Source organism: Papaver somniferum, chromosome 6 (assembly GCF_003573695.1).
Source record: "Papaver somniferum cultivar HN1 chromosome 6, ASM357369v1, whole genome shotgun sequence".
Classification (NCBI taxonomy): domain Eukaryota; kingdom Viridiplantae; phylum Streptophyta; class Magnoliopsida; order Ranunculales; family Papaveraceae; genus Papaver; species Papaver somniferum.
In genome coordinates, this window is record NC_039363.1 from 142017984 (window position 1) to 142090072 (window position 72089).

General features: G+C 38.7%; 3 protein-coding genes across 4 annotated transcripts; 2 read left to right on the top strand and 1 right to left on the bottom strand.

The window, feature by feature from the left end:
- Positions 1-13326: 13326 nt before the first annotated feature.
- LOC113289593 (catalase-2-like) lies at positions 13327-16573 on the top strand. The gene is made up of 8 exons (XM_026538896.1): positions 13327-13485; positions 13681-13777; positions 14271-14548; positions 14667-15443; positions 15608-15697; positions 15802-15869; positions 15969-16062; positions 16243-16573. Exons 1-8 carry the CDS (start codon positions 13471-13473, stop codon positions 16300-16302), a joined length of 1479 nt encoding a protein of 492 aa, XP_026394681.1. The 5' UTR covers positions 13327-13470; the 3' UTR covers positions 16303-16573.
- A 506-nt stretch (positions 16574-17079) lies between these two features.
- Positions 17080-23596, top strand: LOC113289594 (phosphoinositide phosphatase SAC7-like). The gene is made up of 21 exons (XM_026538897.1): positions 17080-17439; positions 17585-17749; positions 17841-17924; positions 18098-18225; positions 18324-18415; positions 18550-18607; positions 18784-18840; positions 18944-18977; positions 19156-19236; positions 19336-19442; positions 19724-19810; positions 19918-19995; positions 20545-20615; positions 20696-20794; positions 21354-21453; positions 21850-21958; positions 22149-22221; positions 22402-22495; positions 22589-22681; positions 22784-22850; positions 23141-23596. The coding sequence occupies exons 1-21, from the start codon at positions 17220-17222 to the stop codon at positions 23269-23271; spliced, it is 2028 nt and encodes a 675-aa protein (XP_026394682.1). The 5' UTR covers positions 17080-17219; the 3' UTR covers positions 23272-23596.
- Positions 23597-48902: 25306 nt separating this feature from the next.
- LOC113289595 (7-deoxyloganetin glucosyltransferase-like) lies at positions 48903-56248 on the bottom strand. Of its 2 annotated transcripts, XM_026538899.1 has the most exons (5): positions 53081-53371; positions 52869-52951; positions 52689-52790; positions 50394-51141; positions 48903-50186 (listed from the first exon to the last, which is right to left on the bottom strand). In XM_026538899.1, the coding sequence occupies exons 4-5, from the start codon at positions 50935-50937 to the stop codon at positions 49174-49176; spliced, it is 1557 nt and encodes a 518-aa protein (XP_026394684.1). In that variant the 5' UTR covers positions 50938-51141; positions 52689-52790; positions 52869-52951; positions 53081-53371; the 3' UTR covers positions 48903-49173. The 2 variants fall into 2 exon arrangements, with proteins under 2 accessions (XP_026394684.1, XP_026394683.1); XM_026538898.1 differs by lacking the exons at positions 48903-50186; positions 50394-51141; positions 52689-52790 and adding an exon at positions 53774-56248 and having other exon boundaries at positions 52845-52951; positions 53081-53514.
- Positions 56249-72089: the final 15841 nt, after the last annotated feature.

A 72089-nucleotide genomic window follows, 5' to 3' on the forward strand; every position in this document is an offset into this window, starting at 1 on the left:
TTGATGGGAAAAAGAAAATTTTGGTTTTTAGGGAAAGATTTGGAAAACTTTTTGGTTATTTAGGGAAAGAGTGGACCAGTTTAGTCCACATAGACTGGGTCCTCCAGGTTGGTTGTTTCAATGTCGGGTGGAAATGGCTCAAGGAATGGCTTTAATCTCTGCCCGTTGACTTTGAAAACGTTCTTGTTGGAGACATCCTCCAGCTCTACAGCTCCATGAGGAAAAACTGTGCGTACTAGGTACGGACCCTTCCATCTGGAACGCAGTTTTCCTGGAAAAAGATGTAATCGGGAGTCATACAGCAAGACTTTCTGACCAGGAGTGAAGGATTTGCGTAGAATACGCTTGTCATGAAACATCTTCATCTTCTGCTTATACTTGGCACTGTCATAAGCCTCATTTCTCAATTCTTCCAACTCGTTGAGTTGAAGTTTCCTTTGACCAGCTTCGTCCAGAGAAGTTCAGCTCTTTGATTGCCCAGTAGGCACGATGTTCTAATTCCACAGGTAGATGGCACGGCTTTCCATACACTAGACGATAGGGGGACATGCCAATTGGTGTCTTATAAGCTGTTCTATAGGCCCACAAAGCATCATTCATCTCAATGACCAATCTTTCCTACGGGTTACCGTCTTCTCCAGAATGTGCTTAATTTCCCTATTAGAAACTTCCACTTGTCCACTCTGAGGGTGGTACGGAGTAGCAACCTTGTGAGTTATGCCATACTTGCGTACTAAAGACTCAAAGTACTTGTTACGAAAATGTGAACCGCCGTCACTGATGATAGCTCTAGGGGTACCAAAACGTGCAAAATGTTTCCTTTAGAAATGAAAGTACCACCTTGTGGTCATTTGTTCTGGTTGCTATGGCTTCTACCCACTTAGAAACGTAATCAACTGCGACTAGGATGTACAACTCCGTCAGAATGGGAATGGACCCATGAAGTATCCCCCAAACATCAAAAATCTCCACAATCAAAATGGGGTTCAATGGCATCATGTTTCTCCTCGAAATGCTTCCTAGCTTTTGACAGCGTTCACAAGCAACACAATAATCATGGCAATCCTTGAACAATGATGGCCAATAGAATCCACACTGCAAGATCTTTGCAGCGGTTTTCTTGGCACTGAAATGGCCTCCACATGCTTGGTCATGACAGAAAGATATCACATCTTTCTGTTCAGTGTTGGGGACACATCTCCTAATGATTTGGTCTGGGCAGTACTTAAACAAATATGGGTCATCCCAAAGGAAATGTTTACTTCAGCCAGAATTAGCGGTCTTGTCTCGACCAACGTGAGGGCATCCTACCTGTAGCGAGGTAGTTAACAATATCAGCAAACCAAGGAAGGTCTGAGATAGACATCAGCTGTTCATCTGGGAATGATTCTCTAATCAGCTCAATTCATCAATAGACTCTAAAGTTAATCTAGACAAATGATCAGCAACCACATTCTCACAACCTTTCTTATCACGGATTTCGAGATCGAATTCCTGTAATAAGAGTATCCATCGAATAAGGCGAGCTTTAGCATCCTTCTTGGAAAGAAGATACTTCAAAGCCGCATGGTCTGTGTATATGATGATCTTAGACCCTATCAGATAAGATCTAAACTTGTCTAATGCGAAAACGACGGCAAGCAATTCCTTCTCGGTAGTTGTAATTGAGTTGAGTGCATCATTAAGGGTTTTGCTAGCATAGTATATCACATATGGTAGTCTATCAACTCGCTGTCCTAAAACAGCACCAACAGCATAATCAGAGGCATCACACATGTTCGAACGGAGTTCCCAATCGGGTGGTCGGACTATAGGAGCGGTGGTGAGAAGGGTTTTTAATTCCTCCCATGCCTTCACACAAGCATCATCGAAATTGAAGGCAACATCTTTGGAGAGAAGACTGCACAGAGGTCTGGAGATTTTGCTGAAATCTTTGATGAATCGCCGGTAAAAACCAGCATGACCTAGAAATGATCGATCTCCTTCACAGAGCGGTTTGGTAGATGTTGAATGAGGTCAACTTTAGCTTTATCCACTTCAATTCCTTTTTCTGAGATGATGTGTCCTAGAACTATTCCTGAATTCACCATAAAATGGCATTTTTCCCAATTTAGAACAAGGTTCTTTTCTTACATCTGGATATCACAGGGAAGATGCTTCAAACATTCGTCAAACGAGGAACCAACAGAGAAATCATCCATAAAGATCTCGAGAAAACTATCATGTCAGAAAAAATGCTCATCATGCAACGCTGAAAAGTAGCAGGTGCATTACACAACCCGAAGGGCATACGTCTATAAGCAAACGTCCCAAATGGACACGTGAATGTAGTTTTTTCCTGATCTTCCGGAGCAATGTGAATTTGGTTATAACCGGAAAAGCCATCTAGAAAACAGTAGTGACTGTGTCCAGACACACGTTCTAGCATTTGGTCAATGAAAGGGAGCGGGAAGTGATCCTTCCTTGTTACTGTGTTCAACTTCCTGTAGTCGATGCATACTCGCCATCCTGTGGTTGTACGAGTAGGGACTAATTCATTCTTGTCGTTCTGAACTACAGTAATGCCTGACTTCTTAGGCACAACTTGAATGGGACTAACCCATTTGCTATCGGTAATTGGGTATATGATACCCGCATCAAGTAGTTTCAGGATCTCTCCTTTGACTACATCTCTCATGTTAGGATTAAGTCTCCTTTGCATTTCCCTAGATGGTTTGGCATTCTCTTCAAGGTTAATGTGGTGCATGCAAATGGTGGGACTAATTCCTTTGAGATCTGAGATGGTCCATCCTAAGGCCTCTTTGTGTTCCTTAAGTACTTCTAAAGCTTACTTTCCTGTTCCGTGTCTAAACATGATGAAATAATGACAGGTAAAGTATCAGAAGAACCTAGGAATGCGTACTTCAACGTACTAGGCAATGTTTTCAATTCAAGCTTGGGTGGCTCAACAATGGATGGAATAAGCTTGGAATCAGAGAGTAAGGGTGGTTCCACTTCATATTTCCTTTCAGTGACGTCCATTTGAGGTACAGATTCGAGCAGAGATAGGACGTCACTACAGTATGCATCATCATAGGAATCTGAGTTAAAGTTCTCCATACATGCTTGAAAGGGGTCGACGGATAGAATGTTAGTCAACGAATCTTGCATTAATCCTTCAATCATATTAACTTCATGCACATCATCATCATCAAGATTCACAGGTTGTTGACTAATATCGAACACATTCAATTCTACCGTCATGTTGCCAAAAGACAGTTTCAACACTCCATTACGACAATTAATGATCGCGTTGGACGTAGCCAAGAAAGGACGTCCTAAGATGACAGGAATGTGACAGTCTGGGTTTTGTACAGGTTGAGTGTCTAAGACAATGAAGTCTACGGGAAAATAGAATTTGTCAACCTTGATCAAAACGTCTTCGACCACTCCACGAGGAATCTTGACAGATCGGTCTGCCAGTTGTAGAGTGATAGATGTTGGTTTCAACTCCCCAAGACCTAACTGCTCATAAACAGAATATGGCAGTAGGTTAACACTTGCACCTAGGTCTAATAACGCTTTATTGACCGTGTGTTCTCCTATAGTGCAAGAAATTGTTGGACATCCTGGATCCCTAAACTTGGGTGGAGTTTTGTTCAGAATGATGGAACTCACCTGTCAGCTAAGAAAGCACGTTTTGCACATTGAGCTTGCGCTTTTGAGTACACAAGTCTTTGAGGAATTTGGCATAAGCAGGGATTTGCTATTGCTTCAAGAAAAGGAATGTTGATGTTGACTCTTTGAACAGATCTAACATCTCATTGTATGGGTACTTTTCTGTTGATAGATCAATCTTTGAGGAAATGGGGCAACAGGAGATGAGTTGGCAAAGGGACATTCACAGCAGTAGAATTGTCAGATTTTCCAACTTGCTCAGGTTCTTGGTTTTCTGGGTGGAGGCAATGAATTTGTCAGATTCATTATTGGTTCGCTACGTTGTTCTCGAACTTTACCACTTCGGAGGGTGATGGCATGGATTTGATCGGGTGAGGTTTCAGTGCAGGATGTGCCTGTTGAAATATCCTCTTTGGATTTTGTTGGGGTTGGCTAGGAAGTTTACCCTTTTCTCTCTCACACATTTGATCCATCTTTTGATCAGATTTTTCTGACTTTGCATCAACTCTGGAACATCCTCTAGGGTGGATAATCTCTTGTCGGTATTGTGTTGAGGATATGATTGTTGTTGAGAGTTTGATTGTTGTTGAGGGTTTCTCGGGTATATTGATATCCCTGATTGTTTTGATAGCTCTGATTGGGTTGAGATGGTCCTCCTGAGTGGGTCCTTTGACCATGAAAAGTTAGGGTGGTTTCTCCATCCTGGATTGTAGGTCTGTGAATAAGGGTTATGCTCTGGTTTTTGAAACATGGCATGTGCCTGTTCAAGCCTAGATTCCTGGACTGCAAGCAAATCGGGACAATTTTGGAATTGATGGTTGGGATCGTTACAAGCGGCACAAACAGACGAAGCGACATGTTCTCGGAGAGTAGTGGTGGAAGGTTTTGAATTTTTATGTAGTTCTAACTCTTCTAATCTCCTAACTATTGATGCCATGTTTGCTCTTCCCTCGAAATCTGCTTCAATCCTAAAAGCCTTTGCTTCGGATGTAGTCTTTCTGGTTCACGGATGGATTCCCACTGTTGCGTCTTTTCAGCTACTTCAATCAAGAAGTCCCAAGACGCATCAGCAGTTTTGTCTACGAATAGACCATTACACATCGACTCAACCGTTGTTCGGGTGGACACATCTAGACCTTCATACAAAATTTGCACAAGTCTCCATTTTTCAAAACCATGATGGGGACATTGGAGCAATAATTCATTGAATCTCTCCAGGTATCTAGCTAAGGTCTCACCCTAATTGCACAAAGCTATTCAGACTTTGACGAATTGTCGCAGTCTTGTGATTCGGGAAAAACTTTTTGAAAAACTCCTTTATGAGGTCATCCCATGTCATGATGGATTGAGGCTGTAAAGCATAAGCCAGGCCTTTGCCTTATCTTTCAGGGAGAAAGGAAAGCCTTAACTTTAGGGTTTCGTCGGACATTTGAGTGAAACGCAGAGTTCCACAAATTTCCTCGAATTCTCTCACGTGGTGGTACGGGTTTTCATTCTCAACACCTCTAAAAATAGGAAGCATCTGTATTGTGCTTGATTTCAGCTCATAATGGCCATTAGCCTCGGGTAGCACAATACAAGAAGGTTGACTGGCTCTAGTTGGGTACATATAATCCTTGAGGGTACGGGGTTCTCCCATTGTTTCTGGTTGATCTGGACTGTCTCCCTCAGAACTTAGAATTTCGATAGGTTCGTCTGGGTTAATTCTAACAAGTCTGTTTGTTTGGTCTCTGTAGGTCACAATCATGTCCTAGTAGGTACCTTAACTAACATGTTGGTCAGACAGAGCAATCGGAAACAATTTGGCCCACAAGGGTTACGAAGATTGGTTTTGAATGGGTTTTGGTTTTAATAAGGGATTTTGTTTTTGGTTTAAAATTGGGCTTTGGAAAAAAAAAAAAAATTTGAACTTAACCTAGCATAAATTAGCACAACCCATAAAAGAAATAAAAACAATAATATAATTAAGACAAGCCCATAAAAGAAAAAAAAAAGAAAAAAAAAAAAAAAAAAGAAAATAAAGACAAAAATAATTACAGTCCCAAAGAAAAGAAAAAGAAAAGAAAATAAAGGAAAAATAAAAATTATTACAATCCCAACTAAATAATTAAATTAATTATTACAAGCCCGAATTTGAATTTAAATGAGGCCCAAGTGGGTTAACTCATGGGTTAGGCTTACTTGATTTTTGGAGGGAAGCCCAAAAATAGGCTTTTGGTCCCCTTTTAGTTGCACAGCCCAGTTGGGCTTTAGGATCGTCCTAAGTAGCTCACGCAGCAAGCCCAGCAACAGCAGTTGGGTTTAGCAGCCCAGCAGAAGCAACAGCAACGAAGCCCACCTCAGTTGGACGAGCCCAGCAACTTGTTGAGATGCAGCAGCCCAGCAGCACTTGGCAAGCCCAGTTCAGTTGAAGTTGGTGAAGCCCAATTCAGAGAAGTACAAGCCCACCAGGAGAAGGCAGAGCCCCAGCAGCAGCAGGTGGCTAAACTCAGTTGCTTTGGCTTGGCAGCAGCAGGCTTGGTTCACCAGCTCCAGCAACAGCAGCAGCAGCAGCAACTCAGTGGCACCTGCAAGTGAACAAGAGTGCAATGATCTCAGGAGACAGCTTCAAGCACAGCAAGGCCACAGAACAACAATGAAAACTTCAAAAATATGGCAGCCAGCTCCCCGGCATCGGCGCCAAAAACTTGGTGTGGAAATGGGGTTGCACACAAAACTTGCAAGTATACAAGGCCAAGTTTTAGTATAAAAGGTAAGCAAGGGGTTAGTCCACAGGGAGTGGGAGCATAAAGAAGTTAAACTATGCTGGCAGATGATGTAAAACAAGATGCAAGATCACAATGTTATAGTGGCAGTGAAACAAAGAGGGCAAATGGCATGAACCAAGGCTGTAAGCCAAGGGCAGGGGGAGTTTGTGCACTGATTTCAGTGCACAACAGCTACAAATTACAAGGAATTAAACAAGCAAAACAGGTAAGGAGATAAACTGAATAGGAAGCAAAACAGAACTGAATTTAAGTGACTGTAAAAAGGGATTGTGGCTAAGCTAAGGCTTAGTATCCACCTTGTGTCCTAATCAAACAACATATTTCTAGGTTGAGTTGAAAATCCTATGCATACATCTAGAATGGGAGGAAAACTAATTTGCTCCCTAATTTGCCCCTAGCATTGACTGTCTTTTGACAGAACAATCAATCAGAGGCACTATAAGCATTAATCTCTTCCCATTGCTCAATCAAAACATACATCAGGATAACTATCCTAGCAATTCACCATTTGACAGTGCATAAGGCTTCAACTGAGCCTTAACTTAATGCTACTTAGCTCATGCTCAACATATTACAAACACAAGCATTCATCATACAAAATAATTCAAACACAACATACACATAACATTCAACTGTTAACTGCATAAGAAGAACAGAAATTGGAATTGCATAAAATTCCTTGTAGGTACCTCAACTAACATGTTGGTCAGACAGAGCAATCGGAAACAATTTGGCCCACAAGGGTTACGAAGATTTGGTTTTGAATGGGTTTTGGTTTTAATAAGGGATTTTGTTTTTGGTTTAAAATTGGGCTTTGGAAAAAAAAAAAAAAATTTGAACTTAACCTAGCATAAATTAGCACAACCCATAAAAGAAAATAAAAACAATAATAATAATTAAGACAAGCCCATAAAAGAAAAAGAAAAAGAAAAAGAAAAAGAAAAATAAAAGAAAAATAAAGACAAAAAATAATTACAGTCCCAAAGAAAAAGAAAAAGAAAAAGAAAATAAAGGAAAAATAAAAATTATTACAATCCCAACTAAATAATTAAATTAATTATTACAAGCCCGAATTTGAATTTAAATGAGGCCCAAGTGGGTTAACTCATGGGTTAGGCTTACTTGATTTTTGGAGGGAAGCCCAAAAATAGGCTTTTGGTCCCCTTTTAGTTGCACAGCCCAGTTGGGCTTTAGGATCGTCCTAAGTAGCTCACGCAGCAAGCCCAGCAACAGCAGTTGGGTTTAGCAGCCCAGCAGAAGCAACAGCAACGAAGCCCACCTCAGTTGGACGAGCCCAGCAACTTGTTGAGATGCAGCAGCCCAGCAGCACTTGGCAAGCCCAGTTCAGTTGAAGTTGGTGAAGCCCAATTCAGAGAAGTACAAGCCCACCAGGAGAAGGCAGAGCCCCAGCAGCAGCAGGTGGCTAAACTCAGTTGCTTTGGCTTGGCAGCAGCAGGCTTGGTTCACCAGCTCCAACAACAGCAGCAGCAGCAGCAACTCAGTGGCACCTGCAAGTGAACAAGAGTGCAATGATCTCAGGAGACAGCTTCAAGCACAGCAAGGCCACAGAACAACAATGAAAACTTCAAAAATATGGCAGCCAGCTCCCCGGCATCGGCGCCAAAAACTTGGTGTGGAAATGGGGTTGCACACAAAACTTGCAAGTATACAAGGCCAAGTTTTAGTATAAAAGGTAAGCAAGGGGTTAGTCCACAGGGAGTGGGAGCATAAAGAAGTTAAACTATGCTGGCAGATGATGTAAAACAAGATGCAAGATCACAATGTTATAGTGGCAGTGAAACAAAGAGGGCAAATGGCATGAACCAAGGCTGTAAGCCAAGGGCAGGGGGAGTTTGTGCACTGATTTCAGTGCACAACAGCTACAAATTACAAGGAATTAAACAAGCAAAACAGGTAAGGAGATAAACTGAATAGGAAGCAAAACAGAACTGAATTTAAGTGACTGTAAAAAGGGATTGTGGCTAAGCTAAGGCTTAGTATCCACCTTGTGTCCTAATCAAACAACATATTTCTAGGTTGAGTTGAAAATCCTATGCATACATCTAGAATGGGAGGAAAACTAATTTGCTCCCTAATTTGCCCCTAGCATTGACTGTCTTTTGACAGAACAATCAATCAGAGGCACTATAAGCATTAATCTCTTCCCATTGCTCAATCAAAACATACATCAGGATAACTATCCTAGCAATTCACCATTTGACAGTGCATAAGGCTTCAACTGAGCCTTAACTTAATGCTACTTAGCTCATGCTCAACATATTACAAACACAAGCATTCATCATACAAAATAATTCAAACACAACATACACATAACATTCAACTGTTAACTGCATAAGAAGAACAGAAATTGGAATTGCATAAAATTCCTTGTAGGTACCTCAACTAACATGTTGGTCAGACAGAGCAATCGGAAACAATTTGGCCCACAAGGGTTACGAAGATTTGGTTTTGAATGGGTTTTGGTTTTAATAAGGGATTTTGTTTTTGGTTTAAAATTGGGCTTTGGAAAAAAAAAAAAAAATTTGAACTTAACCTAGCATAAATTAGCACAACCCATAAAAGAAAATAAAAACAATAATAATAATTAAGACAAGCCCATAAAAGAAAAAGAAAAAGAAAAAGAAAAATAAAAGAAAAATAAAGACAAAAAATAATTACAGTCCCAAAGAAAAAGAAAAAGAAAAAGAAAATAAAGGAAAAATAAAAATTATTACAATCCCAACTAAATAATTAAATTAATTATTACAAGCCCGAATTTGAATTTAAATGAGGCCCAAGTGGGTTAACTCATGGGTTAGGCTTACTTGATTTTTGGAGGGAAGCCCAAAAATAGGCTTTTGGTCCCCTTTTAGTTGCACAGCCCAGTTGGGCTTTAGGATCGTCCTAAGTAGCTCACGCAGCAAGCCCAGCAACAGCAGTTGGGTTTAGCAGCCCAGCAGAAGCAACAGCAACGAAGCCCACCTCAGTTGGACGAGCCCAGCAACTTGTTGAGATGCAGCAGCCCAGCAGCACTTGGCAAGCCCAGTTCAGTTGAAGTTGGTGAAGCCCAATTCAGAGAAGTACAAGCCCACCAGGAGAAGGCAGAGCCCCAGCAGCAGCAGGTGGCTAAACTCAGTTGCTTTGGCTTGGCAGCAGCAGGCTTGGTTCACCAGCTCCAGCAACAGCAGCAGCAGCAGCAACTCAGTGGCACCTGCAAGTGAACAAGAGTGCAATGATCTCAGGAGACAGCTTCAAGCACAGCAAGGCCACAGAACAACAATGAAAACTTCAAAAATATGGCAGCCAGCTCCCCGGCATCGGCGCCAAAAACTTGGTGTGGAAATGGGGTTGCACACAAAACTTGCAAGTATACAAGGCCAAGTTTTAGTATAAAAGGTAAGCAAGGGGTTAGTCCACAGGGAGTGGGAGCATAAAGAAGTTAAACTATGCTGGCAGATGATGTAAAACAAGATGCAAGATCACAATGTTATAGTGGCAGTGAAACAAAGAGGGCAAATGGCATGAACCAAGGCTGTAAGCCAAGGGCAGGGGAGTTTGTGCACTGATTTCAGTGCACAACAGCTACAAATTACAAGGAATTAAACAAGCAAAACAGGTAAGGAGATAAACTGAATAGGAAGCAAAACAGAACTGAATTTAAGTGACTGTAAAAAGGGATTGTGGCTAAGCTAAGGCTTAGTATCCACCTTGTGTCCTAATCAAACAACATATTTCTAGGTTGAGTTGAAAATCCTATGCATACATCTAGAATGGGAGGAAAACTAATTTGCTCCCTAATTTGCCCCTAGCATTGACTGTCTTTTGACAGAACAATCAATCAGAGGCACTATAAGCATTAATCTCTTCCCATTGCTCAATCAAAACATACATCAGGATAACTATCCTAGCAATTCACCATTTGACAGTGCATAAGGCTTCAACTGAGCCTTAACTTAATGCTACTTAGCTCATGCTCAACATATTACAAACACAAGCATTCATCATACAAAATAATTCAAACACAACATACACATAACATTCAACTGTTAACTGCATAAGAAGAACAGAAATTGGAATTGCATAAAATTTGTTTCAATTCTCTACTGGCTAGTCCAGAGATCATCCCCTGACCCCCCCCCCCCCCCCCCCCCCCCCCCCACATCCCCTATTTATACATATAAGAAAAATCCCCAAAAATCAGTGAAGTTAGGGTGTACCCAAAAATCCAAAATTCACTCACCTAACACACTGATAACAACCCAATCAACCAACCCATGCTTCAATTAGACGTACAATTGATTTCCCCCCAAAAGTTCCCAAATCAGAAAAATTAGGGTTTTAGAAATTAAAATTAGAAATTTACCTAATCTCTGACTCCAATCAAACTTCGATCAATGCTTAGAATTAGTCTTCTCTTGCTTCCCATACCGTTAATTTGCCTCTAGATCGACCTAATTTACCTATTTCACACTTTAGGGTTTCGGTTGAAAATGTGTGAAATAAGTAAAGTAGAGGGACTAGGGAGAGGGGAACAATGATGGGTTATCATTGTTTGACGCTGTGGTGATTATGGTGGTGATGGCGGAGCAGTTGGGAGAGCAGGTGGAGGAGCAGGTGGTGGTATGGCGTCTGTAGAGGAATGGAGAAGATGGAGTCGATGGTTTTGGGAAGAAAGGTGCGTTTGGTTGGGTATAGGGTGTTCGATACTTGGGTGTTAGGCGGGTTCAGCGAGGTTTGATGATCTGCGACATGGAGCGATGGATGGGAAGATGGTAGGTGGATCCAACGGCGATACGGAGGTAAGCGTGGAGCGACCGTCGGATGAAGGGATGTAGCAAAACGGACGACCCAAGATGGAGATGGGCGTTGCGATGTAAAGCGGGGGCTTCGGAGTTTGATGTGCGATGATGGAGCGACCGTAGGATGCTGAAATGCTTCGATCTGGCTGAAATCCGAGACGGGCTTGGATATAGAAAATGGGTTTGGGTAAGGGTTTTGGGCCTTGGGTATGTCAAGCCCATATCTTCTTTAAGAACAATTCTTCCTCTTCAAGCCCACTTCTAGCCTTTTGGTCTTGTGCACGACATTCTTCGCGGCTTCCTTGTGTAACTCCTCCCGACTTTTCATTACTTTTCTTCTCTTTTCGCTCCGCAATTCATCCAAACTTTATTTACAACCTAAAAATGCAAAATTAATTAATAAAAATATTTATTCTTGAAAACAAAGAAAATACAGAATATGGGATAAAATGTAAAATTAATGCATAAAAGATGAGTTAAATGCCAAGAAAAATATATATAAATATGCACTTTTTAGCACTCATCAGCAGGCCCGAACCATTAATCTACAGTGACCTTTCACAGTGCTTCTTGGTCATATGCTATCATGTATGTATGGATGGACATGATACTCATTGCTCTTATTCTGTGTACCTTATTTAGTTCGTTTCACACATTTCTAGGAGATCTCTGAAAGGTCCAGTTTCTAGTCCGAGCACACGTCTCAAGGATCTGACTTCAAGTGGCAGAACATTAATGGACCACGTCATTGTCTGTCAGAAGAGTGGTGGTAAACGAAGGTTTTGAAAAACACAAAGAAGATAAGGAGCCTCTCAATTGAATGACGTTCTCAAAAATTCATCCTCTCTTATTTGCATCTTCGGGAAGCCATATAAATTTGTCAGCGTGGGACCCCGTGCTTTCAACCATTCACTAATCCTTACCAGGTCCCTCCTTACTAGTGGATTTGGTTTTAGCCGCGAGAAATTGAAATTCCAGATATTTGAGTAGGTCCTTTCTCGTAGTGTTATCTGTGATCAATTGGCTGCAGATTATGTATTGTGCCTAGGTGCTTATTCTTCCACGTTTATTGCATAAAGTTGATCTATTTAATTTTGTTACTCAGGTAATACTCCTAGCATTTTAAGAAAAAAAGAACTTCTTCGCTAATTAAACTCACACGTCTCTGGTAATATGGTTAAGTAAATATCATAGCCGTGCAAGAGCTAGCCGTGACCAGTTTACGTTTCACTCATGCATGGCGATAGTATATTTTTCCTAAGCATATTTCCTACAGTATATGCTAGTACTTTTGTTCGATTATAACGTGGTTACATATGCAACAAGGATATTCAGAAATTTTCTACGTATTTGAATGGCTATAAAGTTAACACACCGAGTACTATCACATCCTAAATTTCCAGAAGTAGACTAATCTCATTTGCTACTTTTGTCTTCATCCTGAACCAACGACCAACTAAATCGAAGGGTATGGGTAAAAGTTTTCCGGTACAAATGGAGAGTTTGAGTACCGGTGATTGGGTTGAGGAGTTGGAAGGACTGCAGTTCTATACCTCCACACGACCCCCAATCTCATGTGTCAAATGTTGTGTAATTCCCGAATCATTTTAACACCCAACAATAACCACGGTAAGAGGGAATAAAAAAGAGAGATATCTGCAAAGATCCTTATAGGAATCATTTTGTTTTGCCGTGGGCGTTTGGCTTTTTGCCTTTAATAGAAGTCTAATTTTAGAAAAAAGAAAAGAAAATTGGATATGCATTACTACTGGGGATTACCTAACCGGCCAAACACACTGTCATTTATACTAGGGCGATGAAAAACAATGACGGCAATTAAATTTATACTAGGGCGATGAAAAACAATGACGGCAATTAAATTTAAAGACGCTGGACAACCAGTATAGTTCCACTACTACTTGTATCGTGTGACCAAGATTGGCGAGCGGCCAAGCAGTCAACGTAAATGTGTACCGACTGTATGGAATGTGTCATATTTTAGTCCGTAAAAACACGAGAAATTGATAATGGCGATAATTTAATGAGAAATTGGCAAAGCCAGTCCGATTGTAATTATCTTTTTGGATAAATAATGTAGAGAAGAGTTAAATAAGAGTGAAAACAGTTGAGGCGTGTGTCTTATAAATAAACGATAATCATCTGAAAAAAAAGAGGTGGCATAGATTTCAACAACTCTCCTCTTCTTATCTCTCTCTCTCATTAACGAAACAACTCAAAGATCTCCAATGGATCCTTACAAGGTAAAACCCTAAATTTGCAATTCTATTCTTTAAATTTAAATTTCCATTCTTGAGTTTCTTTTTTTTTTTCGATTGAGTTTGGTTTATGGGTTTAATCTATTTTCCTTGGGTTTATTTTGACAGAACCATCAATTTTTTTTTAAAGCTTTTCAATCTTGGTTATGTGATTTTTGTTGTTGTTGAATTCTGATGCAGTTTCGTCCATCAAGTGCTCATAATTCTCCATTTTTCACAACAAATTCTGGTGCTCCTGTTTATAACAACAATTCATCACTCACTGTTGGAACTAGAGGTATTAATCTTGTATTTCAATTTTACTATTCCATCTCATATGGCTATATTTTTTTTGTTAGTTTATTTCGTGCCATCATAATAAAACAGTAGTTTCCCATGTTTTTGGGTTTCCTTTAGGTTGTTTGTATATTGTTTGTTTAAGGTATCTATATTTTCTTTTAATTTTTTGATTTTGTTTGTTAATTAATTTTAGGAACTTTTTGACTTTGTCTAATCTATATCTATGCTACTGTTACTGTTTAACATACTAATGGATGTAATGATGTGATGCCTTTTAAGTGATTTGGTTTTCCATGAGAAAGAACTACAATTTTTTTCCCAGGGTCAATGCTACTCTTTCTTTTTTTTATTAGTTGTTCTAAAACTATGCCTTTACTGATTGTTTAATGTTTTTGCGACGAGAAAGGAAACTTACATATGTAGTAGTTAAATCATTGGCTCGAATTAGTTAGTATTTCATCATATATATATTGATTCTATTTTTTTTACAGGTCCAATTCTCCTTGAAGATTATCATTTGGTTGAAAAGCTTGCTAATTTTGACCGTGAGCGCATTCCTGAGCGTGTTGTACATGCTAGAGGAGCTAGTGCCAAGGGTTTCTTTGAGGTTACCCATGATATTTCTAACCTCACCTGTGCTGACTTCCTTCGAGCTCCAGGAGTTCAGACCCCTGTCATCGTTCGTTTCTCCACTGTTATCCATGAGCGTGGAAGCCCTGAAACCCTGAGAGACCCTCGAGGATTTGCAGTGAAATTTTACACCAGAGAGGTAATCCGACTGGTCATCCTACTTCATACCCCTGGGTGAATGTACATCATGTTGGTTGTTCTGTCAGATATTCATTATTGTGATTTTCTCTCTGATTACCTTCTCTTATTCATTTCAGGGTAACTGGGATCTAGTGGGTAACAATTTCCCTGTATTCTTCATTCGAGATGGAATGAAATTTCCTGACATGGTCCATGCTCTCAAACCCAACCCGAAGTCCCACATTCAGGAGAACTGGAGGATCATGGACTTTTTCTCTCACCACCCAGAGAGCTTGAATATGTTTGCCTTCCTCTTTGACGACATCGGTGTTCCACAGGATTACAGGCACATGGATGGGTCTGGTGTCAACACCTATATGCTCGTCAACAAGACTGGCAAAGCACACTACGTGAAGTTCCACTGGAAACCAACCTGTGGTGTCAAGAGTTTGCTTGAGGATGAAGCCATCAAGGTTGGTGGGGCTAACCACAGCCATGCTACCCAGGATCTCTATGACTCTATCAAGGCTGGAAACTATCCCGAATGGAAGCTTTTCATCCAGACAATTGACCCTGATCACGAGGACAGGTTTGATTTTGATCCACTTGATGTGACAAAGATCTGGCCAGAGGACATCCTACCCCTTCAGCCAGTGGGTCGGATGGTCCTCAACAAGAATCCTGACAACTTCTTTGCAGAGAATGAACAGCTTGCCTTTTGCCCTTCCATTATAGTCCCTGGTATCTACTACTCGGATGATAAGCTGCTTCAGACCAGGATTTTCTCATACTCAGATACTCAGAGACACCGTCTCGGGCCAAATTATCTCCAGCTTCCAGTCAATGCTCCAAAGAATGCTCACCACAACAATCACCATGAAGGTTTAATGAATTTCATGCACAGGGATGAAGAGGTATTGTGTTTTTTTCCTCTATGATGCAATTTTAGATGTTTAGTTCATATCAACGGTATAAGATATCAAAATACATTCTGTCCTGCTTTGCGCTATTGGGTTACTCGATTGTTATTTCTCTTTGTGCTTCTCTGTTATCTCTCTAATCTTATTGTTGTTTCTAGGTCAATTACTTCCCCTCGAGATTTGACCCTGTTCGCCATGCCGAAACGTACCCCATCCCACCAGCTGTCTGCAACGGGAAACGTGATAGGGTATGGTTTTACCACTAACCATATTTTTGTAGCTATTGATTTTCTAATGTCTCAAAATATTACTTGAGGTTAAGCTGTTTTTTTTTTCTTTCGCTGGGACACAGTGTATTATCGGAAAGGAGAACAACTTCAAACAGCCTGGTGAGAGATACCGTTCCATGACACCAGACAGGTATGTGTTCTCATTGTCATTCCTTCCACATAATAAGTGTGTATTGTTGTGTTCTATTTAGAATTCTGATTCCTATGTTGTTAATTTGTTATGTTTCAGGCAAGAGAGATTTCTCTGCCGATTTGTTGATGCCTTGTCAGATCCAAGGGTCACCCACGAAATCCGCAGCATCTGGATCTCATACTGGACTCAGGTAACATTTAAACATCTGGTATTTTTATTTTATTAATAATGTCATGAAACAAACATAACAAATTACATACAAACTCAAAATTAGGGTATCTTTCAATGCATAATATTACAGAGGATTATCTGTAGCAATGTACTGATGCATAGTACTATGTTCTGCTGTTTGTGATGTGTCACTTAACAGGCTGACAGATCTTTCGGTCAGAAGCTCGCATCTCGTCTCAACGTGAGACCAAGCTTTTGAGGCTGATGATAGGACAGACAGACGTCTGAGAGAGAGGGAGCGAATTGTAGAAAATGGAGCCTGGTGTCAAGTCGCTGAAACCCAAAAATGATGAAAATCCAAATTCATATATATGTTATGTGTACTTTTTCTGTAAAACAAAGAACATCTCAAGTCCTCTACTCTGCTAATGATGATGAGATTACTATGGAACAAGTCATGTAATAATAATAGTACCAATAAATTGCAGTTTGATGCTTGCAAATTAAAATAGATTTAGTTTATTCTGAAACCTCATCTCTTACTGTTTGTGCTAATCTGCTTGTTTTCTTATTTCCGATAGAATAACAAGTTCAAATTTCCCCAAAAGCTGCTACCAAAGGTTAAAAGTGCACAACTCTTCTTTCATAAACTTGTGCGCATAACCCTGAATGTATTCCTTGTGTTTAAGATTGTAGCGTTAGATGAGGATGGATAGATTTCCTCCTCGATAGAAAGAAAAAAAGCACATGAAATGAGAACGGATCTGTGAGCATAACTCCTCTCCTTCAAAGAGAACTGATTCCCATTTAAATCGAATAGTGAAGAACTGAGATCTTCACAGGTCGGGAAAGTGAGCAAAAATAAAAATTAAAAAAACGCCGCTGCAGGGGATCGAACCGGGCCACCTGCGTGACAGGTGGGAATCCTTACCACTATACTACAGCGACACAGTTGTGAAGCAAGATTGTACTCTATTTTGAAGTACAAAAATTGTTTTGGTAAATTTGAAAAAAACGACAAAACTGAATCAGGTATCGTAGCATAATTTACTTTCTTCCTGGAGCAGAAGCAAAGCCATTTTTTCCATTACGCGCCAGCCAGTGTTATTTTGACTTTAAAAGGGGGGTTAAGAATCAGAAGAATATTATTACTACGACTCCATGATGATATGATGCATGCTGTCGACTAAGTTATCATGCGCTGTAAGACCACATTACCACCACCACCACTACTCCAACAATTACAATTCCAACTGGAATAATAATTTGAGATCCAACATTCTCGTGTTTCTAAATCCTTCTTCAACGGATTATTCCCAACGACTCTCTCTTTCCTCTCCTCCTTCTTCATCCTTGTTCCACAACAACTCTAATAATATCAAAGTCAGATCCAAAGGTATTTCACTCATTCTCTTTTTAGGGTTTGCTTCATTCACAGAATTTTTAACTTAAGGATCATCGATCAAGTGGTAATTTTATATTGTTGATTTTACTTGGATTAATTGTTGGTTGGTTATTTAATTTTGAAATTCGTTTCTCAGCGAATTGTATACCGGGTATGATGGAAAAGGTTGATTCTGAGACAAAGCTATTCACGCGAATGCGATTATGGGAATTCCCAGATCAGTATGTTATTGAGCCAACTGATGGCTCTACTGGTTCTTGTTTAACAATTAGTCGTGTTGATGGAGCAATGAGCATAATTGGTTAGTTTGTTACTCATTTATTTATTCATTTCTATTTGCTTGTTTTATCATAATGTTGATACAAAGTTGATTTATAATTTGCTTTCTATAGATGAGGTTCCACATGTGCAAACTGTTCGAGCTCCGAGAATTCAGACTATTTATGGAGTAATGGGATTGCTAAAGCTCGTGGCAGGCAAGCTATTCTTTTCATGAATCCTTAAAATCTTTTCTATAGTGTTTGTTATGTAGCTCAAGGTTCGTTGATGTGAAAATTAGTATCTGAATGTTTGGGTACTTACATTAATCTCAAGGGTTGCAGTTTGTCAATGTAAAATTGATCTAGATTTTTCATGTGTTTCTTATCAGGGGTATATGTAACTGTGATAACTGAGCGAGAATGTGTTGGATCCTATTTGGGACATCCTATCTTCAAGGTTTCGTCCTTGAAGATTTTGCCTTGTGATCATTCTTTGAATGCTTCCTCCGCGGAACAGGTAAATAAGATACAGTCCCCTTTTTGGTTTGTAGACTTGGTTGTTTTCATACAAGGTTGATTGTTTTAAATGCTTGTTGTTCAAATCATTACTAACAGAAAAAGATGGAATCCGAGTTCTCAGTGCTCCTAAGTGCCGCAGAGAGGACTACTGGTTTGTACTTTTCGTATGATGTTAATTTGACACTCAGGTAAATCTTGTTAGACATTGTGCTTGTAGTATGTCTGCAACAGTTGTAGTTGAAACAAATTGTCCCTTCCCATAATCTTCACTATACAATATAAATTTTCTAGTTTAGTAATATCTTGTGATGTTGTACTGCAGTGCACAACGGTTGCATGATTTGGGAGAGGAGTCAAAGCGACTTCCTCTTTGGAGACAGGTAACTTCTATTTATTTATTGATTTACTCATATGTGCCGCGAGATGAGAAACATTTAACTTCTGAAGACTACTTCTGTTAGTTCTAGTGTCATTTATTGCCTTCTATTTAATTTTTATATGAGGCTACTCTTCCAGCATTTATCTTACTTACTTTTGCAATGTTTATCTTTGGCAGGCAGATCCTAGGTACCTATGGAATAACTACATGTTGGAAGTTCTCATAGATAATAAGGTTAGATATGTTCCAAAAAGTTAGCTACTTTCTGTACATCTTGGATAAATACCATATAGCCAATGCTGGCTGCTGACACCTTCTCGTTGTGATTATACTGCAGCTCGACCCGTACTTGCTTCCTATTGTCCAAGGGAATATCCTTATCATTTTTATTTATATATTTTGCTTCCATCGGATGTTATGCAAATAAAGTCGCTCTAAACTTGCCTAACTTAGTCCAGCTCCCATTTGGCTTATTTTGATTTTATCTATTTATTTTTCAGTTTCTCTTTTTTTTTTACCATTTCCAGTTACACCTTAACTGCTTAGCACGTTTTAATAACTTTCAAGCAGCAGTTGCGAAGGATATTGTTGATGTTACTCTGATTGCAAGGAGATGCACTAGGAGAAATGGTAATATTGAGTGCTTGGTACAATTTTGAAACATCTTGGTTTCTTAACTCAACAGTACATTTTGCGTGATTTTGTCAATAATATTTCTAATTTTCGAAGGTACTCGAATGTGGAGAAGAGGTGCTGACGCGGATGGCTATGTTGCAAATTTTGTGGAGTCTGAGCAAATTTTACAATCAAATGGACATACAGCATCATTTGTCCAGGTGATTTTTCAGTTGTCTGTTTATTTCCATTACTCTGCGGGTCTGGGTTTTTGGATAAATGGAACGCTATGATCACGAAAGGCTTACGAATTTCAAGTTTGTTATTGAAAACTCGTGAAGGCTTGATGGTTATAACTGCTATTTCTCGTACGAACTATGAGAGTTCTTTTGTGAAATATATGATCTCAAACTTATATCTGTACATATTTTAAACTTATGCATTACACGCTAGTGAGGATGTTGTGCAGATTTCAATAGGTACTCACTGGTTCTTCTTGCAGATTCGAGGTTCTATTCCATTATTGTGGGAGCAAGTTGTTGATTTGACCTATAAACCTAAGTTTGAGCTTGTGAGACTTGAGGAGGCCGTGAGTATTTGTTGGTCTATATGCTACATTTTTTCCCAAATTCTTTTTGCGGATGTCAACTGTCTACCAAACTATTGTATATTGACTACTTTCACACTGTGTTTCAGCCTCGAGTTGTGGAACGACATTTCTTGGATCTGAGAAAAAGATATGGATCTGTCTTGGCTGTAGATCTTGTCAATAAGGTATTATTTATGGAAACAAGATTTCCTTCACCGTTGATTAATTTGGTGTTATTATCTATTCAATTGTTTATCTACACACACATAACCTTCTTCATGCACACACTTTGGGCTGGTCATATATGTCGAATGTTGATTACTGAGAACATGTCTCAACATCTTCATGTGCAATCCACGTGTAGTTATAGACATATCAGTTACGGTATCATCTTATGGTTCTCCATTATCTTTGAAAACATCTAGTCGGGGGTTCGTGCGTATTAGTCGCATAACGGATTTTAGGGATTCATGTTCTAGCTGGCTAGGTAGTGTTGCTTTAGGATACCAATTAATCTTCTGTGTGTGTATATGTGCAAATGCTCATCTGACTTGCATGCCCAAAGCTCTGTTACATAGTGCATATTTTTTTGTGATCTCTTCATTTGAAGGAATTTTTTGCATTTGATGTTATATTACAAAAGTAGTATATTTATTGTTCGTGTCGTTGTTCAGTGTTTGCATCAATGAGATGCTTTAATTCTATTTATCTTTTGCTGCCGTTTCTCCTATCAGCATGGAGGTGAGGGACGTCTCTGTGAAAAATATGGCGATGCAATGCAGCATGTTGTTGGTGATGATACTAGGTATAAAAAAAATAGAAGAAAAAATGCCCTCTTTTAGTTTATTTTAGTTTTATCCTCTGCTTACTTACTGGTTACTGTAGGTATTTGCACTTCGATTTTCATCAGATTTGCGGCCACGTCCATTTTGAGCGTCTCTCAATGCTTTATGACCAAATAGAGGATTTCATCAAAAAGAATGGGTAAGACATGGCAGAGAGTAATGAATCTGCTCTTTATGTTGGAATCTTATGATGCAACCTTGTTCTTTCTTGGATAAATTTAGGAACAGAAAACTTCATGTAGTCTCACTGATCAACTAAATCCAGAAATTGCTGAAAGATTTGATAAACCAAAAGAACAAGAAAAACGAAACATCCATGGATGATATAGGCAGGGTTTAATATATGCATCAGACATCATTCTGGTCTAAGCTATTATCTTGAGTACATGGAACTTAAATTTAGTTGCACTCTCAGCCCAAGGAGAGTCTAGAAACACCAATTTCCCCTTGATAAAACATTGAATATGTATGTCAAAAAAAAAAAAAAAAGATAGTTAACAAACTGAACTACATGTTTGTTTAAATGCAGCGTGTTTCCATTTTTGTCTTCTGTGTTGAAGTATAATCCGAGGATATACTAGTTATGTTTATGCATATGTGACTAGTCAAAGACGCACACTCTAGAGTTCCAATTTTTTGATTAACATGTAGCGTGATGTTCACTATGTTTCATGTTTATTTTCTCTGGAATCTGCTAGGTATTTTTTTCTCAATGGAAAGGGTGAAAAAGTTGATGAGCAGCTTGGAGTTGTGAGGACCAATTGTATTGATTGTTTAGACCGTACAAATGTTACCCAGGTAAGTTTGAATTCACACTTGCTTAGTTAATTTCCCATCTGTACTGGAGTAGTAACTAATACTGTTGCTTAGTTAAGTTGTATTAGCCTTTCGTACTGCAATCCAGTTGAACCATGGAGAAATCACTAGTTGACTTCCTGAGGGTCCATGGAGTGTTCGAGGATCTACTTTCACAAATTTCAAAGTTCATATACGGAGTATGATATAATGTAGTCTTGCTTTCACAGTTTATCCTCTTAATTACTTGTCCCTCCTTCAGCCATTTTTTACTTTGAAAATTAAGAAAGGATATGTAATTTTCAATGTCAATCACCAAAAAGAATTTGTATCATTTCTCTTGGCGGAGATTCACTATACACACCTAACGTCTATTGGATACTGTATAAATATGTGCAGAGCATGATTGCAAGAAGATTGTTGGAAAACCAACTTCGTCGAGTAGGGATCTTCCGTGATGAGGAAACCATTAGCACACACCAGCATTTTGATGAGTGCTTCAAAATAAGTGAGTTGCTTTTACCATTACTCCTGGTTCATCTCCTTGAATTCCTTCTCTTCAATTACGGTTGTCCAGCTTCCTAGCTGTAGTCTGGTTAAATTTTACGTTTATTCCTGGTATTTATGTTCATCTAGATGATTCTGTTTTATGTTTCCATAGTTCCACCTCATTATTTTATTTTATTTTTCGATTTTAGTGTGGGCAAATCATGGGGATGACGTTAGCATTCAGTATTCTGGTACCCCAGCACTGAAAGGAGACTATGTCAGGTAGCTTCTTCTTTGACTCTATATGTTTTGAGCTTTTACTAGCTACTGTTGAAATACACACCCAAATCTCGGTAAGCAGGAAGCTGAAGTGCTGAACCCAGTAACTAAACTTCCTTGGTGGGTGTGCATTTGAAGACCTAACTTGGGAAGTGACTAACTCCAATCTGTTTGACTTTCTAGATGTGGGCAGCGGACAATCCACGGAATTGTTAAAGATGGATGGAATGCACTTGCTCGCTATTATCTTAACAATTTCTGTGATGGGACAAAGCAGGTTCTCATTGCTCTCTTTTAGTTCACTCTAAAATGTTTCAATTGCATCAAATGATTGAAACAGATCCTGATAAATTATTTTATCAATGTCAAGGACGCGATTGATCTCTTGCAAGGACACTACATTGTTTCTTCTGTCAGCCGAGATATGGCTCCACCCCAAGTGGGGGGCCTAGAGGCTTACGCTGTGAGTAGATATCCCAACATGTTGTTTCCATTAACCTCCGCCTCGTCAGGGGAGAGCACTTTTAATTTAGTGATTTATGACACACGCTCATGCTTTTTGCAGTCTTTTCCATTGGCTCTGGCTTTGGGTTTGTCTGGCCTGTTGTTCGCGAGCATATCTCTGCGACAAGGTGAGTTGACTGTATATATTAGTGGATAGCTCAACCAAATTTCCTATTCATCATTTCTTAACCCATTACCAGACTCAGTGCTAAAATGGATTTCAAGATAACCTTGCTGGTCTTCCAAGACTACTTGCAAGAGTTCTTTGTAGATTCTTTTCATTGTTCCAAATTCCAATATAGAACACCTTCCTAAGTAGAATATTTCAATCTCAAAAATGAGTGAAACTTCAAACACGCGGTACGTTTTATTTAATCGAATCCGGACTTACAACTCTATTTCGCTTAATGTTTGGCAGCTCGATATGATCTCCGTCATCTATTCTTATCGCTTGTGTGGGCAAGCATGAGCATAGGTATAGCAGCAGTTGTGAGAGCCAATGGACGTATCTTCTGCAACCGACCTCGTCTTCACAAACCCCAACGTTGATAACACGGATATACAAGATATAACTAACCATTTCAATGTATCATGCTGTATTTGCAGCTTATCCTATTTTTATTCATCGTGTCCATGTATAATGCTGTATTTTCAGAATTTGCAGCTTTCATATTTTTTTCTTCTTCTTTATACTCTGTAGCCTGGTTAGTTTGCTGTGTCAGTGCCCAGCTGTTTACGAGAATTCTTTCAGGCTTTAATATTCAAATTTCCATCTCAAGTTTGCCTTCCCCAATGTACTTATTAAAGAAGCTACTCTTCTTTTTGGTTGTATCCTTTTCAACATTATGAAGTCAGAATTTCTGAATTTTCTTATATCAATCCTCTTGTTTAAAGTTTTTGGAGCAAGGAAGAGTCGTGGATAACTACGACCGGTTGGTCAAGTGGCCTAGAAATAATGCGCAACAGTTGTGCATTATTGGCAACATGGCATATGCCAGAAATGCGGTGGCGCATTTAGAGTTGCTGCTAGGCCAAGGCAAGTGCCAAACAGGGTTTGGACATGACCAATAATGCGAGATTAGCATCAAGAGATGCCAAATGAGTTTGGCATGTAAACTGTATGCATGAGGCGTGCAGGCAAGACTTGCATTAACACACTTGCATCATTGGGAGAATGAGCCTCTGCAATGATTGCGGGACTTTGGCTGGTGAATGCAATCATTGTACAACAAGGCTGGATGACATGTGTCGGGCATATGGCCTAGACGGTTTCGAGTTGGTTACACAGAAGTTATTTTAGTTTATGCTTTCTTAAAGGATAGGAAGGGCCTGTTTGGCTTTAGGGGAGCAGTTAGCCAAGTTGGCACAGTTGGCCAACGACCTTGTAAAGTAAATCTGTAACTGCCTGATAATTACTTGTATATAGCTTTTATAAGGCTATAAAAGCCTGATCTTGTGAAGGGATTGGGTAATCTGGAACAAGAAGAGTTGTGTAACCCTAAGTGTGCAGTAATAATAAGGCTTCGACCAAAGATTAAAACTAGTTCTGTCGGTGCATTTAACCGTTTGTTTGGATTACTGTTTATGCTTCAAGTGGAGTGTGTGTATTTGGTTGAAGGCTTGAAAGATTTTTGAATAAAACCTCTCTTTAGTATGGGCTGAAAAGAGTTTTGACCAAGAAGTGAAGAAATTGGCTAAGTGCGAGTTGGCTGATCTGTGCTGTGGAGCATATTGTCATTGTCAAGGTTGGTTGGTGCATTTGGGTTGTGCGAACCTGTGACAATTAGGGTATCAGATCCCTGGTTAGGGGTCTCTCTGTTCATGTTGGATTATGGAAGGCTGAGTGAATTTGTTGTTGTTCTTGAGTTTGGCCTTGAATTGTATTTGAATTGAAGGATCCACAAAGAGAATACAAGGCATAGAAAGGATGGGGCGAAGATCAAGCCAAAGGTCAGCATTAAAGGTATGTAAACCCTATATACAAGAATCTACAAGCAATAATCAGACACGAAGGATGTCCACGGAACAACTTGATGAGGGTGAAACGAGTTGTTCTACATATCAGAACTACACTAAGGGTACCCAAGACGCTGTAAGTGCTGATGAGAAACAACACGATGCTGGGAAGGCTCAGCATGATGTTGGCATGGGCCAACATCGCAACATCAGTCGTTTGCTAGGGAGCAAAGCACACACCAAGAAGGAATAGTCTTCTGGACTGATGTACATTGATGTGAAGACCAATGAAGTGGGTATAGACGATCGTTGATATCGGTGCTACCAAGTCCTTTATTCATCCAGACGTTGGCTTGGCATTGAACTTAACAGTTACTAGAGAGGCTAACACCATCAAAGCTGTTAACGCAGAACCACAAACCAGTCGAGGGAAAGTTCGCCAATGCAGATGCTCAAGTTGGAGAATGGAAAGGAAAACTATATTTTCCAGTGATGGTCGTGGATGATTATGACCTGATATTGGGCATGTATTTATTTTGCGTGGCGCAGGCATCTCCATTACCTTATAGAAATGGGATATTGATGTGGCACCCTCAATACCCATGTTTTGTCTCTATGGTGAGGCAAAGTGTACCAGATAAGACACTTAAGCCATGTTTATCTGCGATTCAGGTGAAAGAAGGTACGCGTCAAGGCTTGGCTACTTTCCTAGGCGTGTTGGTTGAGATCAAACCAGGAAATGTAGTAGAAGTTCAGGATGGAATAACTGAGGTCTTAGAAGAGTTTGCAGACACGATTCCTGCAGAACTGCATAAGACGCTACCACAGCGGCATAGGATCGACCATATGATTGAGTTGGTGCCAGGAGCGAGGCCTCCTGGGCAAGCACCATATTGTATCTCACCGCTAGAACTTGAGGAAATGCGTAAGCAGATTTATGAACTGCTGGAGGCAGGCTATATACAACCGTCTAAAGCTCCATTTGGTGCTCTAGTTCTGTTCCAAAAGAAGCAAGATGGCTCGCTTCGTATGTGTGAAGACTACACGGGTTTGAACAAGCTAACTGTGAAGAACAAGTACCTAATTCCTAGTGGAAAACTTGTTTGATTGATTAGCTAAGGCCAAGTTCTTCACCAAGTTGGATTTGCGCTCAGGTTATTACCAAGTGCGCATAGCAGAAGGAGATGAACCAAAGAGTACAATGGTAACCAGGTATGGCTTGTATGAGTACTGTGTAATGCCATTCTGCTTGACGAATGCTCCTGTAATATTTTGCAACTGATGAATGATGTTTTTGCTGAGTATATCGACCGCTTTGTAGTAGTATATTTGGACGACATAGTTATTTACAACGAGACTTTGGAAGAGCATGCAATGCATATTCACAAAGTGTTTGCAGAACTTAAGGAGGCAAGTTTGTGTGTGGAGAAGGAAAAGTGTGAGTTTTCCCAGACCACAATTACTTTCCTTGAATATGTGATATCGCAAGGGTGCATGCATATGGACCAGAAAAAGGTAGAGGCCATTATGGACTGGCCTGAACCAAAGAAGCTTGGAGAGCTTCGTTCTTTCTTGGGTTTGACTAACTATTACCGGGGCTTTATAGTTGGATATTCAAAGAAAGTAGCCCCATTGACAGATTTTTTGAGGAGGTCATTCGATGCATTAAAAAAAGCCGTCTTGATAGAACCAATTCTTCGCTTGCTTAGCTTCGATATACCATTTGAAGTGCACACTGATGCTTCGAACATGGTTCTAGGGGGAGTCTTGGTCCAAGATGGACATCTGTGCATGAGAAAGAGATGTTGGCAGTGATACATTGCCTAAGAACATGGCGCCATTATCTGTTGGGAACTTATTTCATCTTAAGGACAAATAATGTGGCCATTACGCTCTTTTCCATCCAGAAGAAACTTTCGCCAAAACAAGCAAGGTGGCTTGACTTTTTGAGCGAGTTCGAGCATAAGACAGGAAGGCTTAATTCTATGCCAGATACGTTGAGAACAAAGTTGGTGCAGAATATGTTGCGACACTGACCACGATTGAGGCAGAGTTGTTGCCTCGAACCAAAGAAGAGACGAAGAATGATCAGGAATGTGTACGCCTGACTAAACAGATCTGTGATGGGATCATTCGTCGATATTGTCTAGATGATGGAGACACTTGTGCCAAAGGAGGAAAAATTTATGTAGCCAATTCAGGTGGATTGAGAAGGGAACTCTAGCGAGAGGCGCATGATTCCATTTGGGCTGGTCATCCAGGCATGGAACGAACACATGCTTTGATAGCTGGTTTCTATTACTGTCCTAAGATGGAAGAAGATGTTGAGTTGTATATAAAGACATTCTTAGTGTGTCAACTGGACAAGACGGAAAGGAGGAACGTAGCATGATTTCTACAGCTTTTGTCGATTCCAGACAGGCCATGATAGTGCTTGTCGATGGACTTTATTAATGGGCTGCCGAAGGTGCAAGGCTTTAGCTCGATAATGGTCGTCAATGATCGATTTTCAAAGTATGCTACATTTATTCCTTGTTCCCATTCTTGTAATTCAAATGTTGCAGTGGATCTGTTCTTCAAGAATGTAGTGAATTATTGGGAACTTCCTCAAGATATTGTGAGTGATAGAGACTCACAGTTTACAGGCAGATTTTGGACTGCCTTGTTCGGATTGTTTGGATCTGAACTAAAGTTTTCTACTAGCAATCATCCCAAAACCGATGGTCAGACGGAGAGGATAAACGCATTGCTAGAAAAGTACTTGCGTCATTATGTGATGGAAAACCAAGGAATTGGGTTTCGTTGATGGATACGGCTCAATTTTGTTACAATTTGCACAAGAGTTCATCAACGGATTTGAGTCCTTTTGAGTTAGCAACAGGCCAGCAACCATTAACCGGTCATGAGGTGCCAAAGGCTAAGAAACAAGGTTCCTGTCCAGCAGCATATCATTATGCAAGGTCAAAAACGGAGATGACCGAGAAAGCGCGTGATAGTTTATCCAAGGTGCAGAGCAGGATGAAGAAATATGTTGATTTACGTCAGAAAGATGTGGAATTTGAGGTGGGAGATATGGTGTTGTTGAAGTTAACTCCTCAAATTTGGAAGAAGATTTCTAGTAAGACAGTGCATAGAGGCCTAATTCCAAGGTACGATGGTCATTTTGAAGTGATGAAAAGATTTGGTAAGGTAGCTTACAGATTCGTTTTGCCAGAACAATTGAAAGTCCACCCCACTTTTCATGTCAGCTTCTTGAAAAAGTATCATCCTGATTTGCTGGACACTTCGAGACAACAAGCGAAGCGTGCACCACCAGTAATCAAATCACAATTCGACAAGCAAGTTGAGGCAATACTTGATGATCGAGTTGAGGAGCAAAGAAAAAAGAATAGGATAAAGTGGCAAGGTTTGCCATACCCAAGGTAGTTAATATCGCGTATCGGTATCGTATCGGTCGGGTCCTATACACCTATACAAGTGATAATATCTGTTTTTACAGGCGATGCATCATTTAATACAAAATTTCAAATAATTATAAAACCATAGTAAAAAATAATAAGAATCATACACATATCTCAAATTTCCAAAATACAAGTTGGTTTATTAGCCAACGTTGTGATTGTTGTCCAATTATGCCCGTAAATCTTTTTTATTATCCTTCATATTTATGTTTTGTATTTTTCTGCCTTGCAATCGAAATATGGTTTCCATCTTATATCTTACCATATATTCGTTGACTTTATATTATAAATATATTAGTGCTTTTAACCTTATCCAATTGACATTGTACTTGTTTGTAAAGACTAGATGCATGTTGATGAAAAATTTATTCACGAAACCGATATTATCGGTGTACAAATAAAACCGATATATCGGTTTGTACCGGCCTGTACAACCAATAATATCATTTCGTCTTTGTATCGCCGATATTTTTGATATCGTATAGGTATTTTCCGATATCCGATAAAAACCTGTAATATCGGCCTGTACAACCGATATTGACTACCTTGGCCATACCCCGAAGCTTCTTGGTAGAAGGATAATACATTGTGGCAATTTCAAGAACAAATTCAGGCTTACCTACATCAAAAAGAATCGACGAGGGCATCAAGTTCAGATAGTGGGGGAGGTCTATGACCGGTTGGTCAAGTGTCCTAGAAATAATGCGCAACAGTTGTGCATTATTGGCAACATGACATATGCCAGAAATGCGGTGGCGCATTCAGAGTTGCAACTAAGCCAAGGCATGTGCCAAACAGGGTTTGAACATGGCCAACGATGCGAGAATGCCAAATGAGTTTGGCATGTAAAATGTATGCATGAGGCATGCAAGAAAGACTTGCATTAGCACACTTGCATCATTGGGAGAATGATGCTCAACAATGATTGTGGGACTTTGGTGAATGCAATCATTGTGCAACAAGGCTGGATGACATGTTCCTGGCACATGGCCTTCACGGTTTCGAGTTGGTTACACGGAAGTTGTTTTGCTTTATGCTTTCTTAAAGGATAGGAAGGTCATGTTTTTCTTCAGGGGAGCAGTTAAGCAAGTTGGCATAGTTGGCCAACTGCCTTGTAAAGTAAATCTGTAACTGCCTGACAGTTACTTGTATATAACTTTTTTAAGGGTATAAAAGCCTGATCTTGTGAAGGGATGGGTAATTCGGAACAAGAAGAGTTGTGTAACCCTAAATGTGCAGTAATAATAAGGCTTTGGCCAAAGATTAAAACTAGTTCTTTTGGTGCATTTGTCCAATTGTTTGGCTTACTGTTTATGCATCAAGCGGAGTGTGTGTATTTGGTTGAAGGATTGAAAGATTTGTGAATAGAACCTCTATTTAGTATGGGCTGAATAGAGTTTTGTCCAAGAATTGAAGAAATTGGCTAAGTGTGAGTTGGCTGATCTGTGCTGTGGAGCATAGTGCCATTGTCAAGGTTGGTTGTTGTATTTGGGTTGTGCGAACCTGTGATAATAACCATAGTTAAGGAGTCTACCCCAAAACAAGCTTTTGGTCATTTGTGTTGCGCTGCCGTTTTGGTTTCCCAAAGTAACCCCATGCTTCTGCGACCGCTGAAGCTGCGATGCCAAGTGGTATGCCAATGCCCGAATGATCATTCCGTGTTGATTTCTGCTGATGATATCATCTCCTGCTGGTTTCGGTGTTCCTTTTGCTGCACCATCTGAATTTATTTTTTATTCAACGTGGCTTTGGAGATGCTCAGGGCCCCACCGTATTTACCCTACGCGGCCTTGGAGCTTCCCAGTACCCCACCCTACCGATACGATTCGGGTCAACCTTACCTGTGTTGCGACTGTCTGTTCTACCTCTGTTGTCAGTGGTGTGAGTTCTCTTGCATTGGTTTACTAATCTGAAATATTTGATTAGGATTATGTTGACTGTTTTTGTAAACTTTGGACTTTAGTGCTGGCCAAATATGCCATAAGGTGAAGCACACATCCGACATTCTCTTCAGGTAATTGTACTTGCTTAAAAGTTAACCACTACACCTAGGTAGGGAAAGTTTTTTTTCTTTCTTGTGTGAATGAGATTTCATTTAACGGAATTAAGACTCATAGAGAGTCTGGGATACAAAATTAATAGAGCCAACCGGTTCCTCCTCATATTAGATTTATCTAGTAGGAGAGGCAACCTAAGACAATTGCCTGCCCTTAGCTCTCTAATTTCTACATTAGTAATATACATTTTAAGCCAAAATAGAAATATATGATCTTTTTGCCTACCATCAAAAAAAGTGTAAATCCATTACAATCTACACAAAGTTAAAGGCATAAAAAGTAAAATAAAATAAAAACGTATTCTTCTACCTTGTGCTCTCCATTCCCTCTTTTCTTCCGCCATGAACTGAATCGAACTAAATTGTTGAATCTTCCAAGAACAATACACAATCAAAGAATTAACTAGCTAACATTGGGTGTCGCAATACAATTGTTTATGTGCAATGAAAATTTTGTTTTGTTAACTCTGTTTTTTTGTTTGCTTACCCTCTCTTAATATCCTTGCTCTGTCACTGGATCTATCTACTATCTTTTCTTTGATTAATACAAGCCGGAGGACTGTATGTCCAATCCAATTCAGAATTTAACGTTTTTGCAATTTTTTTTAAGGAATCCGCGATTGCATTTTATGTCCTAAAAACAAAAGAAAAACCCAAAAAAATTGAGCAAGATTATCTTACCACTTTATCCGCTTCCTCCAAAATATTTTTGCTGCACTAAGAGACTTCGGAGGGATCTCCACTGAGATACTTGAAAAAAACTTTCACAGTCACCCTCAACACTGAAATGGTTGATGTTCTTTTCCTTTTCCTGGTAGGTTGCTTGTAGGATACCTACATCTTCCGCTTCTTGTGGGTTTGTGTTTAATGATGGTCCTGCTCTTCCTCATTCAACTTCACCTGCATCATTCCTTGGAATCGAAACAAAGCTAGATTAAGAAAATTCAGAAATACATGTTGCATCCACAGGATTCTAGATTTCTTAATAGAGCTATTGTTGTCTTTCTTGTGTGAGTCTTTTCTAGACCAATATAGAATGTGTCTCTGAATTTATATAGACAACCGAGAAGCTATTTCTGACTTTTCTTCAAATACTCTGTTACACCTCTCTTTCCAAATGAACTACATTTTAGTAAGAAGTAACAATATTTTTTATCACCTGGTTTAAATTATGAAACCAAATTTTACATAAGTCAAGGATACTAATAGATGAGTCGAATTGAATTCTTATCGGGTTTGATTCTTGTTCCTAAAAAGTTTTAGCAAACCTGCAATAAAATAACAAAATTTAGATTGTTTCCATTTCTTCACCGTATATTGGACAAGAAGGATCAACGTCTTTAACTTTTCCGAAAAATTTAGCATTAGTCGCAAGGGCATTCTTAATGCATTTCCAAATTTTTTTTTTATTTTTTTTTTTATTCTATGTGATATGTTCAATTTCCACAGAGCTTTCCAAAAGGTTTCAGGAAGTGACAATCTTACAATATATGTTCCTACCTCATTAAGTTTATCATACATTAATTTAACAGTATATACTCATGTTCAAGGTCCATCTAAGATTATCTTGCTTTTGAGTGTTTGATTTGTCTAGGAACAAATAGGTTCTATAGATTTTTAAAGCTATATCCGCTGGAAAGGAAGCATGAATAAGGGAGAAATTCCACTTTTTATTGATAGAATCAATAAGATTCTCCATAATTTTTATAGAATTGTTACAAGGGTTGCAATAAGAACCCAGATTTCCGTTTATGCCTGGGACCCAGTTGTCTTCCCAAATATTAATGTTAAATCCATCCCCTACTTCCCAGATACTGTATTGGTTAATGAGTTCTAGACTTTTGCACAAACATATCCAAATCTAGGAACCTTTATCCAGTAGTTTTAGTCTTACAAAGCTTTTTCTTTTAAAATATTTTGGTTTCAAAGTTTTTCCCCATAGAGAGTTTGGTTACTGAATTAGTCTCCAAGCTAATTTTGCGATCATTGCTAAATTGAATTTGCGAGTATCTCTAAATCATAATCCCCCTAATTGCATTCGCTTACAAAAATTGGTCTAAACTTTGGGATAAAAACCTCTTGTGCCAGTATTTTTACCCCACCAGAAATATCTATGAACGACATCTATCTTATTTGTAATTTATTGGGTAGTATGCAATATCCCATCTGATAAGTAGGGATACTGGCTAGAACTGCTTTGTTTAGTACCATTATACTAGATTGGGGAAGTATTTTACCCTTCCATCCTTGAGATTTGGTTTCCATTATATCTAGAATCGTCTCAAAAGTTTTTATTTTTGATTTATCCATAAAGAAAGGAGCACCAATATAAGGGTCTTTCACATTCATGTGCTTTATCTTGAGAAGCTTAGACACCATTCTTTGGTGTTTTGGCCAAACCTTTTTACTAAAGAAGACTCCAGATTTCTCAAAGTTTATTAGTTGATCTGAGGCCTCGCTAAACAAATCTATTGTTGCAAAGAGATTCTTAAATTCTACTAGATCAACTTTGACAAACAATAAACAATCATCTGCAAAGAAAAGATGAGACATGGAATCGCTTTTTGGTGTAATCTTAACACCATGAAGAAGTTTATTATGTTTTTGAAATAAAAGGAGACTAGAAAAAAATTTCGTGCAGATTATAAACATATAAGGAGAGAGGGGGTCTCCCTGCCTTAATCTCTAGTAGGACAAAAAAAATACCCGGGATTCCGTTTAACAAGACAATTACAGAAGTTGTGGAAATGCATCGTTCTATAAGGACACAGACTTCTTGTGAGTAACCAAAAGAATTTAAAGATTTTAACAAAAATTTCCAACTAACCCTGTCAAAGGTTTTGGACATATCTATTTTGATTCCTAATCCTCCTCTTAGCTGTCTTTTTCTTAAAAAAGTAGATTATTTCATGAGCTACAATGGTATTGTCTGAGATTTTTCTAGAAGATAGGAAAGCTGATTGAAAGGGGGAAATAGTTTTATCTAGAAGAGGTTTTATTCAGTTAGCTATGATTTTTGCAACTATTTTATAAATGGTATTGCAAAGACCGATAAGTATGAATTGACTAGGGTCCTTCGTTTGTTTAACTTTTGGAACAGGAAAAGATGAGTTTCATTGATGTCTTGATTCATTAGTTTTGTTTCAAAGAAATTCTGAATTTTAAGTACCACTTCAGATCCTACAGTGTTCCAATTATTTTTGAAGAAACTGACTGAAAAACCATTGGGTCCTGGTGATCTATTTGGTTTAATTTTATTTATCACGGAGAAAATTTCATCTTTTGTAGGAATGACCATAATATTTAGGTTATATAAATTAGAAATAGAAGGAGAGACATTTTGAAAAATATGATCATAGAGTGATGAGTTTATAGATTCTTAAGTGAAAAGACTTTTGAGAAAGTCTGTAAGAGTAAAAATGATGTCAACTCTATTCATAGTAACTATGTTTTTGTTGTTCAAAAGACAATCCATATTATTCCATTTACGTCTTCTTGGAGTCACAGTATGAAAATATTTAGTGTTTCTTTCCCCAAATTTGATGATGTTGTCTCTATATTGTTGTTTCACTATAGCTTCCTGGGTATCATAAAGAGTCTATAATCCCATTAGTTTATCTTGAAGTTTGTTAATATTCAGTCATTCTGTTAGTTTTAGTTCTCTCTATTTCATTGGTTAGTTTTGCGATTTTCCTAGCAGGGAGACCAAAGATGTTCATTTTCCAACCTAACATGCTAACTCCTAATACTTTTTAGGTTTGTTGCTAAAGCTAGTGCCCGGTATGTAGAACTATTAGATTTCTAGGAACTCTTAAATAACTTGAACGCAGAACAATCCCTTCTGCCAAGTACCATAGAATTTGAAAAAAAAAATAAATCATACTTTGGGAGTTTATTTATCTAAAGAAAGAAAATTAGGACTATGGTCAGAGCCAATAGCCACTAAGTGAGACAAAGATGCATTAGGGAATTGGAGATTCCATTCAACATTAGTAACAACTCTATCCAATCTTTTCTGAGTACTTCTTTGGCCTTGTATATGGGTATTCCAGGTGAACTCATATCCTTTGAGACCTATATCATAATGGCCGGCTCTCTCAAGGATTCTGTAATAATATCCATTATCAGTTTTGTTGAATGGATACCTCCTTATTTTTTTTCGACTTGTCCAAAATCATATTAAAATCTTCAACTATTATCCATAGCATGTTTCTAGAATTAACCTAAATTCTTATTTCATCTAACAAATCCCAGACAATTTTCCTATTGCTAGGGTAAGGGCTACCATAGAAAAAACTCAGAACCCATTTACTGGAATCAAAGTTTGTTTTGACTATAACATTTATCATATTTATGTTCCATTATACTATGTCAATATAGAATCCGTATACCCATTCTACCACTAGAACCCATGTTCTACCTATTGGGTCAACAATGTGATAATTAAGGTAATACGATACCATATTTTTGACCAGAAGTCGTTGATATTTTGTTTTAGATAAAAACAAGTCTCTGATTTTTATTTTTGAAGTAATGTTTTTAATTGATTTTATCTGAATAATTGCCACAACCATGGAAATTTCAAGCTAAAATCTTCATTTTAGAGTAATAGTTGAGGTATGTTGAATTCTTGATCTATAGGCAAACAAAGGTTAGCTACTAAAAAGAAGGCTAAGAATCTTGGGTTTATAAGATATTTTGGAAATAACTCGTTCTAAGTGCTTCTCCAATGGAAAATGTGTGGAGAAAAAAGTCTTAATCCACATAGAATACACAACAAAATTTATAAAAGATCATCTCCAACCCATTGATTTAAGAATGATATGGCTAAAAAAAGTTAGACATACTCTTAGTAAACCTTTAGTTTTAGACATTTACTTAGAGGATGTATTCACACTTTTATTACTAAAAATCAATGAAAAATAAAAATGAAAATATTTTTAACCAATTATATACTTACAAATAAGTAAAATAAAGATACTAAACTTTATGGGTCGGAGACAAAATTTATTTTTTCCTAATATTTAAGATTTTATACCTAGAAGATGTCATAAAAATGATTCCACATATGAAACACATACATTTATCATTGGAGAATCTCTAAAAATTGGATATATAATAAAATTACTTCAAAAAGAAAGAGTTATTAGTTCTAATTCTTAGTAAAGCATGGTTATAATTAGATGTTTATCTGTTAACTTATGATTTAGGTAATAATCTAAAAAGCAAGGAGAAAGTTCAGCTAATCTAAAATGAAAAAATAACCTAGGTGATCAAGAAATTCTACTTTAAACAGAAGTGTGAGCATATAACGGACTTGAATAAATCCACAAGCTCAAGATTGAGAATAATAACCTACCTTGTTCTTGTACTGATATGGAGGATTAAGTTGCTCATGGAAGAAAAATAAGATTAGATTCTTATTTAGAAAAATAAACATCAATTTGTTGATTTGTTTCGATATTTTGTATAAGGTCTATTTGAATAAAACTATTAATATCTCTTTATGAATGAATAAAATTATTATTTTATAATCATTGTTTAACTATTTGATAGTTCTGATTGCATAACCTGTGTATGAATGCTTATATTTTATGCTATGTGCTTTCAGAGATGTTTAGTTTCGGTTTATTAACCTAAATATTCTATCTCATATGGTGATGACCCTTGTGATTTGTGTGGTTTTTTGATTTAGCGGGATTAAGTTCTAGCTCATGTTGGTAGGATTTATCCAAGGATCATAAATTGTTCCGATTGAAACTCATATGTGAAAAGTCACAATATGTTGATAATAAATTTATGCTTACATTAGTTGTGTTTAGCATAACATAGGTGTTTCGGGTTTAAACTTTTGCTATTGGCGCACATTAGTTAAAACCGATTCAACCTTTATCTGGTAAAGGTTGCTTTTGTTATTGTTCTTTTGTTCTTGCGAGAGAATGACAACACACTGGGGGAGAGTCCTTACTGAACTGGTGCTTAAATGATATATCTTTCTGGGGAGTAGTGGCTGCGGAAATTCGGGTAACGATTTTTATGGTTAGCTAATCGTTTTTCCTATTTAATAAAAGCTTGAGTTTATTGCATATATTTTGCTTTTGCTTAACAAAATTTCGGTACAATTGATATGTTCCATTATGCTGTATATATTGATTATTATGATTCAATTGTTTCTGGTTAAGAAAAACTGTGTCAATTTATTTGGCTTATGATCTAGTATCTTCTTTATTGTTTGGTATCAAGTGTTTTTGCTTAACGAAATTCGGTGCAATTGGGGTGCTTACAATGATTATATTTGTTTCAATTGCTTCCGGTTGAGAAAAACAATGACAAGTCAATTTCTTTTTGGTTTGTATCTATTGTTTTTGGCTTGACAAAAATTACGGGGTCATATATTTAGTCCATATGATTCCGGATAAGAGAAACTAAGTTAATTATGATCTTAGTTAGACTTATCAATTGGAGGATTCAATTATTCAAGTCTAATCAAATGACTTGACAAGAAAAACTAGTTAACTAACCTAGTGTTTGTCTTGTTTAAAGGGAAAGGTCTAAGTTATTTTTCGAAATAATTAGAGCCTGATAAGAGAAATAAATTTAATTTTTAATCTCTATTTGAGTCTTGTGAAAACAAGCGATTGTATATACGCAATCGGTTCAACAAAAGAATTAAGTATCTTAGTTGATTTGTCGGACTAAAGGGAAAATTGCTTCGGGCAATTGTTTCCTTGATAACATATTAAAACTAAATTACTTTTGTAGTTTCGGTTTTAGTATTGATTATATAAAATGGTATGTGAAATCTTCGTGCTTAAACTGTTATAGGTTGTACAAGTCTTATAGATTTGTAAGATCCTTTCGGTTTGTCCTTTGTTTGATCGTACCTTTGTCATTTTTGTAACAAAAAGGGGGAGAAATATGAGTAAATTAGGAAAGGACATTTGTGCTTAAACCTTATATCATTAGGAAAGGACATTTGTGCTTAAATGTTATATCTAATAAAAGAGTACAACATAGAAAAAGGGGGAGAAACATATCATAATATTGTGTAGTATTTCATACTACAAAAAGGGAATAACAAAGATGTTCGGATTGAATATTTACCTAGCTTTCCTTTAAGGGGAGTAAAAACTTTTGTTATTCAAATGTCAACAATGGTATTTATGTATTGAATATATGCAGGTTATTATGCTGTTGAAACTTGGAATCAAGCGTATGAAGAATGAGTTATTTTATAATTTTTTTTAGCTCTATATGTAATAAGTTTTGTCACTAAAATTTAAAAAGAGGGAGATTGTTAGAGCATAGGTCGGTTGAACCCACCAAGCGTTGGTATGTCAAGTTTGGTTGTCATATTTTAGTATCAAAACTCATCTAGAGTCGCTTGATTAAATACTAGAGTCAACTTCGTTTAGGTTAGACTAGAAAGTATAGGAATGTTGAGACGTACAAGTATTACTCCGAAGACCTAAAGAATGTGAAGAAGTAACGACTACAACGATGGCATCATCCTTCCTCTTTAGGTTATTAATATTGACTTGATCTTATTTCCATTCCTAACGTATCTTTCAAGTCGGATTATATTAAAACATAACATGCGAAGATGTATATAAATAATACTCTACTGGTTAGACTTGGTCATAACATTATGATCAAAGTATCAAGGAATTTATTGAATTACGAAGTATAATGCTTATCTTTTGAACTTCGTAAATACGACATCGACATAATCTATTGTATATAGTTGCTTGATTATGTGTGCATAATATATGTATGATTTCACCCTAGGAAACAACGTTTTATAACATTTTTTAAAAGGAAGTACATATATGAACTTGTTTCATAATCGAAAGGAAATCATGATTGATCAGGTCCTTTATTGAATATCTTTTGAATGACCAATATAAGATGACAAGGTAGAACCTATCTTAGCTTGTTGATATTTATGGTATAACCGGTCATAGATTATGATATATAACTAGTTGTAATCGGTCATAAATTGGAAATCAAGGTGTAACCGATCACAAGCTATATTGGAATGCAAGTTTTAACCGGTCACAAGTTACTTTGGGATCCAAGGTATAACCGGTCACAAGATGAATTGGAAGTTAGTTGTAATCGGTCACAAGCTACCTTTGGAAAGTTAGTTGTAACCGACCACAAGCTACTTCGGGAAGCAAGGTGTAACCAGTCACAAGCTACTTTGTGGATCAAGGTGTAACCGATTACAACCTATCTTGGGAATCATGTTATAACCGGTCACAACATATTTTTGAGCGATGGTATAATCGGTGCTATGAGCAAAACCAAGTTTCCATGATTCACATATTTCTTTATGATGTGTGTGAATTAAGTTTTCGGGTTTGCTAAGATGATAAGCTTACAGATGTCAATATTATTTTAACATTTACATAACTCTTATCATTAATTGTTCAAAGATATTCCTTGATACTCAAGGTGATCCCAGGTCCGAAAAAGTGAAAAGCATTTAAATATGATTTTCATCCTCTGAAAAAGTGAAAAGCCTATCCTTTGAAAAAGTGAAAAGAGTTTAATTATTATTAGTTAATGTGCTAGACTAATAATAGAAGTTTTCTATGAGAGTTTTCGGAAATATGGTTTGGCATTTTAGTGGAAATAGGAAAACCCAAATTAGGTATTTTAATGTGAATATCTTGAGAATATTTTTGGTTTTGGAACGTATAAATACTCGAGTTTGCATTTATTGCAAATTATCCTAAGAGACAGGAAAAATTCATTCTTGTTGTTTCTGTTGGATCCGTCAACCTGGAGAGGAAAGTACCCTAATTAGGCGAAATCTCTTACGACCGCTCGTTTAAATTAAGAATTCTATGGGATCAAGAAGCTCTACGAGTACCGTTGGTGGGAAACTAGATAATTTTGTTGTTATAGTAGTTTTCGATTATTGATTTGATTGACTTGCGGTTGTTGAAACTTTGATTTCACATAGTTTATTTATTCTTGAGAACCTTCTCTTCTGGTATAAGGCTCACTCAAACTAGATCAAAGTATTGACGGATCTTTAGAACTATTTTCATATCTAAAGACATCTTGTGATAATCCATTGTTAGCAGACTCCGTTCTATGCGTGATTGATCACAAGAGGTTCAAGTGGTGTTGTGCAGGTTATTAAAGATAAACAATTATTTGAAGATGACGAAGTTTTTCTTATTAGTTTTCGTATCTTGTGAATTGTATGCACAAATCTTGATCGGCTGGGATCCAACTAGAATCGTGTTTATTTTTGATAGACTTGATTGATTAGTTGCGTGAGATCGTTATCACATTATAATTTTTCTTTGAGATCTATATTGATTGATTGTGAATCTAGAGTTTGATTATTTCGGTATTCAAAAGATAGGGTAGTCTACTTGGTCTCAATTATACGAAGTTGGTAATATTTTGTATAACGGCTTAAATCTGAGAGTATTCCTCGGCTAGGTCACGGGAATTTATCTTCTTTCCTTCTTTGTTTCCACTCTATTCTATTAATTTTCAAACTCCCAAAAATAGACAAGTAAGAATCCTATGAAGATATCTTTCCTTGATGCTTGCGTATATTCCCTAAATAACCAAAAACCAAACCCGAGAAAATCTTCCTTGTTGCATCGAGAAGAATAAGGAAACTTCCCCTCTTTGGCGTAACCAAATCCATCACCACTTCTGTTGCATCCAAACAGATTAGCTCGAGTCTAATTGAGAGAAAAATCCGGTTGAATCACTCCCAAATCCGATCCACAAAATTACGAAATACCATCACCCATGTTTTGCTTCAAACTGATATCTAGCCCTGTTTAATCGTATTAGACAACAATAATCATCCTGTTTAGCCCTTATGAGTCGATCCAAACTATTTCCAGCGATTGAATCTCTTCGGAAATCCTCCAAAAATCCAACCCTAAATTCTGCCATTTAAAACACTTCTTTTCCCGCCAATCCGGAAAATTCAAAAGTAGCGGATGATCTCCCCTTATCAACTTCTGGTGTGCCAATAGTATTTGCTGGGGGTACCCCTTATCAATTGAGGTGCCCCTTATCTAACATGGGGGTTCCTTTAATAATTTCTGTGGGGTGTTTTTAACACTTTTCTTGGGTGCGATTAGCACTTCGTATGGGTACCTTTAACACGTCTCTAGGTGTATTTAGTAATTTTCTCCTGGGTGTCCAAATGCTACTTTTCGAGCTAATTTCTCCGCACAAGCGTATTTCTTCAAAAACACCTACAAAGACATAAAAACCCATAATAAATACAAAATCGAGCACTAACAATACATACAATTGAAATTATATTAGACACACAAATGCGTCTATCAGCTGGGATCCAACTAGAATCGTGTTTATCTTTGATAGACTTGATTGATTAGTTGCGTGAGATCGTTATCACATTATAGTTTTTCTTTGAGATCTATATTGATTTATTACGAATCTAGAGTTTGATTATTTTGGTAATCAAAAGATAGGGTAGTCTACTTGGTCTCAATTATACAAAGTTGGTATAGATTTTGTATAACGGCTTAAATCTGAGAGTATTCAAAACTGGACTAGGTCCCGGGGGTTTCATGCGTTTGCGGTTTCCTCGTTAACAAAATCTTGTTGTGCCATTTACTTTATTATTCTGCACTATAATTATTTTATTATAATTATAGTAAATTGCACTTGTACTTTAATCCGTAACACTTGATATTGATCTTATAGAATTTTGGTTATCACCGAACCTATTATTAAGTGATCATTTAATTATCTTATCGTCTCGATCTTGAATCCATAGTCAATCACACAAGTGATCTTGTTGTTGTATTGTCTTGATCTCATATCCATAGACGATCACACGAAGTGTGTACCGAAGTTGTTGTATTGTCTCGACTCTGTCCATAGACGATCACACTTGGTAAATGACTTATATGTTGATAAATAAAAGATTGTGGTGTATGTGGCCACATCTTGGCGGGTAGGTGGAGTTGCATTGTTCATTATTTTTGTCAAGGATATGTTACATTCACACCAAAAAGAACAATTTGTGATGAATCACTTAAGGATTGAAGAATTGTTATGATCAACATTAACAAGATACATTTTATCGATCTTAGGCTACGCGAAGATTGTTCATTACCTCCATTGTGTAGGTTTCATGATGACTCAGAGCTCACCAAGGAATGGCTAAAAGATTACGAGCCCAACATGAAAAATTGGGATGAATTGGTTGCTCTGGATCAAATCAAGAGTCACCATATGTTGAATTAAGTATTTTGATAATGAACTATCAGATATTTATTTTTTGTCGCTTTCATATATTGTTTATTACAATTTGAACCACGCTTAAATAAAGGGATTTACCTTTGTTGCATATGTTACATTGAATTAATCGGCCTATATTAATGTTACTAAAGGCATATTACATGAAAATTCTCAGTTTGCAGAATCAGCTTATACCTGTTTCCTTTAGTACCGATTCTGGAAAAAAAAAACTTTCTTGGAAAATCTTCAGAATCGGCCAATGTAAATGTCCATAAAGGCTGATTATTGTTGAAATAAATTACAAAAAATGGACATTTTTTACTAGAAGAATCGGCATATATGTCGTGTAACTTGAGCCGATTATTAACTTGCACAAACGGTTAAAACTTAAACACTTGTACCTTGAAAACGAGCAACTATGTATTATACTATTAGAATACCATGCATAAACTTGCTTACACCAGCAAATTAATTAAAAATGAGGAACAAAACATTATTTTAGAATACCATTGCATAAAATGAAATTCTCTTTATTTCGTCGTGCGAGATTCAATTATCAAGGCGGCTTCAAAATGATAAAATGGCTCTCCTCTCTATTTGGTATATGCATCATGATTCCTGCATTACAAACCTGTCCCCTATGTGCCTAGCGAGAAATTCGTTGTATTTGTAGCACAATTTCTTAACCTGAATAGTCCTTGAAGAAAGATACTATTCCTCGTCATATGGGCGTGTTTTTCTATACTTATCGTCTAACTTGGAATGAACAGAGGTGTTGCAGCTTGATTCCAAAATATAATATCATGCCAGTCTTTTCTAGGAAGATCCTTGACGACGCAAAAATTTCTCACCCATTTGGTCTCTTTGTCAATATCCTTTTGTATGTACCTAAGTTTGATTTGGTTTTGAATTTGTTTGTTTCTCTTTTATATCTTTTCTTCCATAGCAATAATTGACTCGACAGTTGATGATGATGTAGTTGCTTTTGGAGTTATTTGTTTACTTCTTTTGCATAATCCTTCTTCCACAACAGTAATATATTTGGTAGGTGATGATGATCGAGTAATTCATTTGTTTCTTCTGAGTATTTCTTCTTCCGTAGCAACAATTGACTTGGTAGTTGTTGAAGATGGATTTTACATTATAGTAGGATGCTTCTTTGAATGAAATAGTGAATGAAGGAGAAGGATTTCTTTGAATGAAGTAGTAGATGATGGAGAATGGGTTATTCTCTCTACATAAAAAACCAACTGATATATTTTCAAAAAAATTAACTAGCCATTTGAGTCAAAAATAAAAGAAAAGCATGACAGAATCGGCATAAATAGATGCACATATAATCCGATTGTAAACTTGGGATTTTAGGAAAATGGTTACTTTTCCACAATCATTACACATGGGAGTCCCATAACTGCTGATTCTAGATTAAAAAACATACACAAAAGTGGGCATTTCAGATGTAAACAATCGGTGTATAGGGTACTCCTATAACCAACGATTCTTCCTTTGTGCAAAATTTCAAAATAAAGTTTCAGAATCGGCAAATTAGGCACACCCATAACTACCGACTATGTGTCCGTGTGAAAATTCAAACAATGTTATATAGTCAGTTATGATATGCTTATACGTATACCGATTCTAGTCAAACATGAGCAACATCAAACCCAGAATTTGTTAATGTGTATCTACTTTATCGTCGATTATGGGCGATGTTCTCCATGTTTGATGAACATGCATCAACTAGAATCAGTAGATATTGTAGATCAACTTAGACCGATTTTGGATGATTTTCAGAAGTTATTGATCAATAAAATTCATCGTTAATAGTTAAATCATTAATAAACATTACTAAAAGAACAAATTAAAGGGATTTTACTCGATTACTTGAATTCTTTGTCCGAGGGAATAATGTTAAAGTAAAAAAATAAGTAAAATTGAGTTGTTTTTTTGATTAGGTTTTAGTTTTTCATTGTCATGGAAATTGAAAATATAATAGGTTTTATATTATTATTTCAAGGTCTATTAATAGAAATAATTTAGGTTTTCCGTTTTGTTTTAGATTAAGTGGATTAGTAAGTTTGGTGTAAAGGACAATCCGGTATTTTCATATATTTTAGATACCCGTTATCCCGTTGTCTAAGTGGAAGCTAATTTTGATATTCAGATAATTGAGTAGGCATCACACTAGCTGGGTTATATGAAACAAAAAAAATGCAAAATAATAAAAAGAGTACAAATAATATAGCAAGCATAAAAAAGAATAGTACGAATAATATAGCAAGCATAAGAGTGGAGCAAAAGGGAGAATACTTAAAAGAGAGCCAGAAATGTAGTTTTTGTTTGTGGTCGGTAGTGGTAGTGGGATTATCCGGAAGGTTAACTCCAGTTGCATGCCTTTTTTTTCCTAGCATTTTTAGGGGCGATCCCAAAAGAATTAGGGACGACACATAAGACAAAAAAATGTCATCCAAATGTAAAATATAGTCATTCTTTATCTCCCGTTTTTTTAATGGCCAAACTTCCTTTCACAATCTGTAGATAACTTTACAATCGGGAAGCTAATCCACAATCGGGAGTCAGTTTAGTTTATATAACTTCCGAATATAAAGTATCCCCAAAATAAAATCTTCTATCTTTTGAATTTTGATTATCCTATAATTGGTAGTAAATAAAGTTATCTTGACCACCGATTAAAATAGACCTTTGGCAAAAATACTACCATAATCGGTAGTGAATTTAGGTTCTTTAACTCCCGAGTATAGAATAGCCCCAAAATTCGGGTTTCTCTTTAGTTATTAAAAACAAAAGAAGAGTTCTTACATTGCAGGCAAGCGAGAAACAAGCTGCCACAAGCCCTTTTTGAATTGCAAAGCCTATCCTTTTAAAAATAAACTCTCCCAAATATAGAATGACCCCAAAATGAGATATTGCAAAAATTCTCTATCTTTTGAATTTTGGTTGAGCCAATAATCGGTAGTAAATAAAGTTATCTTGACCCCCGATTAAAGTAGACCTTTTGGAAAAAATGCTATCGGTAGTGAATTTAAGTTATTCAACTCCCGAATATAGAGTAGCCCCAAAATGAGATTTTGGGAAAATTCTCTATCTTTTGAATTTTGGTTGAGCCTATAATCGGTAATAAATGAAGTTATTCTGACTTCCGATTATACAGTGTACCTCTTTGCCAAAATCCTAGCATAATCAGTAGTCAAGATAGTTCATATAACTACCGAATATAGAGCGTATTAGAAAAAGTAATAATGATTTAACTTTCAAAAGACCTGAGATTCAAGAAACTTTCTTAGAATATTACTCTAAGCTTTTCACTGATCCTGCTCTTCCCTCTTTGCGTAGTTCTAACTTATTTTCCAACATCTCGCCATCCATTTTTTGGAAGATAGCTCTCTCCTAAATGATGTTCCGTCTAGTGAGGAAAGTTGGTCTGTTGTCAAAAAGCTTAAACCAAATAAATCACCTGGCCCTGATGGGTTTCCAGTTAGCTTTTTCAAACTAAATTGGGGTACTGTTGGAGAACAGGTAACTTCCTCCATACAACATTTTTTTTGTACTGGTTATATGCACCCTGATTTCAATAAAACCTATCTTTTCCTTATACCTAAGAGTAGAAATACAAAAGACCCAAGTGGGTTTCGACCCATAGGTTTATGCAATACTGTTTATAAAATAATAACTAAAATTCTAGCCAATTGGATAAAACCATTCCTCAATAGCTTCATTTCTCCATTTCAAGCTGCTTTCCTCTCTAAGAGACAAATATCTAATAATATAATCATAGCTCAAGAAATCATTCATTCTTTTAAGAAAAAGAAAGTGAAGCATGCTGGAATGGGTATTAAGATAGATATGTCCAAGGCATTCGATAGAGTAAATTGGAATTTTCTGATTAATGCTATGAAAGCCTTCGGCTTTGATGATAGTTTCCGCAACTTAATTTTTCAATGAATTTCTACTTCCTCTATTGATGTCTTGTTAAATGGCAGCCCTGGAAGTTTTTTTAAACCTGCTAGAGGGATTAGACAAGGAGACCCACTATCTCCTTATTTCTTTATCATTTGTATGGAAATCTTCTCAAGGATTCTGATTTCTGGAGAAGAGGAGAAACTCATTCATGGAGTACAAATCACTCCAAAGAATAGTCCTATCTCTCATCCGTTTTTTGCAGATTATTGCCTGCTCTTTGTGAGAGCAGATCTTAAGGAAAGTCATAACATTCTTGCTCTTATTGAGTCTTTTAGTACAGCTTCAGGACAAATGATAAATTTTGAAAAATATGGCATCTTCTTTAGTAAAAAGGTTCAACCCAAACATCATAGAATGATTAGTAAGCTCCTTAAGATAAAGAAAATAGACCCAAAATATACCTAATTAGGCACACCTCTTTTCATTAGCAGAGCCAAGATAAAACTATTCGACTCTATAGTAGAAAAAATGGAACAAAAGATCCAAGAATGGATGGGGAAAACTCTATCCCAGGCTAGTAAGATGGTTCTTAATAAAGCTTCCTTAGCTAATATAGCTAGTTTCCATATGAGTTGCTTTATTTTACCTAAGAAAATTACCAATAAAATAGACGACATACAAAGGGATTTCTGGTGGGGAAAAGAAACTAACTGCAAAGGGTACTACCCTACATCTTATTCTTGTTTATGTAAACCCTTGAAATAGGGAGGATTAGGAATTTAGAAATGCAAGCAAATTTAATCTAGCTATGATTACTAAGTTAGCTTGGAGACTTCTCACTGAACCAAAAGCTTTGTGGGGTTCACATCTAAAACCTAGGTACTTTAGGCATACCTCTGTCTTTAAAGCTAAAATTCCCTCTAACAGTTCTTGGATATGAAAATGCATAAATAAAGGAATTGAATTAGTGAAACAAAATAGTATCTGGGAAATAGGAGATGGGCTCAGTGTAAACATTTGAGAGGATAATTGGATACCAAACATAGCTCATAATCTTGAGAGATTTAAGTCCAATGCAACTTTTGAGCTATCCTTATTTAAAGATCTTATGCTACCTGAATCTTTAGATTGGAATGTTAGGATCATTTCTCAACTCTTCCCTGATGAAGTAGTTAGGAAAATATGTAACATTAGAATTGCCAAGGGTAAATCTGATACCCCCAGATGGTTACTAACAAAATCTAGTTCTTTTACAGTGAAGTCCATGTACAATAAGCTTACAGAAAGAAATGCTGACCACTATGACTTGGGTCAAACATAAAATTTTTGGTCTCATATTTGGAAACTTGATGTTTCCCAAAGAATTAAAAAAAATTCTTGGAAATATCTTCATAATGCATTATCAACAAACTTAAAACTCTCCAAATTTATGCATGATGTTAACCCTAATTTCCCTCTAGGATGTAATGTTCATGAATCTTTCGAACACATTCTTTTTCTCTGTCCTTATGCTAAGGATGTTTGGGATTCGGCACCTTATCTTGTAACTCTGCATACTAATTATAACACTATTTTTATGGATATATGTAAGATTTGGATTAGTAAAGGAAACCAGCCAATTCACCTAGAAACTCTCTTAACTAAGGCATGGTTCATATGGAAAGAGAGATGCAACATGGTCTTTGAGAATAAAGAGCAATCAAGTACTCAATTAGGTTTAGAAATAGGAAGATATCTAAAATTATGGAATAAAGATACCTCTCTAACTAGGCAGATGACAATCAACCCAGCTGAGCTACCAAAATGGAAACCACCTAGGAAGTCTAATCTGAAGCTTAATATAGATGCAGCTTGGATTTCACACATATTGCCTGCAGGTTTTTCTTTAATTTTAAGAAATGATGCAGGAGGATGGGAAGATGGAAGAGCATGCCCTATCACAACAGCTACCCCTGAAGAAGCGGAAGCCTTAGGATTTTGCCAAGGAGCTAAATGGGCTCTGTAGAAGGGATGGTCCAATTTCAGTGTGGAAGGCGACTGCAAAAATCTCATTGACTACGTGAATGGGATCCCCTCCCAACTTGAATGGCAGAACCAGTCTCTGATGAATGAAGCACTTTGTAACTTCAACAAATGTGACAACTTTTTGGGTTTTTTCTATGTTCCTAGAATAGCAAACCATGTGGCTGATACTTTAGCCAAAGAGGATTTTTTTTTTGTTAAACTTACTAATTGGGATAAGAGTCCCCCTGCCTGTATTTTATCTAGCTTGGAAGTAGATAAATCTAATGTAAGAGAACAACACCTTAACTCTACATTAGAAAACTCTACTATACAAGATGTAAGGGTTGCTAATCCCCTAAATTAGATGTTTGATTGAATCTTTAACTTACAAAAGAAAAAACTACCGAATATAGAGTAGCCCCAAAATGAGATTTTGCCAAAATCCTCTATTTTTTGAATTTTGATTGAGCCTATAATCGGTAGTAAATGAAATTATCCTGACTTTCGATTGTACAGTGGCTCTCTTTGCCAATATCCAACCATATTTGATAGTCAAAGTTCATATAATTGCCGAGTATAGAGTTGCCCCAAAATGAGATTTTGCAAAAATCCATTTTTTTTGAATTTTGGAGTATCCTATAATCGATAGTAAATGAATTTATCATTAACTTCCGATTAATAGTAGCCCCATATACGCATTTAGCACAAATTCATATTAATCGGTAGTCTTCGTGTGTTTCTTAATTATGATTTTTTAACTACGGTAGTTAAAAAACACACAAAGACTACCGATTGATATGAATTTGTGCTAAATGCGTATTTGGGGCTACTATTAATCAGAAGTTAATGATAAATTATATTACCAACGATCGGATTCTAAAAACAATTATTTTACTTCCGATTATTAAAGGGCATTAAGGTGTTCTATTAACATTTAGGACATCCCATAACCCTGTTTATGGGTTGGAAATAAAAAAATCACACCTAATTTTTTCGAAATCGCCCCTAGAAATGCCAGGGTTTTTTCTAGGAGAAAGAAAGAATGTGCCCAAGATGATCTTAAAAAAGAAACTGATACTCACTTGTTCGCAGTAGGTTTTAAACTTTAAACCGAGTGTCGGCATGGCATAACAAATTTAGTTTGAGCATATGCATCTTAAGTCGTGATGAGGCGGTCGGATGAGCATCACTCCAAAATTGCCAAGGCCAAAATAACAATCTTAGACGTTATTCAGATGAGCAAATGCCACCAAAACCAGTCTAAGATGTTATCCAAATGAGTCAACGTCACCATCATACCGACATTTGAATTTTGTGCACATGTAAGAACAAAATTCATCTTTGATAGGGTTATAAAAATGCCTTTGCATCTTCTTTAATCCGGAAAATCTAAAGACGTGAGCATATATTCATGGAATGGTTTTTCTAATCGAAAAAGTTGAAAAATTCTAGTTGTTCTCTAATTGTCATTGAGAATTTTGATAGAAGTAGTATCAAATCGCTGACATTTAATATTTCCAGGTTCATTATTGGCTTTACTTTGGAAACTACTGCATGTAGTATATCAATCGTGTTGAGAAGGCAAAGAAAAGATTACCACAAGATTTACAGTCATCAACCCTGTACTGTAAACAAAGGAGTTCACTCGTAGCAATATACACATACAACCTTGGATCATCTCCATGCACGCAACAAATACAACCCTTTGATAAAGCAATCCCAGCGTAAAGAAGCAAAACAAAACATAATGACAACCATGGCCGGAGCCTCATGACAGCTAAAAGACACCAACACCCTTCACTTGACGGCCTTTTGCACGGATCCTTGCTTATGGCTGTCAATTTGTAACAATTCATTAACAATATCGCTTAGACTATTGAAAGAGGAGCCACCCAGTGAAATGGCATCTTCAGCTTTCTTCTTCCACTCCACGGCTCTATTCTTCATTTCCTTACCCTTTTCTCCTCTCATCATTTCTCTCACTAACTTCTCAACCTCGTCTCTTTTCACGTTATTATCAATCTCCATTCCTATTCCCCAGTGAACACAGGAATACCTACAGTTTGTCTGTTGTTCAGCGAAAAAGGGCCAGCAAATAACAGGAACTCCACCGGTTATACTCTCTATTGTTGAGTTCCAACCACTATGTGTTAAAAATACACCTATAGATGGATGTTTTAGCACATCTTCTTGTGGACACCAACTAGCTAGTAAACCTCTATCTTTGGTTTCTTCTACAAACTCCACCGGCAGAGTTGCAGTGTCGCCCTTTACAATATCGGCCCGAACTACCCACAGGAAATCGTGTTTGCTATTAGCTAATCCCCAAGCAAACTCAATAAGCTGTTGAGTTGTCATTACAGTGATGCTTCCGAAATTTACATAGACCACTGAGTTGGGTTTTTTAGAATCAAGCCATTTCAGACATTCTGTTTCTTCTTTCCATAGACTGCTCCCTATAGACATCATTGTTGTCTTCAAGCCTGGGTTGTTTTTCATAGTCTCTGCAATGATCTTATCATTATGGTGAAGTAATTGGTGGATAGGACCAACTGAAAATAACGGAAGTAGTGATAACTGATCTGATTTGAGCCCATCCAAGACGTCCATTTCTAGTGTATCAAACGTATTCAGAATCAAAGCTGTGGCTTCTTTAATTCCTGCAAGTTCTCCTACAAAGAAGTCGAACATGATGTTGCTTTGATCCATGGTTCGAACAAAACTCGGAAGATCTCTAAAACGGATATCTTTCATTCCTGGTAGCCAGTCGACTTTGGTGTCTAGATATCCATTTGTTAGATAACTCTCATCTGCAACAAATACAATTACATGCACATACTGTTATTTGATAATTAGCATACTTCAGAGTTCAGTCTGCCACAAATTAGACTATCTGAGACACTACTAAGGGCTTATGTTAAACGGGATGATTTTTATACAACACTTGTAAATATCTAACACTCATGTAGCTCCTAGTTTGATAGCTGAAATTTTTGTAAAATAATATGAACTATTACCTTTCAGTGGAACAAGACCTCTCTGTACGAGTTGAGGGAAACTCAAATAACCCATGAGTCCACATGCACTAGCAGTCCAGAACAGAACTACCGGTATTCCAAGTTCTTTACCAACTTTGAGAGGAAAACTAATGACCCCATCCGAAACTATGCATGTAACAGGAGGTATTTTGTCATCGGAAGAAAAGGATGACAGATTGCTCTTGTTGTTGAGTTTCTTGATAAGGTTAAGAAATGGTAACATCATATAGTTCCTAATAGAGTGGAAGAGAGATGGAATGTCTTGGGTTGCATTCAAATCGGCCGGTAATGGAAGACCATCAGGAATTGTTTCGAAACGAAAATCTGGTAAACCTTTAACAGAATCAGGTCCTCTAGAGTTTATTAAACGTTGATGATTGAATTCTGTATTCACAAAGGTTATATGAAAGCCTCTACGATGAAGAAGTTTGGCTAATATCATCATAGGACCTACATGGCCTTGTGCTGGAAATGATATGAAAACAGCATGAGGTTTCCTCTCCTGTGTAATCTGATCATTCATATCTCTCTGATCTTTAGAAAGTGGGATGACAATGGAGGAGAAAGGACAAGGCCACACCCCTAGTTTCACAGCTTTTATAGAAGAAATGTCTGGTGCTTTTCACTTTCTTTACTAGTTCAAAACCAGTTTCTTCTTTTCTCACGCACCCTTGCTTACACCTTTTCTGCTTGAACATATTTGGATTTCTTAGACCATCTTCTTATCCTGCATATCAGTATCATTAGGTAGTCAGGACACTCATTAATCATTGGGAATCTACCGACTATTTTTGGTAAAGTTTCATGTAGCTGCTTGGTCTCCCTTATTCAGACTATCCAGCATATTGGCCCTTGTGTCATAAAACAGGTGCATCCAAGGAAAAATATATTTCACTCAGCCAGTTAAAAATATTGCCATACATGGATAAATAATTTGAACCAATAGGTACACGTAACATAAGTGGATTTTTTTTTTATTTTCTTAAATAATTTAGATGCTAATTCCATCCAACCAGCTATTTACAGAAAAAAAATTCTCAACTGAAAATGGGAAAGCATGTCAACTGGTGTCACTTGTAAAGAAGAAACTAACCAATTATTACCAGAATATTATCTAGTATAGTGGTGGGAATAGAATATTAATCTGGCCTCTGTTTCTTTTTTATGATTTTGAAGAAAAGTAAATTCCAGTCTTAAGATGTCTTCTTTTGCAAGCCACCAATCAATCAAAATCCCACCGTAGACCAAAACTGAAAGTGCTCTCGATCTACACCAGAGTGACCAGACATCTACCACATTTTACTTCGAGCAGCTTGTTCCTAATCCGTTTATGCTTCCAAATTATTAGAAATTAAAGTAGTGATCAAGATAAGGCCGTCTGAGTTATTGCCACGAAAACTGGCCTAGTCAAAATAGCAGCTAAGCAATCTTAAACTCTCTTAGATAGATAATTAAAGATTAATCTTATCTTATCTAAAAAAAAAGAGGAAGAAGAAAGTATCAACTGTGCAAAGATAGTAATCTTCCACTTAAACAAAAGTATACCAATTCAGGAAAGAGTCTTTCAAACTTGCTACATTTAGGTTTCCAAAAGGCAAGTATGTTGAGTTTTTTTTTTTCCAGTCGGGATCGGAAACACTTGGTGACTCACATGCAGCACGCATTTCCGACATGGCAGCTGGAACCACACCTTATTGACTGGTAGATGCTCCCTTAAATTTAGGGCTTCCTGGGTTCTTGACACGAATCATCTAGCAATTAGGATATGACTTTAGGTTTATAAAATTTCAGAATTAGGACAATGCCACATCTTTTGCCCCCTCCTATCTTTGATCCTCGATTGTGTATGGAGCAATTACTGAAAATTATTTCATACTATAATGCTTGATCTAAGCTGGTTCTCTCTTAGGTCCTCTTGAATGTTTTTGTTGCATTAAATGATCGAAACTAATCTTAATCATTTAATATTTTAAATGTGATTTCCCTCAAGGACACTACATTGATCGCTAAGTCTGCTATTTTTGAGACACACTGCAGTTCATCAAATCTATGTAGACATCTACTTAGCGTAAACAATTAAAATGACCATTTAGGTTATTTTTTTCCGTTTCTTTTGTTTTAAAAAAAAAATGAGATCATTCAGGTTCATCCATTGAGGTGGACAACACATATGTTTCACTCTAAACAACGATGTCCGAGAGGAGATTTCAAGAATAAGAAAAGCCACTATCATTTCTGAACAAAAAAATAGAGATAATGAAAATTCAGGCTTACCGCCTTACTGTAACAGAACAGAGATAATGAAAATTCTTCATTTCACCAGCTCACTGCATCGCTGGTGTTGATTTTGCTCAGATTGACCTTTGACTTCATTTGCTGAAAATAAATTACATATTAGTGATTATTAGGCAATGAACACAAACTGGAATAGTGACAAGGCTCAAGACCAAGTACATTGGTGATGGTGACGCATCCATGGTATCTTCAAGAGCATTGGATTTCTGCGATGGGGGAATAAACATATCTGACTTGTTTTGCTGTATGACAGTGCCGAATTTCTCATCAGTCTCATACTTCATAAGCAGGAACATACAAAATAAGATTGTACAGACTTACAAAACAAAACAAACAAAAAGCTAAAGTCTGGATAATAGTGTAAAAGGTACCTTTTGAGTGACTATTCATTGTCAAAGAAGAACCTGTGTTGTTGACTTCAAAATGGTAGCAGATGAGATGATTCTCTTATAAGCAATACATGCAAATGCTTCATCTCCCTTGAAACCTTAGGAAATTGTACTGATAACACAAGTTTTAGACTGGTGTCAGTTAAAGCATGCTAGGAACAAATGCTTAGTATCAAAAGCCTAAGATTGAAGATTCTTTTATCTTTCTCATCATGGTCTCAATCTCGTTTTTACCATTTTGGACCAAATCTTTATAAATTTCTTGAGTTATTATCCAGGGTCATTTCAATGGTTAAGTATCCTCCCAGTAGTCGAGAAATTCTTTCTTCTGTGGTTGCACATTTGATATGCTTCCTTGGCCCCAACCTTTTTGTACCCGCTTAAGAACTCTCACTGCGAGTCGACTCCCATCATCTCTGCAAAAGAGAATAAGAAACACTTAAAAGGAAATACAAAGACAATATTAACAGGGGGCTGAGGTAGCTTCCATACGGTTAAAGCATGAGGCAGAACCTATTTATTCTCCAACCCAGTTTCCCTGAGTTGTGAATAACTAATGTCGTTGTTACTCGAACAGTTTAAAAGGGTGAATCATCCAATGTTAACTAAACAAAAACAGATAACAAAGAGGGCCTCGAGATGCTGATGCAAGGAAGAGTTACTAAACCACTATACCTGTGCAATAGTGTGTGCCATTGATTCCCACCGTAACCATCTTTCCTGAGCTTCCTAATGTTCAATTTCTTCTCATTAAATCCTTTCTGATATAATTTCCTATCCTTCCTTCCTTCTGAATCCATCCCCATCATAGTCTTTGCAAGTTCATCAGCCTCGCGTTTGTTTCCTTCCTTACCCAATCCATCAATTACTGGGATAAATGATGCAGGGTCAAAGTCATAACCTTTCTCAATCAGCTTATCAAGTATCTTACGGGCCTCCCTGAATTGGCCTTCCTTGCAGAGCTCCTTAATCAGATCTCTGTATGAGAAGACCTCAACATCAAAGCCTCTATCTATTGCAGACTCGAGTATCCCCTTGGCTTCTGAAAGTTCTTTACCAGCAAGTAACTCGTTAACTATTAATCCATAAAGAGCTTCCTTATGACCACAAATACTCAAACCAACATCAAATACTTCCTGAGCTTCTCTATAATAGCGAGTCTTACAAAGAGCACTGATCAATAACTTAAAAGAAGACACATTAGGAAAGATACGATTCTTCAACATTTTGTCCAGGACTGAAGTAGCATCAGTTGCTCTTCCTCCTTTGCACAGAGAGCTAATCAAGTTATTATAAGTGAAGACATCAGGAGAAATTCCTTTCATTTCCATTTCCTTCATGAGATCATAGATTGCATCTGTCTTTTGTTCGCTACTAAAGCCTGAGATCAAAGAATTGTAGGTCTGAATACTAGGTTTGCATCCCTTCTTCTCCATGTCCCTTAGAACCCTAACTGCAGATGAGATCTTTCCCTGATTGCAGAAGCCGTGTATAAAAGTCTCGTAGATAACTGAATCAGGACTCACATTCTTAGCCTTCATCTCAACAAACTTCTTTTTAGCTTCATCTAACCTCCCAACCTTGCACAACCCATTAATTAAGGTGGAATATGTGATCAAGTCAGGAACACATTTCTTCCCATTATTAGTATTATCTACTAACCCAAAAATTGAGTTTCCAAGATCACCAAGGGCAGCACTTCCACGGGTCCACATTCCATCTGCAATCATAATTGCCTCATCTAACTTCTCATTTTTGCATAGACCATCGACCACGATATTGCAAGTCACTGTATCTAAACAGTGTCCTCTTTCGTACATCCTCTGCAGCAATGTCTCTGCTTCTGAGATCCTACCTTCTCTCCACAGACTCTGTAACAAGATATTGCAAGTGAAGGAGTTAGGAAAACACCCATACTGCACCATCTCGTTTAATACACTATTAGCTCCTAATATTTTCCCTTTAGTGCAATGACCATGTAGTAAAGCACTATAAGTAACCGTGTCTGGTGAAATCTCATTGTTTCTCATCAAATCCATAACCGATCTTGCATCAGAGACAAGACCCTCTTTGCATAATCCGTCAATCAGGATGTTATAGGAGTATATATTTGGTGTGATGCCTGTCTCAAACATATCTTTCAGCACCAGCCTTGCTTCTAATAACTTTCCATTCCTCACCAAACCTGACAACCAGATGTTGTAACTTTCCAATTTTGTGAAAATACCATCTCTTTTCATAGTCTCAACTAAGTCCTCGGCTTCCAGCAACATCCTTACCTTATAAAACCCTTCGAGCATAATATTAAACGTGATGATATTAGGTTCAGGCAACCCCAACTCATCCTTCTTTTGCATATCTAGAAATAATCTAGAAGCTTCAATAACCTTTGCCATACTACAAAGAGCAGAAATCTTTGAATTGTAAGTAACAACATCAGGTAATATACCATCCTTTATCATACTCTCTTCCAATCTATTCGCTTCCTCGATATTACCCTCCCTACAAAAGCAAGAAACTAAAGTGTTATATATTACCCTATTCGGCGAACACCCAGAATTCCTCATGTCATTGAAAAGCTGCATTGCTTTAATACCAAGACCCTCTTTACAATAGCCACCAATCAAAATCCCAAAACTATACTCATTTGGCTTACAATACTTTAGAGACATTTTATCAAACAAGTTATGGGCATCTTCCATACGACCCAAATCACAGAATAAGGAAATCAAAAGATTAAAAGTATAAGTTTCCGGAGGAACCCCAGCAACAAGCATATCTTTATAGAAGTCAGAAACATTTCCTGATTGATTTAACTTAACCGAAGATTCAATAAGTACATTGTACAAACGTATTGAAGGTGGTTCAGTTGGAAAATTCCTTCTAAGAGATTGAAATTGAGATAAAGCTTTATTTAACAGACCAGATTTAGCTGTTGTTTGGGTAAGAGAAATAAGAGATAGCCGGCATATATCGGGAGGTAGATGGAGAAGGAGTTTATGTAATTGATCCATTTCTTGAAACATTTCGGCACGAATAAGGATTTGGGTGATGGTTGGTACTACAAAATGAAATGAAGATTTGATGGAAGAAGGAGATGAGATTAGGTATTTGAAGAGTTTCCATGAGAGTGATGGATTTGTTGGGTTGTTTTTCAGAGCTTTAATGATTTTGGCAGTTTGGTCCATATAATGCCAATGATGGTTGATTTATTTTCTCAGATATGAACTTCTAGTTGGTCTCTTCTTTCAGGTGTTTTATTTGGCGGGAGAAGGAAAATAGAATAACCCGAGATGGTCTTCGGCTGCTGCTATCATGCGCGCCAATTGTAGTGTTGTAAGCTCAAACTAATATATGGGGTGGGTGGGTCTAGCCTACCTCTTTAGAGTTGTTCTTCCACCGAGCTGCTCAAAAACTTTAGGGACTGCATGAGTTATTTATGGAGCGTTTGGATACTAGCAGGAGTCTTTCACAAGAATTTGACTTTCTTATTTCTAGAAGTCACTACGAAATTTTACACCAAAATTAATTTTTTGTTTTTTGTTTTCTAAAAGTCGAAAAGTTACTTCTGGATATGCATACAAACAAGCTTTTATAACCTGTTTGGGTGTCACTCCAGAAATAGAAAAGGAAGTAGAACAGTTGGAAATTAGTTTGAGCACGCAATTGCAGAATGATTTTTAAAAGCAGAAAAAATATTTTTTTGTGAATAAACCATAAAACCTTGAGTTTTATTTTCAAATTTTGCTCCCTACGTTCAATGAATCATAAGTTATTTCATAATTACCCCAAATGGGGAAACTATATATTTTTAAGGACGTCATTGGATGAACTTCAGGTACATAAGAAGAAACTAAAATCTACAATATCGATAATTAAGCTCAAACTGAGTGAAAATTACACCTTATATGCAGTGTTTGCTACCTTAATTTTGACATCAATTATGGACACTTTAAAAAATGACTTTTAGGTAGTTTGGATTCTCTTTTGAATTATAGTTCATCCAGTGACATTTCTAGTTGGTTATAATTTTTTCATTCTTGATCATTATTCAATGAGGTATGATTGACGAAACATAAAGTGCAGAATTTGACGATGAAATTGAAGGTCATAAGGTTTACTTAACTAAAAACTCTTATAGTAATTCAAGTTACACCTTATTTTTTAAGTTTGATGCCTTTCATTTTGAGCTCAATTACGCACATCTTAGACTTTAGTTTCTTCTTGTGAATTATCACTCATCCAATGAAGTTTTCGTAGAGCTGCAATATGTCCATGCTGAATCATTGTTGTTGAATGAGTTATGACCGATTAAATGTGGAATGTCATATCAGGAAATACAAGTGAAGGCTATGATGATTTCTAAACAAATAGGTATGCACTTAGTTTTGAGAAGTTTTATAGTTATGTTAGGAGTATTTCCTACTACGACTCTATTTTTGTTCGAAAATTTGTTAGAAAAAATGTTTAAACCAAGAATAGTGTAGGTACACATTCCATCTTCCGCCACGTGTCCACAAAGACACACGTGGAGGATATGCGGCTGAGAACATCAAGATATGATATCACACGTGCACAGCCAAGAGACGCGCCTCGTCAAGATAGCGTCGCCACCGACCAGATCCAACGGTAGAGGATCGAGGAAGACGGAAACACTAGAACACTGCGAAGCACTGAAGGATAACCCAAAAGTCACTTTATCCTATCCCCATAAAGATCTAAGATCTACGTCTGGGGATAGTCAAACTGACGCAGACAAAGCAGGGGCAGAGGACAGCTGTCTACCGCGGACAGACATCTCAACTACCCGCATTAAATACCCTCAAACAACATACGTGTCAGTCAGCCTGTGGAGGAAGCGCGGATAGCACTGAATATTCAAACGGAACACGCAGAGAGAACCGAGAACACGAAGACCTCTGCGTAAGCGGCACAAGACACAAGAGGATAAGGTTATAACGGGCTTCAGAAGTGGACCCCACGTAACCACCCTATAAATACCCCTCTCCCAAATGAAGAGAGGGGGGGAGAAAAAGATTGAGAAGAGAATAGGAGAGAGATAGAGAAAGTGTAAGTGAGGTTCCTCCTGCTACGCAGGTTTATATTGGTTTGAAAGTCATTCGACTATTTCTGTAACCCTCACACATATAATGAAAAAACCAATCCCGGAAACAGAGATCTGAGTGATAATCATATAAGTTAATCGTTTCGTCTATGTTCATACATCTATACTTTATATGTGCAATTCGTTACTTATGACATATCATGTTCGTACATTTTATACCTCGTCCACTATTTATCTTATTGTATGAGTTAAGGACAGTGATTTTAGTTGATGAGACGAGGAAGAGTATTAGAACTCTGAGTCAAGGATTCAACATAACCAATCCATTCCCTTCAGGTGCAGCCTATTTACTGTATTGTCATGAGTCTGCGCGCATTGTTTGAGAATAACCAGATGACATTGATCTGCGTGTTCACAATCTGGCGCTAGAAACAGGGACTTTCATCCCGGTAATATATTTATCTTCTCCTGTGACTTGTTTCAGGCTTCGTCTTCTGAAAATAACGATGTATGGAACACTACGGTTTTTTCCGTTCATGATTTCAAAAACCAAAATTATGAACAGATCCGCGTTTATCTAAGTAGATCTGATTCTTCATGCATTTTCTAAGTTTTCACACCTTTGAAAACTAAAATTATGAACAGATCCGCTTTATCTAAGTAGATCTGATTTTTCATGCATTTTCTAAGTTTTCACGTCCTTGAAAATCAAAACTTCGAACAGATCTGCGGTCATCTACATAGATGGGTGCCTTTCGTATCTTCAAGATTTTACACCTTTGAGAACTCAAAACGCTAATAGATATCACGTGGGACCCATTGTCTTCGTGATTTTTTTTTCTTTTTCAGGGAAATATTAAAAGATGGAGAAAAGCAAAGATATCGGGAAGGAAAAAGCTTCGTCAAAAGAGATGCCAAGGACAACCCCAGTGGTAACTAGGAGTAAGCAGAGAGGTGAAAAGCTGAAGGCAGCGGATAGGGGACAGGATAATGCGGAAAGCACGGCCCCCATCAATGCCAACATCATCGCAGCAAACGCAGTAAATGTCGCGGCAGCCAAAGCAGGAGCTTCAAGAGTTGGCGGATCCAAGGTTGGAGCTCCCAGAATAACCAATGCTCAACTACAGGAACATCATGAAGTCGTAGCAGAGTCAGGAATACAACAACCCCTCTGTGGGATGCCCTTAACCAACGAACAGAACATACCTTTTCCGACCAAGCAACCGCTTCTAATAGCAGGTCAACCCTCACAACAACCGTCGGGGTCCCAGGGTGCACGGTTAGATCCACCAGAGCCAGTAATACAGATCTTGGATGAGGAACAGACCATAGCCGCCGATGAGCGATTGCGGGCAGGAACACCAAATCAAGGGTCAAATCATTCCGCTCAGATGATGGCCGAGCTGGCAGAATTAAGGAAGAACCAGAAGGCATACGCAGATGCTGTGGCGATATTAGCACAAGAGAACCAAACACTCAAGGAAAGAATCATTCATAGCGCAGAGGTAGAAAACCAACGCGACGAAGCTAACTCCAAGGCTGTAGCACCTAATCAAGATAGAAGAATGGTGATCGCAAACAACCCGATTCCATTGAACCGAAGAGGAGCAAGGAGCAGCCAAAGATCAGACCCTGAGTACAATCCCGAGAACTCGGACTACTACGACGGTACCACCCTCCTAAGAGCAAAATCTACCATTCGTGAAGAGCACCAGATCGCAATGGAAAATCTGCGTGCTGATGCTGGCAGAAATCAAGGAGCTAAAAACTAGGCAGGGAGGCGGAAGACTAGAGCAAGTGATGAAGGAAGCAAACACTACCCCGCTGACGCCACACTTGGCCAGGGCTTCCATACCGCAGAAATGTTCGGTTCCTGCTTTCGATTGCTATGACGGGTCAGCTGATCCTGCGGCTCATCTTCGATATTATAATCGAATGATGGCCCGTTGGGATAATGAAGACTCCATACTGTGCAGATACTTCCCATCAAGTCTAAAAGGGTCCGCGTTATCATGGTTCGATAACCTGCCGTCAAACTCCATCGATTCCTACGACCAACTCACAGAAAAATTTCTAGCAACATACATGTACAACAAGGTTGTCAATACCGGCATGGACAAGCTATTCTCGCTGGAGATGAAATACAAAGAGACCATCAGAGAATATACTGATAGATGGCACAAGATTTTCCAAGCTATTGGCAACGTAGATCCTGTGGTTAGTATCAACTGCTACAAATGGGGGATGGACAGGATGAGTCCTTTGTTTGTGGAGATCCACGGGACCATCCCTACCACCGAAGGAGATCTCCGGATAATCAGAAAAGCATGCAAGGTTAGAAGAAATTCAGCGTGAAAATCCCAGAGCTCATACTCAACGTCCCACACGCACAAATTCCGTGGATCAAGCCAGCGGGTCCAAAAGAGGAATCACAGAAGAGCATCCCAACGCAGAAAGGAAAGAACGAAGGGATGATAGACGAAGAGATGATCGAAAATTTGAAGATCAAGTCTATACCAAGCTGAATACCAGTTATTCGCGCATCCTGAGAGAGATCAAAGGGAGGGAGAACTTCGATTGGCCATGGTCCAAGGGAAAGCACCTCCTAGATCAGAAAAATCCAAGGAATACTGTGAATACCACTGTTTCAACGGTCATCAAACAGAAAAGTGCAAAAATCTCAAGATAATGATTCAAAAACTAATCGACGCAGGAGACCTGAAGCAATATATACGGAAGATTGATAACGAAGATAGAACCAAGAGAGGCAAGCAGGTTCAATTACCAGAAGGCAACCGCACCCTCAACACGATTTCATGTTCAGAGATTCAAGGACCATCCCTAACCGCCCAGATTGGGAAGAGATTGAGAAAACAATTCGAAGATTATTGTGAGCTTTATAAGATCGATGGGAAAGAGGTAAACGAGCACGAACAATGGATGGACGCGCCCATGACCTTCGACGCAGACGATGTGGAAGAAGACATGGAAGACCATAATGATCCTCTAGTCCTCACACTCCCAATAGCAGGGTGCAATGTCAAGAAAATTCTCATCGATGGAGGAAGCTCAGTCAACGTCCTGTTCTATGACACGTTCAAACGTATGGAACTCAACGACGAGCAACTGCTGTCATCTTACTACACCATCTACGGATTCAACGGCGCTACAAAGCCCCTAGGGGACATTGTCTTACAAGTAGACGCAGGGCCCATGAAAGTGGACACTCGATTCAGCGTCGTAGATGCACCTTCACCTTACAACGCCATCATCGGAAGAAGATGGGTTCACAAGCTCAAAGGAGTAGCGGCAACTACCATCAATATCTCAGATTCCCAACACCCCAGGGAGTCATGGAAATTAAAGGAGACCAAGTAACTGCGCGGGAATGTCAGACCTTACAGAATCAGATCAATAACGAGCGGGAAGAAAACCACCAGTCCCGAAGAGCCAAAAATAAGGAAATAACCATAGATACATATCTGGAAGAAATCTCCGGAAAAAGCCTTCTGAACGTGAGCACCACTGGCAGCGCAGAAGCCAGCACCTCCGCGACAAAAGAAGACGGAGAGCACACCAAATAGCAATCAAAGAATGTTCCTCTCTTGGGGGAACCAAAACCCACGTTTACGCCTGTCGAAGCAGCTAAAGAAATCAACATAGGTACTGAGGGAAATCCGAAGATTATCAGAATAGGCACCTTGATGGATGAAGAAAGAGAAGCCGCGCTAATCAAACTTCTAAAGGAATACGCGGACATCTTTGCTTGGAAATTAGGGGACATGCCGGGAATTGACCCAAAGTTAGTTCATCACGAACTTCGAATAAAACCAGGTACCCCCCCCCCTTTTAGGCAGAAGGTGCGCAAAGTAGCTCCAGAATACCATCGAGCAGTTGAAGTGGAACTCCGCAAACTACTGGACGCAGGATTCATCAAAGAAGTTAAGTACCCAACATGGATCTCTAACATGGTCATCGTACCGAAGAAAAATGGCGGAGTAAGGATATGCATCGACTTCACCAACCTCAATAAGGCTTGCCCTAAAGATAGCTATCCACTGCCAAGCATTGACCAACTTGTTGAGGCAGTTGAAGGATACGAAGAAATGTCATTCATGGATGGATACTCTGGATACAATCAATTATTCCTAGCAGAAGAAGATCAACAACATACAACATTCTATATACACCACACCTCTATCTATGTAAGAATGCCCTTTGGATTGCGAAACGCAGGGGAAACCTACCAAAGAATGGTGGATGCAATTTTCAAACCATGGATTGGAAGTACGCTGGAAGTATATGTGGATGATATGCTCGTTAAAAGCAAGCTGCGCAAAGATCATCACCAAGACCTAAAAGATATTTTCCAAGCAATGACAGTGCACAACATGAAGGTAAACCCAGAGAAGTGCACTTTTGGTGTCACTTCCGGAAAGTTCCTCGGATATTTGGTGACGAAGAGGGGCATTGAAGTCGATCCCGCTAAAATTGAAGCCATCGTAAGAATGCCATCCCCAAAGAATTTAAAAGAGGTTCAGAAACTCAATGGTTCGCTGGTTGCGCTGGGGAGGTTCATATCCAGGTCCTCAGACAGATGTAAGCACTTTTTTAACATTCTCAAAAAAGGAAGCAAATTCGAATGGACGGCAGAGTGCGAGGAATCTTTTCGAAATATCAAAGAACACCTGGCTGAGATCCCTATATTACAAAAACCAGACCCCGATGAAGTGTTGGCACTATACATAGCAGCAACAGAAGATGCAGTCAGCGCAGTATTGGTTAAAACCAACACGAAGATAGAGCAGCCCATCTATTACATCAGCAAGACTCTGAACGCAGCAGAAAGAAACTACACGAATACCGAGCAGCTCATCTTGGCGTTAGTATGGGCAACCCTGAAACTCAGAACTTACTTTTTGACTCACTACGTCCGCGTCCCATGCAAAGCTCCGCTAGAAGCAGTCCTTAAAAACGCAGGAAAAGTAGGCAGAATTGCAAAATGGAATACTCACCTAGATCAATTCAATATCATCCATGAACTACAGCACTCTCAGAAGTCACAAGTATTAGCAGATTTCCTAGCAGACTTACCATTGGATAACTGCGAAGAAGTCATCATCGAAGGACGAAAGGCAGCAGGACTACCAGAGATGGACGAAGGTAAAGACCCTATAGACATCTTGGAACCAAAAAATCCTAGGCAATGGGAAGTCTTCGTAGATGGGTCGAAAAATAAAGAAGGGGCGGGGATAGGCATCGTAATCACCACCCCAACAGGAGACAGGATCATACATGCTTTCAGGTTAGAATTCAAGGGGCATACCAACAACATAGTTGAATATGAAGCAGTGGTGCATGCCCTTCAGTTGATAATAGAAATGGGCATAACTGACGTGCGTCTGACAAGCGATTCACAGCTGTCATCCGACAAATAGGGTTGCAATATAATGTTTATGACAGAACATTGTCAGCATACATGGAATTGGTGCAAACACTGGCATCACAAATCCCAAACATCAAATTCCGACACCTGGCAAGGAAGGAACTCAGGCACGCGGATGCCCTGGCCTACATATCATCGATGCTCAGAAACGAGGACGTCAAAGCAATCAAAGTAACCAGGATTTACGAGCCTTCAATTGATATTCAAGAACTCTGCGCTGCACAGCAGAGGAACCACGCAGAAGAAGATATGCAGATGATGACGTGGGAGAATTCATCGCGGATGATTTCCAAGAAGACGACATCATGGCTAAGGCAGATCAAGATGAAGACTTCAGCAAAGAAGAAGATTGGAGATCTGAGATTCATCTTTTCCTAAAAGAAAGAATTCTACCCTCAGATCTAAAGCAAGCCAGAAAAATACAGTCAAAGGCAGGAAGATATGATCTGAGAAAAGAAATTTTGTACAAAAAATCTTTTCTCGGACCATTATTACGTTGCCTATCCAGATCCGAAGGACATTTGATTTTGAAAGACATACACCGCGGCGACGCAGGCAATCACAGCGGAATGAGATCCCTAGCAGATAAGGCGAAAACTCAAGGATATTACTGGCCAACAATGATACGAGACGCTGCAAGAATGTCACGAAGATGCGAAGAATGCCAGCGTTTCGCCAAAAAAACCACGCACCAGCAACAATGTTAAACCCAGTAGACAGCCCTTGGCCATTCTCAAAATGGGGCATAGACATCGTGGGTCCCCTAATCGAAGGATCAGGGAAGAGAAGATTCTTGATAGTGGCCACGGACTATTTCAGCAAATGGGTAGAGGCTAAAGCCCTGGCAAGGATTCGAGACGCAGATGTCTTCACATTCATTTTTCAAAACATCATTTGCAGGTTTGGCATACCAGCTGAGATTGTATCTGACAATGGCAAGCAATTCCAGGGAAAAACATCGACTTACTCTTCGATACTTTCAAAATTCGAAAGAACAAGTCAACACCAATTTACCCTCAAAGCAATGGTCAGGCAGAAGCCACAAACAAAACCCTCGCACTCATCCTCAAAAAGCAGTTGGACGAATACAAGAAGCGTTGGTGTGAGCAACTACACAACGTTTTGTGGGCTTATAGGACAACTCGAAGATCAGCCACGGGAGAATCCCCATTCTTACTCACCTATGGAGCCGAAGCTATTATCCCAACAGAAATAATCATGCCAACTACGAAGACTGAAGCATGGGAAAAGAACCTCACAGCGGACATGATGTTGGAAAGGTTGGATGATCTAGAAGAGAGGAGGAGGCAGCACTACAAAAAAGGAAAACTATCAAAGGAAACTAGCAAGGGAGTATAATAAGAGGGTTAAGCTTAGAAATTTCGTAGAAGGGCAGTATGTGCTGAGGACCATTCCCCAATACCAACGAGAAAAGAAGTGGGGAAATTAGCACCAACATGGGGGGGACCCTTCGTCATACATGATGTTGCAGGAAATGGGTCTTATTATCTGCGCAACCTAAAAGGGGAGATCCTCAAACACCCATGGAATGCAAAATATCTCAAGCCATACTACCCGTAGAGGGCAACGCAGACCTGCATCTACGTGAAGAGCGCCAGAAGAAGAAACGACGCTTGCGATCGACATGTTTCTATCTCTGAGAGAGGAATAGCAAACCTCAACCTATCAATCAAGCAAACTTTTGGCAAAAAATAGTCAATACATGGAGCAACATAGTAACAAGACGACTGCGTGTAAATATAACACCTCACGAGAACCCTACACCTGTAAATACAGCCTCGCGTCAATACTTCATCCTCCTGTTTTTTACTATTTGCTACCTCAGAGGTTCCATCAATGGAATTCTTTAAATGTAACTCAACAAACTGAATAGACACTTTAACCCTCTTTCACCCGTGGACGTAGACACTCTGCTGTCGAACCACGTAAACACTGGTGTTAATTGTTCTATTTTACTTGGGGAAAGTAGTCACCTACAATCTCTCGGGACTCCCCTATCAGCGTCTATAAGTGTAGGACCATGGGGAAGGCATCCAGCAGAAAGAGATACCCAACCAATCTTATGGCAGCGGGTTGACGGAATGAACATACATTCCAAACAACTCATATCCTAGAACGCTGCCCCGACCCCCACCGTCTGGGAATCCTCTGGCCCAGGATTAGCCAGCGGGGTGACAGGTCTCAAGACGTTCACGAAGATACACATATCTTCGGGTTCGCACTCAAACACTTCACTTACACTTATGGCAGCGGGTCGACGGAATGAACGTACATTCCAAACAACTCATATCCTAGAACGCTGCCCCGACCCCCACCGTCTGGGAATCCTCTGCCCAGGATTAGCCAGCGGGGTGACAGGTCTCAAGACGTTCACGAAGATACACATATCTTCGGGTTCGCACCCAAACACTTCACTATCCCTGATTACAGTCAGTTATATTCCAAATTAACCATAACAATTATCAATTCATTAAAAGTTGATTACAGGCTTGGCAATGGTACGCGGAAACAAGAAAATACAAAAGGAATCTCACGAAGCCTCATAATCAACAAAGATCAACTCTCTACAAAAATCTACTTGGATGTTCAACCCCACCAGCAGGTTTAGCAATCTTCCCCTTCGCGTTGAAGGTACGCTCCCACCCGAGGAAGGGCCTGAAGAACCAGATGTAGGGGGAGGGGTTTCTCACGGCGCGGATAGCTCCTGATAAGGCCATGCTCGGTCTTCAGATCATACTCAATGCTATCCAGAATTTTGTTGGTCTCTTCCACTAGTTGACACCGAGCCTTGTACGCAATAACAGTATTCATCATCTCAGCCTTTGACAACAACGAGGAAAGGCGACTCACTTCCTTCGAAGCGGCTTGGGCAGCCTCGTCCCTTGCTGTAGCTAAACCTTTATGATAATTAATCTGACTTTCCTGATGCACTAATTGAGATTGAGCCTCCGCAAGCTCTTCATTTGCAGTACGAAGCTGTCCCTGGAGCTCTGCAAGGAAAAGAAAAACGCAGATGGTTAGGTCCAGGAAATTGCAGAATCACACTCGATAATATAAGCATATACCTTCGACTCTCGCCGAAGCTATTTCATATTCGTTAACACAGCATCACGGGCTTCACCAAGAAAATCATACTCATCTGACAACTTCTTATAATCCGCTTGAAGGGTTGAAAGGGCGTACTGACTCGCATCTAATTCTACCTGTTTCATTGAATCCAAGTGACGAAGATGATTGACCTCATTGTTTAAACCCTCCAGACCCTTGTTGAGCCGATACATATTTACTTCAAGATTCCTCTCAGCCTCAGCTTGGCGTACCACATCAGCCCTAGACGCAGCTAAAGCTTTGAAGCACCAGCCTCAGCCCTAGCGTCATCTCTCTCCCTAGCAAGACGCTGAAGGTAATCTTTAACATCAGAAGACTGAGAAGAACGAGCTTGACGCAATTCTTCTTCCAAGAGATTGATTTTAGCTTCCAATGATGAGACATGTTCTCGGGATTCACGAAGATTATCACGCGTCCACAACAACGTTCCATCAAACAAACGACGATCATTGTTATATTGGTTCTGCAAATCAATCATTTGGACTCGTCTGACCCGCCACTTCTCTGCCAGAGCATTATGTTCATCGGCACGAGCATTCCACTTATCAGCTCGCTCTTTATCTTCTCTACCAACTCTGCGATGCGAGATTTACGCTGCCGCTCTTTCCGAAGCCATACTAACTCAGGAACTCCACCCACTGAAGATAGGGTGGGGGAGGGAGACTCAGACAGAACACTAATTACGGTAAAGGACAACAGCAAGGAAGAGAACAGATAATCAAACCTGTAACAGCCGAAGAATTCTTCTTGGCCTCCTCCAATCACTACGAACCATAGCAAGATCCATACGAAGCTTCTCCTCCTTGCCTTGTTGCTCCTTAGCCTTGAGGAGACTCTTCAACTCACATATCTCCCTATCCCTATCAGCGATGACAGTCTCAGCCGCAGTAAGCTCCTCTTCCCGAAGACGAAGCTTAGCCTCCAACTTAAGGGATTTGGCCTTAAAAAACTGGTACAACATGTGATTGCAATGCTCACTCCTCATCATCTGCGAATCAGAAGATTAGAACACCCTGACTCTAAAAATTGCTAAAAACTGATACCAGGCAAAATGATAAGAGAACTCACCTCTAACATCCGTTGTTGGGGAAATCCATACTGATACCCAGCCAACGCCATCATATCAGCAACAGTCGAGGGAGCGTCGACTACTAGAGCAGCCTCCGAGGCCCGAAGATTCTTATCCCACGCTACTGCAACCTGGTCCTCGGGAGACAATTGCATCATCTTACGGGTATAGGCATCAGATTTCTTCTCACCCTCCACCACAGAGCTGGATTGGGTACGAACATCAAGTTCTTCTTCTTAAACCAAGCTAAGATGGCATCATCACCCTCCAGGATCAGTGACTGAGGAAAATCATCTCCAGAAGACCCAACCGAGGCCTTACCCATGTCCGTGAATTTAGCACCCGAAGAGTTCGAGGCTACTCCGCGTCCAAATCTGGAAGGTCTCTAGCACCGCTCCCCTCTGGAACATCACTAGCATCCACGACTCCCTTACCCTTCCCGTCCACCTTGTTAGAATTACCAAGCACATCCCAATCATCGTTGGGGGAAAGCAGGTTGAACTCAGAAGCCAGGCCCAGGGCAGCGTTTATGTCAAAACCATCCTCCGCAGAATAAATCCGACCAAAGGAAAACTCCTGAGACATAGCAGGAATTTCACCACCAGCACCCTCATCACCAAGGCCAGTGCTATCATCACCAGCATCACTGCAACCCGCAGGATTAGCTTCGGCACCAGCATCATGACACCCTGCGGGATTAATCTCACCACCAATACCGCTGCCACCAGCGGTAGTATTCCCTTCAACAAATTCATCATCATCATGACCGGGAGGGGATGTATCAGTACGCTCTTCTATGTCAGACACATCTTCATCCTCGCCAAGCTCAGTCACAGGACTGTTAACTTCTTCATAAACCTCCGCCTCCTCGATTGTTGCGGTGGTGGACTGCTTGGGATTTATCCTCCTCTTCTTCGTCGCCTAAAAAGACAAGGCACAAGAATAAAAATCCCTGACTTTGAAAAGAATTAAAACTGCCTCAACTAAAGGACAAGGCATATAGAAATCTTACCTTGACAACCGCAGCATTCTTCGCCTGAAGATCAGCATCGGAACTCTCTTCGTCATCTCCATCAACAACATCGAGGGCATATTGGAAATTCATGCCCTCAAAATTCAAATGCCAAGGACGGAAATTCCCATAACGAGCAGGAGGAGCCGTACGTATCTGGCTATCTGCGGTAGGACGCCATCCTTGCGGACCTGGAACCCACCCCCAAGCCCAGGGACCAACAACCTCAATAACAGTTGCGTGCCATTCATAGTCATGATCACGCTTGATCCGCTCACGAGTAGGAAACACCATTTTGTTAGTAGAATTCTCTGTACCCGGGACGTACTTCACCTTAGCACCACTTACTTCACTCAGAAGGTGGATCTCACCACGAGGAGCGGCAATATTCCGAAGACTCACACTCCACGGTTTACGATTCCTACTGTTAACATAGTCACTGAAAGACTTGTTAAAATTCTCAGGCGTATACCATTCCCTTTCCTCAGGGTTGGGAACATAAAGAGTCATCATTGTCTCTCCTTTGCTCCGAAGATGACACTCCCTCAGTGCACGAAGATAATTCCCATGAAGTTGGTAAATAGAGCGACAGTGTGTGTTCTTCGAAGAACCCTCTCGACCAGCCAGCACATCATAATAAAAAGAATCCCCAGACTTGTACAAAGGCAACATAAGACCCGCTTCAAAGGCCCCCACCGTGGTCAGCAGATGAAATTCATCAAACTTATACGTCGATATCATCTCATAAGTAATATCATCATCAGTAGCGTAAAAACGAACATCAAATAGCTGAAGACCATGCTTTTCCTTGAAAACCTCCAGATCAATATATTTGAAGGTCACTTTCTTCTCCCCAACAACGACGCTGCGTATCTCCTGAGAAATATCCTCCTCCTCCACGGGATCAGGCGCATAATCCTTCAAAGGGTTTCTATCGGAAGCTTTTCTATTAAGATGAATCTTAGATGCATCAGTCTTCGAAACCAATTCTTTCGAAGACCTCCCCTTGGGTTGAGAAACTGGAGGGGGAGGTAGAGGATGTTGATGAGACGCGGAAGGAGGCGCCACGGAGCGAAGAGGTAGGACATTCCGCGTTCTCTTAGGATCATCACGCGGATTAACTAAGGGACGAGAAACGGCATACCGGGAGCCTCTTTTGGCCGGTCCCCCTTCTGCGTATCCCCTCTATGCGACTCACCCCTCTTAGAAGTTAAGCGCCTCTGTCCAGTAGAAGACGAAACCCTATGAACGCGGGCATCACCTTGGGAAGATTTAGACGAACCTCCACCAGGCGGAGAAACATCAGGATCCCTACGCGGAGGAGATCTACTCGGACTAGGCGGTGGAGTTTGATAAGAAACCCGCGGATGGTCAGCCATGCTTGCGTAGTACACAAACAAGTTTCAGATTTCCGCGGATACAAAACGAAAATCAAAAAACCCAATTTCATCTAGTTCTTCATAATCATGAACCATACGGAAAATAAGAACAAAACCTAAATAAAAAGAGGAAATAAAAAATAGGGGCAACCATGCACGAAGGAAGATATCATTACTGTTTATAATGACGAACATGGGCAATCATACACACATCTATATATATGTTCTTCATCACAAACACATATAGCAGCAACAGAAAACAAATATATTTTTCAAAAGATAATCAAACACAATAGAACCACTTACCTATAAAGGAAAAATCAGGGTCGTAAAGAAAGCTTCGAGGAACAACAATAACAGCAGAAAATCTCCAAGGAACGACAACAACAACAGCAACAAAGACAAAAACAACAGTAGCAGCAGCAACAATTAATAACAAGGAAACAAAAGCAGAGAACAAAAGTTCTGAGGAAAGAGAAGGAATGAAATTTATGACTAGAGAATTTTCATATTCCTTTTCATATATATATACAAAGAGAAATAAAACCGCCTCACTACCCAAGAAGAAGTTATTTCAAATAGTGGGGAACGTACCCTAAAATCTAGGAAAATAATAAAGAGAAGATGAAGAGAGTAACAAAGAGAAATAAAACCGCCCCACGAAGAAGTTATTCCAAATAGTGGGGAACGTGCCCTAAAATCTAGGAAAATAATAAAGAGAAGATGAAGAGAGTAACACTTTTTTTCTTCCCACTTCGACTAACCGTCCAGTAGGATGAAAAGGAGCAAATTGTAGGTACACATTTCATCTTCCGCCACGTGTCCACAAAGACACGCGTGGAGGACATGCGGCTGAGAACATCAAGATATGATATCACACGTGGACAGCCAAGAGAGTGCCTTGTCAAGATAGCGTCGCCACCCACCATATCCAACGGTAGAGGATCGAGGAAGACGGAAACACTAGAACACTGCGAAGCACTGAAGGATAACCCAAGAGTCACTTTATCATATCCCCATAAAGATCTAAGATCTACGTCTGGGGATAGTCAGACTGATGCAGACAAGACAGGGGCAGAGGACAACTGTCTACCGCGGACAAACATTTCAACTACCCTCATTAAATACCGTCAAACAGCATACGTGTCAGTCAGCCTGTGGAGGAAGCGCAGATAGCACTGAATATTCAAACGGAACACGCAGAGAGAACCGAGAACACGAAGACCTCTGCGTAAGCGGCACAAGACACAAGAGGATAAGGTTATAACGGGCTTCAGAAGTGGACCCCACGTAACCACCCTATAAATACCCCTCTCCCAAGTGAAGAGGGGGGGGGGGGAGAAAAAGATTGAGAAGAGAATAGGAGAGAGATAGAGAAAGTGTAAGTGAGGTTCCTCCTGAGGTTTATATTGGTCTCAAAGTCATTCGACTATTTCTGTAACCCTCACACATATAATGAAAAACCCAATCCCGGAGACAGAGATCTGAGTGAGAATCATATAAGTTAATCGTTTCGTCTATGTTCATACAACTATACTTTATATGTGCAATTCGTTACTTATGGAATATCATGTTCGTACATTTTATACCTCGTCCACTATTTATCTTATTGTATGAGCTAAGGACACTGATTGTAGTTCATGAGACGAGGAAGAGTATTAGAACTCTGAGTCAAGGATTCAACATAACCAATCCATTCCCTTCAAGCGCAGCCTATTTACTGTATTGTCATGAGTCTGCGCGCATTGTTTGAGAATAACCAGATGACATTGATCTGCGTGTTCACAAACAGTATACCGAGTTTTCTCGAGGTGTTCATCGTGCTTATGAAATTATATATCGGTTCACTAAGAAGTATTATCATCAGTACTCTAGTCATGGATTTTTCTAA

Excerpts from the sequence above, each read along its gene's own strand:
- LOC113289593 (XM_026538896.1), top strand. Across the intron at positions 13,778-14,270 it reads ACTCACTGTTGGAACTAGAG|GTCCAATTCTCCTTGAAGAT; the intron begins GTATTAATCTTG and ends TTTTTTTTACAG. Across the intron at positions 16,063-16,242 it reads GGATCTCATACTGGACTCAG|GCTGACAGATCTTTCGGTCA; the intron begins GTAACATTTAAA and ends GTCACTTAACAG.
- LOC113289594 (XM_026538897.1), top strand. The coding sequence starts at position 17,220 with ATGCTGTCGACTAAGTTATCATGCGCTGTAAGACCACATTACCACCAC. Across the intron at positions 17,440-17,584 it reads TATCAAAGTCAGATCCAAAG|CGAATTGTATACCGGGTATG; the intron begins GTATTTCACTCA and ends TTCGTTTCTCAG. Across the intron at positions 22,851-23,140 it reads GAGCATATCTCTGCGACAAG|CTCGATATGATCTCCGTCAT; the intron begins GTGAGTTGACTG and ends AATGTTTGGCAG.
- LOC113289595 (XM_026538898.1), bottom strand. The coding sequence starts at position 56,124 with ATGTTTCAAGAAATGGATCAATTACATAAACTCCTTCTCCATCTACCT. Across the intron at positions 53,515-53,773 it reads TGGCACACACTATTGCACAG|AGATGATGGGAGTCGACTCG; the intron begins GTATAGTGGTTT and ends TCTCTTTTGCAG.